The sequence below is a fragment of the Castor canadensis genome, chromosome 3, assembly GCF_047511655.1.
Source record: "Castor canadensis chromosome 3, mCasCan1.hap1v2, whole genome shotgun sequence".
In the NCBI taxonomy this organism is placed as follows: Eukaryota; Metazoa; Chordata; class Mammalia; order Rodentia; family Castoridae; genus Castor; species Castor canadensis.
Window position 1 is genome coordinate 147,961,077 of NC_133388.1, and position 72,089 is coordinate 148,033,165.

The following is a 72,089-nucleotide window of genomic DNA, read 5'->3' on the forward strand; positions in this document are numbered from 1 at the left end:
TCTACTAAGTCCATTTGATCTATTGCATATTTTAGAACTTGGATTTCTTTATTGATTTTTTGTTTGGATGACCTATCTATTGATGATAATGGAGTGTTAAAGTCTCCCACCACCACTGTGTTGCCGTTTATATTTGCTTTTAGGTCTTTCAGGGTATGTTTGATGAAAATGGGTGCGTTGACATTGGGTGCATACAGATTGATGATTATTATTTCCTTTTGGTCTATTTCCCCTTTTATTAGTATGGAATGTCCTTCTTTGTCTCGTTTGATCAATGTAGGTTTGAAGTCTACTTTGTCAGAGATAAGTATTGCTACTTCTGCCTGTTTTCGGGGGCTATTGGCTTGGTAAATCTTCTTCCAGCCTTTCATCCTAAGCATATGCTTATTTCTGTCGGTGAGATGAGGCTCCTGTAAGCAACAAATTGTTGGATCTTCCTTTTTAATCCATTTTGTCAAATGGTGCCTTTTGATGGGTGAATTAAGTCCGTTAACATTAAGCATTAGTACTGATAGGGATGTGGTGATTCCTGCCATTTAGTTGTCTTAGTTGTTTGAAGGTTTGATTGTGTGTACCTAAGTTGATGTTACTCTCTACTGTCTTGCTTTTTCTTTTCCTGTGGTTTGGTCCTGCTGGTCTTTTCATGGTGAAGTTGGGTGTCACTATCTGTGTGCAGAATCCCTTGCAGAATCTTTTGTAGTGGTGGCTTTGTGGTCACATATTGTTTTAGTTTCTGCTTATCATGGAAGACTTTTATTGCTCCATCTATTTTGAATGATAGTTTTGCTGGGTAGAGTACCCTGGGGTTGAAGTTATTTCATTCAGTGCCCGGAACATCTCACCCCACACTCTTCTTGCTTTTAATGTTTCTGTTGAGAAGTCTGCTGTGATTTTGATGGGTTTACCTTTGTGTGTTACTTGTTTTTTCTCTCTTACAGCCTTCAAAATTCTTTCCTTAATTTCTGAACTTGATGTTTTAATGATTATATGTCGTGGAGTAGTTCTATTTTGGTCTGGTCTGTTTGGTGTCCTGGAGGCCTCTTGCATCTATATGGGAATATCTTTCTCTAGATTTGGGAAATTTTCCGTTATTATTTTGTTGAATATATTATGCATTCTCTTCGCTTGCACCTCTTCTCCTTCTTTGATGCCCATGATTCTCAAGTTTGGTCTTTTGATGGAGTCAGTGAGTTCTTGCATTTTCTTTTCACAGGTCTTGAGTTGTTTAATTAATAGTTCTTTGGTTTTTCCTTTAATTAACATTTCATCTTCAAGTTCTGAGATTCTGTCTTCTGTTTGTTCTATTCTGCTGGATTGGCCTTCCGTTTTGTTTTGCAGTTCTGTTTCGTTCTTTTTTCTGAGGTTTTCCATATCCTGGCTGTTTTCCTCTTTAATGTTGTCTATTTTTGTCCTGAGTTCATTTATCTGTTTATTCATTGTGTTCTCTCTTTCACTTTAGTGTTTATGCAGTGCTTCTATGGTTTCCTTTTTTTCTTCTTTTGCTTTTTCAAATTCTCTATTTTTGTTGTCTTGGAATTTCTTGAGTGTCTCCTGTACATTTTGGTTGACCCTATCCAGTATCATCTCTATAAAATTCTCATTGAGTACTTGTAGTATGTCTTCTTTTAAATTATTCTTGTGGGCTTCATTGGGTCCTTTGGCATAGTTTATCTTTATTTTGTTGGAGTCTGGCTCTGAGTTTCTTTTCTCTTCATTCCCCTCTGGTTCCTGTACTAATTTTTTGCTGTGGGGAAACTGGTTTCCCTGTTTTTTCTGTCTTCCCATCATTGTCTTTGGTGTTGTTACTGTCCCTGTACTTGTGCAATTAAGTATTTTCTAGCTTGTAATAATAACAATGGTAATATTTAGAATGGAAGGGTGAGAGGAGATGGAAAGCAAGAAGTTACAGAAAAGGGGGAAACAAATACACAGACAATAGGGAGAAAGCAGAACAAGGTTTCAGATAAGAAAATTTCAAAGGTATAAACAGGGAGCTTTAGTGTACTAATTGACAGTAAGCTGAACAGACATTAGAGAGACAGAGAGAGGATTGAAAATCAAAGATAAAAAAATAAAAAATAAGTAAGTGAAAGAAATATCTATATATAAAAATGAATTAAAATAAAATGGAAAATAGAAAATTAAAAAAAAAAAAAACCTCCAAGTTTATATGCAATGCAGTTTCAGTCTTAATAATTTGGGTGTCTGTCTCAGTCTCCAGTCCTGGAGATGGTGCCTCAGATGTTGTTCTGTAGTTGTCTCATCAAAGGGGATGCATAGAGTAGAACAAAACTACACACACACACACACACACACACACACACACACACAAAAGCCCCACCAAATGTCCCAAGTTCAAATGCAATACAGTTTCAGTAAGTTTTTCAGCTTGCAGGTGTAATTTGGTTGTTCTCTCATCAAAGGTAGGGAGAAAAGGAAAAAAAAAAGAGTCTGGAGAGAGTTCTGAGAGTGGTATCTGCAACTGTGGCTTGCCTGCCCTCTGCTCTCAGCCTGCTGTAGCTGGAGGCGTTATTTATGCAGATTTCTGGGGTGAACTTAGCACTCACCTGGTCCGACAGGCTTTGTTTGTTCAAAGTTCTCCTGTGCAGGAGCCTCTCCTACAGGCTTTCCCCTTTCCAAGCACTGGGAAAGGTGACACTGCCCCCACATTGTCAGGCCTGTGTATTTATTTACAGTTCATGTGGGAGGTGGGTCTTCCCTCCTCTCCTGTGTAGTTTTCCTCCCACCGCCACTTTCACAAGCTTTCCTGCTCCTGATTACTTGGCAGTGCTGCTGCTCCTGCCAGCCGCCATGTTTGTTTACAGCTCATGTGGGAAGTGGGTCTTCTCTCCTCTCCTGTGGAGTTTTCCTCCCTCTGCCACTCTCACAAGCTTTCCCACTCCTGTTTGCTGGGCATGAGCCCTGCTCCTCCCAGAGGCTCTCAGGCCCGCCCAGCTTGTTTATTTACAGTCCCAGGAAGGATTCCCTTCCCCCAATCTTCAGCGCTCAGGGTGCCCCACCCTCTTTCCAGCGTGTCTTAATTGTTCTTATTGCTTATTACTCAGTTTCTCTTTTTATCCCCGGGTGGAGGTCAGTCTGTCCAGGGGGCTATGCTGCTCTGGCCCAGGCTTGTCTGTGGGAGTACCGTGGTTCCGTGAAGCTCACCTGGGCCACATCTTCCAAAGCAGTCTGTGCGCCGGCCACTGGCGGCCCGGGGGCCCTCCTCGTTTCTGCATTTAATGTGAGGTGGAGATTCTCTGTGCCGGCTGGAGATGTGGAGGGGTCAAAGTTATGCCTTTTCTCAGTGATTATGCCTACAAAGTGTGTCTCCAGTGTCTCTCCAAGATTTCACTATAAGAGGCTCACTTTCTGCTTCCTCCCTCTAGCCGCCATCTTGGAATCCCTATCACAATACATATTCTTCTCTGCAGCCCATGGAACTTTCTACAAAATAGATCATATCCTAGGGCACAAAGCAAGTCTCAGCAAATATAAGAAAATAGAAATGATACCATGCATACTATCTGATCACAATGCAGTAAAAGTAGAACTCAACAAAAAAAAAAGACAAAAAAACATGCAAACAGCTGGAAACTGAATAACTCATTGCTTAATGAACAATGGGTCATTGATGAAATAAAAGAGGAAATTAAAAGTTCCTGGAAGTCAATGAAAATGAAAACACAACATACCGGAATCTATGGGACACAGCTAAGGCAGTCCTGAGGGGAAAGTTTATAGCCATGAGTGCATATATTAAAAAGACTGAAAGATCCCAAATCAATGACCTAATGATACATCTCAAACTCCTAGAAAAACAAGAACAAGCAAATCCCAAAACAAATAGAAGGAGAGAAATAATAAAAATAAGAGCTGAAATCAATGAAATAGAAACCAAAAAAAACCATACAAAGAATTAATGAAACAAAAAGTTGGTTCTTTGAAAAAATAAACAAGATTGATAGACCACTGGCAAACCTGACTAAAATGAGGAGAGAAAAAACCCAAATAAGTAGAATCAGGAATGCAAAAGGGGAGATAACAACAAACACCATGAAGTCCAGGAAATCATCAGAGAGTACTTTGAGAACCTATATTCAAATAAATTTGAAAATCTAAAAGAAATGGACAGATTTCTAGATACATATGATCATCCAAAACTGAACCAAGGGAAATTAATCACCTGAATAGACCTATAACACAAAATGAAATTGAAGCAGCAATCAAGAGTCTCCCCAAAAAGAAAAGTCCAGGACCTGATGGATTCTCTGCTGAATTCTATCAGACCTTTAAAGAAGAACTGATACCAACCCTCCTTAAACTGTTCCATGAAATAGAAAGGGAAGGAAAACTGCCAAACACATTTTATGAAGCCAGTATTACACTTATCCCAAAACCAGGCAAAGACACCTCCAAAAAGGAGAACTATAGGCCAATCTCCTTAATGAACATTGATGCAAAAATCCTCAAGAAAATAATGGCAAATCAAATTCAGCAACACATCAAAAAGATTATTCACCACGACCAAGTAGGCTTCATCCCAGGGATGCAGGGGTGGTTCAACATACGAAAATCAATAAACATAATAAACCACATTAACAGAAGCAAACCACTTGATCATCTCAATAGATGCAGAAAAAGCCTTTGATAAGATCCAACATCATTTCATGATAAAAGCTCTAAGAAAACTAGGAATAGAAGGAAAGTACCTCAACATTATAAAAGCTATATATGACAAACCTACAGCCAGCATTGTACTTAATGGAGAAAAACTGAAACCATTCCCTCTAAAATCAGGAACCAGACAAGGATGCCCACTATCTCCACTCCTATCCAACATAGTACTGGAATTCCTTGCAAGAGCAATTAGGCAAGAAGAAGGAATAAAAGGAATACAAATAGGTAATGAAACTGTCAAAATATCCCTATTTGCAGACAGTATGATCCTATACTTTAAAGACCCAAAAAACTCTACTCAAAATCTCCTAGACACCATCAATAGCTACAGCAAGGTAGCAGGATATAAAATCAACCTAGAAAAATCATTAGCATTTCTATACACTAATAATGAACAAACTGAGACAGAATGTATGAAAACAATTCCATTTACAATAGTCTCAAAAAATATCAAATACCTAGGTGTAAACCTAACAAAGGATGTGAACGACCTCTACAAGGAAAACTATAAACTTCTAAAGAAAGAGATTGAGGAAGACTATAGAAAGTGGAGAGATCTCCCATGCTCATGGATTGGTAGAATCAATGTAGGAAAAATGTCGATACTCCCAAAAGTAATCTACATGTTTATTACAATTCCCATCAAAATTCCAATGACATTCATTAAAGAGATTGAAAAATCTACTGTCAAATTTATGTGGAAACTCAAGAGGCCATGAATAACCAAGGCAATACTCAGTCAAAAGAATAATGTTGGAGGTATCACGACACCCGAATTCAAACTATATTACAAAGCAATAACAATAAAAACAGCATGGTACTGGCACAAAAACAGACATGAAGACCAGTGGAACAGAACAGAAGACCCAGATATGAAGCCACACACTGTAACCTACTTGTCATTGACAAAGGTGCTAAAAATATATGATGGACAAAATACAGCCTCTTCAACAAAAACTGCTGGGAAAACTGGTTAACAGTCTGCAAAAAAAACTGAAATTAGATCCATGTATATCACCCTGTACCAATATTAACTCAATATGGATCAAGGACCTTAATATCAGACCTGAAACTCTAAAGTTGGTACAGGAAAGAGTAGGAAATACTCTGGAATTAACAGGTATAGGCAAGAACTTTCTCAATGGAACCCCAGCAGCACAGCAACTAAGAGATAGCATAGACAAATGGGACCTCATAAAACTAAAAAGCTTCTGCTCAACAAAAGAAATGGTCTCTAAACTGAAGAGAACATCCACAGAGTGAGAGAAAATATTTGCCAGCTACACATCAGACAAAGGACTGGTAACCAGAATATATAGGGAACTTAAAAAACTAAATTCTCCCAAAATTAATGAACCATTAAAGAAATGGGCAAGTGAACTAAACAGAACTTTCTCAAAAGAAGAAATTCAAATGGCAAAAAAACACATGAAAAAAAATGCTCACCATCTCTAGCAATGAAGGAAATGCGAATTAAGACCACACTAAGATTCCACCTTACCCCTGTTAGAATAGCCATCATTAGCAGCACCACCAACAACAGGTGTTGGCAAGGATGTGGGGAAAAAGGAACCCTCTTACACTGCTGATCGGAAGTAAACTAGTACAACCACTCAGGAAAAAAATTTGGAAGCTAATTAAAAATCTAAACATTGATCTACCATATGATCCAGCAATACCACTCTTGGGGATATACCCAAAAGACTGTGACACAGGTTACTCCAGAGGCACCTGCACACCCATGTTTATTGCGGCATTATTCACAATAGCCAAGTCATGGAAACAGCCAAGATGCCCCACTACTGACGAATGGATTAAGAAAATGTGGTATCTATACACAATGGAATTTTATGCAGCCATGAAGAAGAATGAAATGTTATCATTCGCTGGTAATTGGATGGAATTGGAGAACATCATTCTGAGTGAGGTTAGCCTGGCCCAAAAGACCAAAAATCGTATGTTCTCCCTCATATGTGGACATTAGATCAAGGGCAAACACAACAAAGGGATTGGACTTTGATCACATGATAAAAGCGGGAGCACACAAGGGAGATATGAGGATAGGTAAGACACCTAAAAAACTAGATAGCATTTGTTGCCCTCAATGCAGAGAAACTAAAGCAGATACTTTAAAGCAACTGAGGCCAATAGGAGAAGGGGACCAGGAACTAGAGAAAAGGTTAATTCAAAAAGAATTAACTTAGAAGGTAACACACATGCATAGGAAAGCAATGTGAGTCAACTCCCTGTATAGCTATCCTTATCTCAACTAGCAAAAACCCTTGTTCCTTCCTATTATTGCTTATACTCTCTCTTCAACAAAATTAGAATTAAGGGCAAAATAGTTTCTGCTGGGTAGTGAGGGGGTGGGGGATAAAGGGAGGGGTAAAAGGTAAGGGAGGGGATAGGGGAAAGGGAGAGAAATGACCCAAAGATTGTATGCACATATGAATAAAATAAAAATTAGAAAAAAAGAAAAAAAAGAAATCCACTTATATTCTTAGAGGTGTTTCCTTATAAGTCAAGTCATTTTTCCCTAGTGTTTTTCAAGATTCTCTCTTTGTTTTTGGAGGTTAATTATGATGTGTCTCAATGTAGACCTCTTTATGCTGATCTATTTGGGGTATGGTGGTATTACTGAATCCGAATGTCTGTTTTTCTTTCTATATTTTGGAAGTTTTAGGCCTTTATTATGATAATATTGGTAGTACTGGAAATTGAACTCAGGGCTTTGAGCTCACGAGGCAAGCACTCTACCACTTGAGCCACTCCTCTAGTCCTTTTTGTTTAGCTTGTTTTCAGATAGTGTTTCAAGCTTTTTGCCCAGCCAGCCTCAGTTGGTGATCCTCCTACTGCTATGTTCTGAGTAGGATTATAGGTAGGTACCACCAGGCCTGCCCTTAAGTTATTACTTTTAAAAATAAGCTTTCTTTTCCTTTTCCTTTCAAAAGTCCCATAATGTATGTATTAGTTTGTTTGAATAAATCCCATTGTCTTTTCTAAATTTCTTTTCATCCTTTTTTTTCTTCCTCTGATTATATAATTTCATGCAATTTGTCTTTTCGTGCACTAGTTCTTTCTTCTGCTGATCAAGTCTGATGCTGAAGCGCTCCATTGCATTTTATAGTCCAATTGTAGTCTTCATCTGCAGGATTTCTCTTTTGTTCTTTTTTTAATTTTATATCTCTTGTTTGAACTTCTCATTTTGGTCTTGTATTGTTTTACTGATATCATTAAATAGTCTCTCTTTGCTTTCTTACAGCTTGCTGAAAGGCTTTAGAACAATTTTTTTGCGTCATTACAATAAGTTTGTTGTTTCCTTGATTTTTCATGATCCTATAGCCTTGTGTAGGTGCCTGTACTTATTTTGTTGTTCCTTGTTGGTTGTTTTTTCTCTTTTTGTGTGTGTGTGTGTGTGTGTGTGTGTGTGTGCACGTGTGTGTGTGTGCGTGTGTGTGTGAAAGAGACAGAGAGAGATAGGGTCTCACTATATAACCTGAGCTGGCCTTGAACTTGTGATCCCCCAGTCTCTTAAGTCCTGGGATTACCAGTATGCACTGCTATCCTTGGTGCCTCTACTTTTGAAGAAGCAGTCACATTTTCCAGACTTCATAGATTGACTTCCACAAGGGACTTCCTTTACCTGTGTTGGAGGTGTGGAGGGGATTGACTAAGGAGGCATGCTAGGGCTCACTGTTTGTACCAGGTTAACCTCCAAGAGTGGGGATGTGTAACTACTCCAGGTCTGTGGGGGGCACCACAGTGTCTCATCAGCTCAGGCAGCTGGTCTGCAACAATGGTAACTATGTAGACCTTGGCAGCAAGTGCTACTTCTGTGTTGCATCCACAGTGGTTGCAAATGCCACTGGAAACCCAAGCCTTTGCCTCCATGCTCAGTAGTGGGGACAAGACAGGGTGCATTGGGAGCCAGGGCTCATAAAATACACTCAATGAGCTGTGAAGGCAAGCTGCCACTGTGAGGATATGACTTCAGGGACTAGCTACAGCCACATGCAAGATGGCAAGGAACAGGACCAGTGGTAGGGACTGGGGCCAACCACAAATGCATGGCAGTAGGAACTGGGGCTAGCAGCAGGGTCCTGGGATGGTTGCAGGTATATGTGTAGTGGAAATGCTGGGTCCCTGGGCCAGGGTACCCATTGCAGTGCTGCTCAGGGTGGTTCTCACAGGGGTGGTGGCTGGGTGGGGTATCTTAAGGAGCTAGAGTCCTCAAATGGCAATATTGTCTTTGTAGGCCTTTGGTAGTAAAAGCGTCAGAAGATCTTGTATATTAGCAATGGTCATTGGTTTCCTTAGTGGTGGTAACCTCTGGAGTCAATGCAGAGTAAGTCACTGGAGTTCAGAGAAATGAACACTGTATGGTCCTTGGCAATAAGGGTGTAGAGGGTCCATGGTGACTACAATGGCTGTTGAGGCCCTCAGTAGTCAAAGTGCTTTGCAAAACATGCCACTGGGGACCATGATATCTCCTGCTATTGTCAGGATAGCCCCTGCCCTTCCTTGTTTTCAGCTGTCTCAGCTATGCTGGTCTTCCCAGTGACCTGCATGGGATAAAACCAAAATGGTTCTTCAAGTAATGCCCCAAAAGGCTGAGGAAGTTGATCATTCACTCTACTCTCCTTTCTCTTATGGGGGTGGACTTGGGGAGTTCCATGGTGCTTTGCTGTGCCCACCTGCAGGGTGAGAGGACACGGGTATAAGAAAACAGCTCCCTCTGCCCTTTCTGTGTGGCTGCTCTTGGGTTTTTGATCCATTGCGTTGCTGCATCTTCCTAAGTAGACTTCTGAGCTCTCCCAGAGCTGTTTTCATTCCTGGATAGCAGTATTTTTTTGTAGAAGGCATGAAGGCTAGTCTTGTACTCTGCCATCTTACTGATGCCATTTCTCATATCAATTTTCTTAATTCATTCTTGATGAAGACACATTTCCATTCTAAGTTAGGAAACTAAAGCTCAAAGAAGTTATTGGCCCTTGAGTCAGAGTTGGTCTTAGCCTCAGACCTCTATAACTCTGAGTTCCAGCTTTTAATTGCAATGCCTTTCAGTCTTTCTATTTTAAAACTAATAGCTAGATATGTAAATACAAGCAAACAAATGAACAAACAAAAGTTTTCTCTAGCATCAGCCAAGTTTTATAGTAGCTGAGCTTATGAGCTAGGAGGGCCCTAGAGCTGTATACTTCCCTTTCACTGGGTGCTTTGGTCTATATGCATTTTAGAATAAGTCATAAAATGGAATTTACTGCAAGCAACATCAATGACTTATTAATTAATGTGAATTTCTAACTGATAACTACTCCCCATCTTCTAATGTGCAGAAAATGAGGCAGTTATCTGTATTTCCATTTTCTTGTTTTAATGGTATCCGCATTGAAATCCTGAATTGATTCTTTTTTCTTATTTTTTTCCTTTATGTGCACCTCTGTGTAAAAATTTCATTAAAGATTCTACACACTCTATTTGAGATTGGTAGCTTAATCATATAAAGAACATGTTTGGCCAAAACCATATTCATGTAAATTATCATGCCCTGCTTCCATTGTTACTTCATTTCCAGTCCATCTCTTACAGCAGCCCGAGTGATGTACAAAGGTGAGTCGGGTTGTGTCTTTCCTCTGCACTGTACTGTCCAACTTATCACTAAGCCAAAGTGAAAGGTCCATCTGCCCTATGAGCCACAGGGTGCTCTCACATCCTCTCTAACTTGACCTTGCACCATCCTCTCCCTGGATCACTGCCCTCCAGCCAAAGAGTTCTTGGAGTTCCCTCCAGTAGGAATGTTTTTCCTTGACCTCCTCAAAGGAATAATGCCGTTCCATGTGTTCTTTTATTTCACCTCCTCAGGAAGGCCTTCCATAATTATCATGTCTGAGGAGGATCCCTCTTTTCTGTTCTCCCCAGTAGACTACCTCTTGTCTCAGTTTTTCATTTTCTAGCATGTATCACACACCACAAGGTTTTTTTGTCCATTTGATTTTTGTCAGTAGCACCTAACTCATTATGTATGTTAAATGTAGAAACCTTCCTTTTGCTTCTTGATATATGCCCAGTGCCTAGAACGAGCTTGGTACATAGAAGGTACTAAATAAATGTGCTGAATATATGAATTATTTATATTCTTTCAATTATATTCTTTTTAAAAAATATTTTGAGATTGAACTCAGGGTCCCATACTTACTTAGCAAGCCACTTTGAGCCATACCTTCAGTCCTTTTGCTTTTACTTGCTGTTCAGATACGGTCTTGTACTAACTTTGCCCAGGCCAGCCTGGAACAAATATCCTCCTATCTCTGCCTCCTGGGTGGCTGGGATTACATGCATGTACCTCCATATCTGGCCCGCAATTATTTTCTTTAGATCTACTTTTAAAACCTTTTGGATTTTTCTAAAATATTATTCCATTTGACTGAAATTAGTATGTCAAAGGTACCCATAGAAACCTACAAGTAACAGGGACATTATAAGCCACTGTGTCACAGGCTACAGTGCCTGTCCAGTCACTAAACAAAATAAATATGCTTCTGCACTAAAATAAGTTAAAAATATTAGGACAAATATAGTGATCTCAGAAATTTCTGTCTGTTGGTTGGCAAAGAAAACATTTAGGAGAGATTGAAGATTTATGCTAAGATTTGTGACGTCATTAATCTCTATCTGCTGTGAAATCTAAATTAAAAATATATGCTCAAGTCAAAGCATATGAAATTTACAAATAAATTTTTATAATTTATAATTTGTATGTAATTAAATGCTTATATTTCTGAATTTCTTTTCTCTATCCTTGTGAGATGAACAATGAAATTCTTTACAGGGAAAGTGTTAATGAACAACACTTTCAAATTTGCCATTGCCAAAGAGAAGTCTCCTTTAATTTATTTAAATAATGTGACTTTAAAGAAGTCAACATAGGTTTTAGTAACAACATTTCAGCAATGTGAAAGTGTAAGCAAATGGTTATTCCTGAATCAGAACTAATGGACCCTCCCTTTTTAAAAATTGAGTTTTGAGGATCATGCCACTTCTTATTTATGGGTAAAGTGTGTGCCATCTCTGTCTTAACAGGTTGCCATTTATTTCTCTCATCACCCATCCCAGAGGAGGCCGTGTTGCTGGTTGCGATGTGAGTCCTGAACCGGAGTCAACAATGCCCATTGGTCATCCTCAGTCAAATATCAAGGAAGTTTGTGATTTAGGCTAAAAATGAAAAGATCTGACCAGCTGCTCCTCTCAGGCTCAGTTCTAATTGCTATGTGGAAAAAAGAATACTATAGAAAAGTAATTGTGAGTCTGAATACAATGGTTTCCAAACAGGAATCTAGCCCTGTTTATTTTGGAAGAGCCATGTGGATCAATCTGGCTGTGAGCAAGGTACTCATGTGTGTGCTTCTGCCCAGGAGGGCTGCCAGGTTCATCCACCTCATTTGGATGGAAATATCTCACTGTGAATTGTTTGTCTTCTTTACCCGGAACCCTGAAAACAAGAATGTTTTTAATGTCAATAATAAATGATTACTTGTGTATGTGAAAATAAAGCCCAAAAATTTGGTAAGAATAGCCACTCTTGAGGATTCAAGCTCTGACAGTCAGAGGGATAAACTGTCCTTAGGGTTAATGTCAGTAGGACCTAAGAGTTTAATAAGGGATTAATGGGGAAGGCGGCAGACAGATCTTCTTCAAGCAGGCACAGGACACTCCTGGCCTCTGCATCTCGTTATTCCCCATCTGACCCGCTGTTTTCCCACAGGCTCTTGTCTGTCCTGATACATCAAGCCTAGATTGAAACTTTCTTGGCTCTGAAGTGTGGATGTGCTTTCCAATTTTCCCATTTGTTTCCATTTGTAAATATTAACTAACATGGACTAGGTACTCTGGCATAAAGAGTGAAACATGAAGTATCTTCATTGCTGAGGAAGGTTTCTGGCTTTTCCAAGAATCACAATTCAATTTTATGTGTCATGTAAGCACTTTTAATTCAATTCTATCCCTTTTTCAATAAGATACAATGAAAAGTTAAAAATATAAAACTATACTACCTTTGGCTTCTGTTAAGTAATATTGTGTTTCAAGTTTTAAAATATATTGTATGCTGCAAAAGTTTATTTAGCATATAATCCAAATTCCTCAAAGTCTTCAATTTACCTAATACTGCTGGTGTATGAAGAAAAACACATTTTAATACAGCTAATTTAGACATGGCAGTAAAATCCCAAAGATCTTAAATTCTAGTTGCGCATTGAATTGGCTCCAAGAAAATATTTATTCCAGCATATAACAAAACACATTTGTTTTAGATATCCATATTTATATTGGTCTCTTTCAACAGTTTTAGTTTTCAAGATTTCATAGCATTAGCTGTTCATTTTGCATTGTGCTTTTCAAGGTCACAAGAAAAAATCACTATTATCACTTGCAGAGGAGAAGATGTTGAACTGAGTATTTTTATTTAAAATGTTCCTGTGCTTAAAGAAGGAAATGGTTATATGCCAGAACTCAGAAGCAGATAGTTCAAAGCAGTTATCTACTCCCAAGTTGAAATTTCTTTTTCCTAATTATATGTTCCATATAATTGAGTATCCATTTTGTGCATAACTAGTTGCATACAGTTTAAAATGTTTGCTTGGACTCCTGCAGTGAGAAGAGTCAGTGAGTGATTAGGTCAAGCAGCTCAAAACAGTTGAAGGAAAGGGTGAATGCTATGGATATCAATTTTTATTTCATACCAGCAGGTTGTGTCCTTCATCTAAGTGATGTTTGCAGGTTAGCACTTATGCTCTGTGATATGCACTGAAGGCACTGTTTATGGCCAACAAGGAACAAGGATTATTTAGGGTAGGTAACTGCCCAGAGAAAAATTAAATGTAATGAACAAAGCCAGAGAAGGGCACTGAGTTTGCTAAGTGCTATCTACGCTGGCTTACTCTGTGCCAAGTGTCTTCTATATTATCTCACTTAAGCCTCACAAGAACCATTGAAGCAGCCACTCTTCCCTCCATTTCCCAGAGGAGATGGCTGAAGCCAAAAAAAAATTCAGAAAATGGCCACATAAATGTTTCTGTAATGTCAAAACAAAACAAAATTCCACTTGTTAATTCTCTAAGCAAATATCATCATTATGTTATTGAAAACTAGACTTCATTGTATACATTTGACCCTAAGAAAAAATATCAGTCATTAGGTTAGTAGATTTTCCTCCACTTAGATGCTATTACTATATTTTAAAAAGAACTATTTATGTTTGGAAGGAGATAGTTTGAATTTATGGACCCTGATTGTCAAATCTCAGTGCACAGTTGTGGAAGGACTTCACTCTCAAAGTGACTATTTCAGCTTGATACATCCCAGTGAGGGACATAGTTGGGGAAAGAACCCAAGCTGTTCTTCTACAACTTTTCCATGAACAAGAGCCAAAATTTAAGCACTAATTCAAATGGTCCAGCTGTCACCTGTGACAAACTCAGGACTGGGCTTATCACTTTCTATAGAATATGCTTAGTCAAGATTTATCTCACGTCATAGGGAGGAAATTATTGTATTTTATAATGGTTAAATAAATTATAAAATTTAACTTTTATTGGCCTTTTTCATGTTTCTGTCATAGAGTTTGTTGTCTGTAAATAAAAATACAGTAAACTATACATGTCATTATAATATATGAAATATTTAGGTACATTATGCATTTACTTCCAATCTTAATTTATGCTTTGATCTTAGAAGTGAATAAGAAGACAATTTGTGGCTTTTTAATGATATAATAGAAACACCAAATGTAATCAATTTGTAAAAGATTTGAGTTAGGTAAATTACCTGGTATCTTAGCAAAAAAAATGCTAAATCATGGATAAAAAATATGTAAATGCTATTATTTTAGATCTTATAACTTTAGAGTTTTAACATTAATCTAGTTCAAACTTCTATATTCAGGCACTTTTTTCCTGTCAATAACTTTGGTTTACTGAAATTTTCCTTCTTGGTTGCTCTGTTCTCTTTCTCGCTTGTTTCTCTGGGTGTATACACTCATTTTGTGGAGAAAATCCTGAAATTGCCCCATGTGTCAACTTTTCAATAATTTATACTATGCCATTAATAAACTAGGAGATAATTTGCAGTTAGTCATTGATAGTGTTTTTCTGGCATTATTTATTTTACTGTATACCTACTGTGTTCCAGAAGTCTCAAAGTCTTAGACAAAGTTTGGAATTATCATTTTGCTCTTTTGGCAGGGAATTCTGAAATTTATAGACAAACATGATAGAGTAAATTAAGATTCAGATGATAAATTTGTAGACAAGGTTTTAAAACAATTTTTCCGATGAATTCAGATGAGGCTTCTGAAAAATTTGTTATAGTTTAAAATATATATGATTGGTATAAATTATGATAAAATTATATTAACTTCTTATGAGAGGATACGATAAAAATAGCATTCATCATTTCAAGGTCACTCATCTAAAGCTATTAACATTTTTGCTTTGCAAATTTACCTAGTGTTTATTTAAAATTATGTACTACTGGGCACACTCTTCAATTACAAATAATCAATTTTAAAAGAAACTCTTTTAATTATAAATAGTAACTCTTTTAATTATAAATTATAAATAGTATATAATAGAATTCCTGAATTGCTTTTGGTATAAATCCATTATTAAATACCTTATCTGTATTACCCAACTGGTAAAGCACCTGCCGAGCAAGCTTTAGACCTTAAGTTCAAACCTCTCTGCCGTCCACCCCCTCCACCAAAAGCATATATTACCACAATATCAAATGACATGAAATTTAGTTACCAATCTTCTAACCACATATGCCAGAGAAGGAGACATTGTACCAACCAAATGGATTGGAGCAAGATTATGATATTACCATATCATTAATTCTGTAGTTGATAAGAAGTGTGAAACACCTCTGTTAACCACAAATACAATACCACTCTGTCACAGTAAACTAGAAACAAACCTAGCTGAAGTATTGCAACTCTGTAAATTTTCTAATCAAACAGTGACATATTTGAGCTGAGAGTCTAAGGGTATTTGCTTTGTTCTGTTTGCTTGGATTTTCCAAACTGTCTCAGTTCCTGATTGCACATTGCTATTGTGTGGATCAAATAATCCCTGGTCACAAAAATACCCTAGGGAGTGACTCCCCTGGCGTCCAGGTTATGAGTGTGGTCAGTCATTCCACATGCCTTCGGGATGAGCTATCTTTGCCATGATGAGAGATTTCCTTTTCAAGTTTTCTAATCCTCAAACACAACATAAAATTGAAAAATCATAAATAAAAGTCAAAGTAACTAAGAAAATGTGTGCAGAAATCTCATTGAAGACAGCACTGAAATTAGGTTATCTTTTGTGTCTTTGAAAAAATTATTCTTGACAAAGCAGAATAAACTTTATAATATACTCAGAATTGTAAATATCTACTACGCTGAGTTCTTCAAGGTGAACCACAACCAGATATTAACTACATTTTTGCTGTGAACTCGTTGGATATGCCAGTTTTCTCCTTTTGTGAGGTTCCTTGCATTACGAAACAACTTGGGAAAGAAATTAAAAAGAAAAAAATGATTCCGTAAACCTATTTCTCTTCCTCCCCCCCCCCCACCCCGCAATCTCATTATGCCTTGGAGAGTGAAATCATGTGTTTTCGGCAATGTAACTCGTTTTATGATAGTGGTCTTCCAATGTCTCAGGATATTCTTGGCTTTTCCTGAGCTGAGCAGAGGCACAGCTCCCGGAGTGTGGCTAAGTGGAGCCCCAGCCTGCTAGTCTGTGTGAACCTGGGATGCAGAAATGTCCCAGATTCCAGGCGCTCTCTGAGATCCAGCCCCTGGCGTCCTGTAGACCAAAGGGCTCTGCAGAGCTGGGAAAAGCCGCCAGGTGCGGTCGCACGGAGAGGGCACTCTTTAAGGATAACGGAGTCAGAGAGCCTGCCTTCCCTGATTCTTTCTTCCCATCCTTTGCTCCTAGGATTTTATGAGTTTTCTGCAAGGGGTCAAGCATGGGTCAGACAAACAAACGTGTTCTTTCCAGCCACCGTAACCGGATCGCAGCAGCGAAATAAACTCCTAGAAGCGTCCAGAGACCGCAGCCAGTGCGCCAGCCCTTGGTAAAAGCAACTTCTAAGTGAAGCTGCTAGAGCCGCGGGATGCAGATTATAGTTGGTGGCTAAGGTCCCCTTTGAGTCCCCCAAAATGCCTGGAGGAGGGAGACAGAGAGGGAGCACCTGGCAAAAGCAGCCCTCAGTTGTGCACGGAGCAGCGAGCTGGAAAGCCCTGCAGCTTCAAGAGAAGGAGGGAGAGATGCAAGGGCAGGACCAGGGTTCCCGGGAGAGGCCGCGAGTGGGGCCCTGCACCACCCCCACCCCTCACCGGGACAGCTGTCCAGTTCTGTAATTCATTAGCTTTCCCTACTCCGCCTTCCAAATACCACCCCCATCCAATTTAGCCCCCTGCCCCACCCTCGCTGACCTAATAAGGCCATGAAGTGTGCGGGAGACCTGTATAAAAGGGGAGGGCTCCCGGGAACTCTGCACGACGCCTGGAGCCAGGAGCCTGGAGCCAGGAGCCAGGAGCCAGGAGCCATCCAGCGCCGGGAAAAGCAAGCATGGCCAAGGAGTGGGGCTACGCCAGCCACAACGGTGAGTCCAGGGCTCTTCCAGAGTGGCCCAGCATTGCACAGAAAGTGAGCTGGAAAACGTGGGTGTCAGAGTTGGGTAAGCATTTAGCATTCACTGAGCCCTTTTTGGTGCTAAATGCGGCTGGTTCTTTATCTTTATCACACTTTGTTCTCCTATGTAGTTATTGTAAGCTCACTTTCTCTGACTGAGAAGTCAGCTAAGTTGAGGTTGGGGTCTGACTGTCCCCTCCTCTGCAGTACGAGGCAAGCACTAACCTCTCTGAGCCTGGTGTTGGTATGAGGCTCTCTGCTCTACCTATGACTTAAGTCTAATGAGAAAAAGAATACAACTGTACTCTGAAAACCACCAGAAATGCAAAAATGTCTATGATCAATGAATGAAGTCTATGTCAAAATAAGTCTTCAAGGCAATATTCTTGAGCTAGCACAAGGAATTCACAGAATTAAATGTAGTCTCCAGGCGTACTATGGGCAAAACTATGACTAGGTCTTAAATGCTTGTATTGCCCCATCTGAACCCAAGACAGTTAAGCAATCATTGTTCAGCCTCTGTGTATTTTGCAGGTTTAATCAATTGGAAAGCAGCTTTGAATTGTACACCAACATAAATTGTCTCAACTTTATTTCTTAGGTCCTGACCACTGGCACGAACTTTATCCCATTGCCAAGGGAGACAAACAGTCGCCCATTGAGCTGCATACTGAAGACATCAGGCATGACCCTTCTTTGCTGCCATGGTCAGCATCTTATGATCCTGGCTCTGCCAAGACCATACTGAACAACGGCAAGACCTGCAGAGTTGTGTTTGATGATACTTACGATAGGTCAAGTAAGTATGGCACTTAGGTAGGGGTGTGTGGACAACTTCAATGTTTGTGTTGGCAAAAATGTGATTTATGACACAGTCATAGAATTGGGAAGTGGGAGTGCTTTATCCCTGAAAACAGACATGACACTTGACTTGCCTTTAGCTGTAAAGAGTTATATTTATGCATTGAAGAGGAATGTCTCACCTCTAACTTTGGTTACTTTGGTGCTGCAAAGTGGCCCCATGCCCATTACTCCATCTTCTTTTCTTCTTTCTTTCCTTCCTTCCTTTCTTCCTTCCTTCCTCCCTCCCTCCCTTCCTTCTTTCCTTTCTTCCTTCCTTCCTTCCTTCGTTTCTTTCTTCCTTTCTTCCTCTCTTCCTGGGACTCAGGTTTGAAGCAGGTCTTTGTCTTTGCAAAGCAGGCACTCTTATCACTTGAGCCACACCTCCAGTTCTAGTAAGGCTGAAATTATTGTTGCTGACATACATAACTGACTATTGTTGGTGATGTTGCAATAAAGAATGCTAAGATTATAAGTCCTACATACTAAAAGATTCCAAGTAAGGAATATGGTAGAAGCTTACATTTTCTTAAATAATGATTTCATGTTGCTATCTTTTCCTTTTCTCTCCTTACCATTTAAGTCAATCTCCATTTTGAAGAGAAAACAACAAAATTAAGCTGTTTTTATTAGTATTTATTAGGTTGAACCTCATGAAAATGCTGTTTTTGTAAGCAAAAATAGTTGAATATTAGCAATTTGATATGGTTTATTTGAATACATTGGACTCACGTCCAAATAATAACTATTCCAAGTGAATTGACTGGAGAAACACAATGAATCAAACCATTTAATTCCCTCATGAACAAGTTCATACAGACCGAGCATTATTGTTTTAGATATACACTATGGTTCCCACATGTCACTTAGTCATTTCCAAAATAGCTACCCTTTGAATTTTATCTTTATCTAGTTTATGTTGCTGAATCTTGATTTTAAGGCCTCCTACAGTGTTTTCAATATCCTTTGGAAGGTATTTGAACCTCTACGCTACTCCCCAGGCTGAATTATTTGAGAACAAATTAAGTGATGGGTCCAGATGTTTATACAAGCCCAAATTAATGTTAACAAGAATTATCCAGTCTATTGATTTCCTGGGAAATTTCTCAATTTTCCATTTCATTTGATTTGAGAGGCACAATCTAAATTAGATGTGGATGAATGTTCTTTCTTGTTGTCTTAAGGAAAAGTGTACTTGCAGGCAAGACACAGACAAGAAATTCACATTTGCACAGTGACCACTGTGCAGGCACTGTGATGAACATGATTAAGGTGTGTAATCTCAGTTAATCCTCACACCAGGTCTGGAAGTGTGAAATTATTATCACCTTTCTAGAGATGCATAAATTAGTTCAGAGAAGTTTAGCAACTTGCCTGAGATCACACGACTATCAAGTGTGAGGCCAGGATTGGAACCTAAAGGTCTGTCCTGTTTCTTAGCTGCCCAGATTCTTCCCATCATACTACCCTAATGACCTTTCTTTGGGTGTGTGCATCCTTATTGTTGATCTATTATTTTTATTAAGTGTTGAACAAGAGTTCATGTTGTGAGGAGTCTGGAGTGCTTAGGAATGGCTTCATGTACTCAACAGATTGACCTCCCTTTGCCCATCAAGCCATGTTTAACACAGGGCTCTGAAGGGCAGTGTGAATTCACTGTTGCTCTCACTTACCTGACTCACAGTGCTGAGAGGTGGTCCTCTTTCTGGACCCTACCGACTTCGCCAGTTCCATCTTCACTGGGGCTCCTCAGATGATCATGGCTCTGAGCACACCGTGGATGGAGTCAAGTATGCAGCAGAGGTAGGAGGAACCACCTAATTGATTGTAGGTCTTACACAATGAAAATGGAAAAAATTAAAGACAATAACCTCAGCAACAAAACAACATCCACTGTTTTTGCTTCAAGGCTGTAGTTGTGAAACTACAGCATAAACTGGAGCTGCCAAACATGCCAGAACAGATGGTAGAGTGGGTAGGGGTGTTGGCATCATGCACAAAGATTTCCAGTGTTAAGTTAAGAAATTGGATGGCTGCTTAATATAAAAAGACTAGAGTCCTGAATGGACCCAGAATGGTAAGGATAGCTGGCACTTACTAAGTACATGAACTAACTCAATCCCCTCAACAACACTTTGCAAGAGGTTGCAGATGAAGCAACCTAGGTATAGAAAAGTTATTTAACAAAGGCACACAGCTGGTGAGTGCTAGACCTGGTGTTATTCTTTAGGCAGGTTGGCTTCAGAGTTCATCTCATCCAGTGCCCTGTGCTGTCTCTTTTATAAGAATATAGTGATTTACAAATAGCATTTAGTAATTTTGGCTAGTGCTCACGTTCTAGTCTCTTAATGAAGGTGTGTGTATACTTTTGTATGTGCAGCTCAGATCAAGGGAGCAAGTTACAAAGGGAAAGAGGCAAACCACCTACATGTTCTTTTTATAAAGCCACACATGTAAGTGGTAGCAATTTCCTTAAATGTGAGGATCACCTCATTTTCCTGCTTCACTCTTTTCCAAGAACAGGCTGTGGTCAATATAGGGGCCGGGATAGGAACCTGAAGGTATGGAGTGGACAGTCTCATTAGTGGAATCATTTGGATGTTTAATTGTTGGTTATATTAAACTGGAGGAAACCCAAAGTTCTTCACTGTGATCATTCCATTTCTCTACAACCAATCCAGAGTAGCAAAATAAATTAATCATTGAAAATGTTTTCCCAGTAGGTATTTCCCTCACAAATGGGGAAAGTTTAGAATATTTCTTCCAGATGTGGAATAGACTTTAAGTTTGACTTTTGTGCATTGAGTTATCTCACCCTTTTGGTCTTGAGTAAAATATTTTTAATTGCTGCAAACTATGATATTCTCTTGCCAGTGTAAGTAACTCAATATGGGAAACTTGATTAACTTAACTGGAGCTCATGTTCTAAATTAAGATAAGGTTGCCACCAGGATCTAGAGTTCTGCCTGAAGGGAGGGAGATAGTTTTATATGTTTTTTATTTAAACTAATAAAAATTTTACCAAATATTGTATGTTAATATTTAGAATTTTGTCAGTTTCTATGAGTATTAAACAACAACCCTTAGACTCACATTTTTAGGGTGTATGTGAATCATTTCACACACATTTCCTTATTCCAGGGATTTACCCTATAAGCTGTATTTTATGGTTTCAGCTTCATTTGGTTCACTGGAATCCAAAGTATAACACTTTTGGAGAAGCTCTGAAGCAACCTGATGGAGTTGCCGTGGTTGGCATTTTTCTGAAGGTAAGGTAAACATTGACTGAATTTTTTTTCTTTCAAAACTTAGTTCCTTATTAATGTTTAGGATCAATGCATGAGTTTCATTCCTTCTTCTGGTTTGAGGGATCTCTCTCTCTCTCTCTCTTTCTCTCTCTTCCTTCTTCTCCTTCTGTGTGTGTGGTGGGGAGTGGGGACACAGGCTTCAAGGGAGCTGATTATGGCGGTGATGAGGGCAAGATGACATGTGCTCATTATCTTTTCCCACTACTCCACTTCAATTGCACTGGAAACCAGAAAAGCCATTGGTGGGAACCTCTGTTATGCCAAGTGTCTGGCTGGACATCCCTGTAGCAAAGGTGCCACCACCCACATGATCCCAGGCTAAGAAGTGCAAGGAATGTGTGTGTTGTTCAGCCAGCCTTGGTTTATAGAGGACTTAGTGTCATTAACACATGAATCTGCTGGTAACACAATCTAGAATTTAAGTCAGAGGTGAAAATCTGGCTTCTTTCTTTTTGAATGACCTAATTTGTTTTATGTTCTGAATTCATTGGGTCATTTTCGGTGCTTGAACTTAACACAAGAAGTAGACCACATTTAAGAGGAAAGACAATGAATTTAGTTTGTCCATCCTAGCTCTAATTCTATTTTTTTTTTAAAGTCAAATAACTTTGCAGAGGAGGTAAAGGACATAGAACTAGATCAACATGTAATTTTGTGGTTTTGTACTTCAGAGGACAGGAGTCCAAGTTTAGATCAGAAAACATATACTCTAAAATCTTAGAGGAGAAATAAACTTGTTTTGCTTAGAACAAGATTTTCTGGCGGATTTATAAACACTAGTTGCATATAGATGGATCAGAATCAGTTTTTAAGATGATCTTAAATTGTGGAGGAGGGAAAAAAATCATGTTGGATTTTTATTTTCTTTATAGATAGGGCGGGAGAAAGGCGAGTTCCAGCTTCTCCTTGATGCACTGGACAAAATTAAGACAAAGGTAAAAGAAAATAATTTTCCCTCTTAAAACATAAAGCAGAGCGAGGATATGCTTTTACATTTTCAAGTAAAGTTTATCACTAAGTTTGATGGAGAATATGATATATTTGATACATTGTAAGAATCTTTGTAAATGTTACAATGTACCCCCACCCAGCACAACAAAAAGATCTGCCATTGTATTTGTTTAGAGCTTTTTAGAGCAATTTCACATACATCCTTTTATTTAAGTGTTACAACCTGTCAGATAATGATTTTCTCAAGAAAGTGGGTAAGAGAGAAGTAAAGTGTCCAATCTCTTCTCTTCCTCAGTCTTACAGAGGTTCCAAACACCAGCCAAGGATGGCCTTTTTCCAACTTTTTGGTAGAGGTTTGATTTTTTTCAGACAAGGTCCCCTTATGTAACTCAGGTAGGCCTCCAACTCTAGATCCTCTTGCCTCAGTCTCCCAAGTTCTGGGATTATAGGCATGAATCACCATACTTGGCTTAAAGCTGGCGTTTTTGGGGGAGGTGGAGGGTGGAACCAGTGTTTGAACTCAGGGCTTCATACTTGCAGAGAAGGTGCTCTACCACTTGAGCCACACCTCCAGTCCAAAGCTGGCTTTTTAAATCCTAGTGTTACCCTTTTGGCAGCACCTATATATTTTAAATCACTATTGTAGACTTTTCTAACTAACAAATTTTAGTTGCTTTGAGACTATTGTAATTAGTCGCCATTGAGTTTTACCACTAGAAAAAGTAACTATTATGAATGTAGCATTTAATAAAAATGTATGCTTGTTTTTTTTTATTGTCAAGAACCAAAACATCAACTTACATGAAGTAATTCAGTTACATTTAGATACAGTATGAATTTCACCTTCTGAGAAGTAACAGAATTAGAGTTCTGTCCATAGTAAAACAATAAGAATCAAAATACTGCAATGATTGTGCTAGATCAAGTCATAATATACAAACCGGCTTCCCATTCCTTTGTCCTTTATTTCTGAAAAACCTGAGCCTTTTTAAAAAGTGCTGTTTTTCTATTGCATTTGAAATCCTTTCTCACAAATAAAATGGTGAGACCTTCAGGGTAGGCATTGTGCTGCATGTTAAAATTCACAGTGCCCGCGCCTTCCTTGCTCTCTTCCAGGGCAAGGAGGCACCCTTCACACACTTCGACCCCTCCTGCCTGTTCCCCGCCTGCCGGGACTATTGGACCTACCATGGCTCCTTCACCACTCCACCCTGCGAGGAGTGCATCGTGTGGCTGCTGCTGAAGGAGCCCATGACGGTGAGCTCTGACCAGGTAAGCGGCAGCTGCAGAGTCTGGAGAGCACACAGACTTATATCACTGGCTGACTGTAGAAGACACAGATGCTAAACTGAAAACACATAGCTGCTAAATGGGTACTTACTGAACAGCTCTGTTGGAGATCTCATAGTTTGCCCTGGTTAATTTCCACCAGCCTCTCCTACTTTTTCAAATTTGGTTCCCCAAGAGTACCAGGATAAATGCAGTCACTTAAAAGCAGTTGTGATAGTGAATAATGACTAAGTTTATGCTCTATAAACACTCATGGGTTTAGATTAATATGAGTGAGTCTTTTTAAAATTAGGTTGTTCCTAAAATACTTAGCACTAGTTCGGAGATGAGCGAGCAAATTCAGAACTGGGAAGGAGAAGGGGATTGGAAGGAATTTAGCATCATTGTGAGGAGTATTTTATTTCTCTACTTTCACAGAAAAGTAATTTCAGGCTCAGAAAGATAAAGTAATGTGCTCATGAACTTGATCAAGTGCAGGATCCTAATCCCAGGTCTGGTCTGTCAGCTTCCAATATTTCTTGGTACCTCTTCTCAGGTCTCCCTTATTTCTATTTGTCTAAAGAGTATGCTAGCAACATTTATTAAAGAGGCTTTCCAGGAAAACTATTTGGGAGAAGTTAAGTAGCCGTGAGCATTGCAAAGAACACATTTAAGCAAATGAACACAGGGACACACACCCTAGAGCGCGAAGGTTTATTCTAATAACAAGATCAGTTTACCATTCTCTTTCCCTTGTCTTAAGACAGCAGCTTTCTTCTTTGGACCAAAGTATATTCATTGACTTTTTTGTCAAAAGATCCGATATAATGGTCTTACTCATTTGTTCAAAGCAATTGTCTTAGGAAAAGAATGAAATTTTCTTAAGGAGAAAGACTAAAAATGTTAATTTTAATATTGAAACAATATTCTTAGTGAGAAATATCTACTTTCTTATCCTTTAAGGGAAAAAGTCAGATTAAGATTTAAAATGTAGCATGACTCTAATAATTGGTTCCATAAACTTACTCAAGGAAGGCCTATTAAGCTTATTATTTACACTATGTTAAATCACGATCATCTACATAAAATTTATACTTCATACTGATGCCTCAAATTAAAATTCAGGAGAAACTCAGTAGAGAAAGGATTTGATCAGAGAGCATGATGATCTTAGGTAAAATAAAAAAGAGAGATTTTTACAAATTAAAAAAATCATGTATTATGAACTGCTCTGGATGGGTGCTGGAGTCAGGTTTTGTGTGCTCACCTGATGCCAATGCTTTGTGCCTTGCTGACCATCTGCCTCTGCCCCTTGCAGATGGCCAAGCTACGCAGCATCTTCTCAAGCGCTGAGAACGAGCCCCCCGTGCCCCTTGTGGGGAACTGGCGCCCTCCACAGCCTATCAAGGGCAGGGTGGTGAGAGCCTCCTTCAAGTGAGGCAGTGAAATCATCTTGCCCTCTTCAGGAAAGGAAACCTGCCACTGGAGAGCTTGCTCCTTGCCTCCTTCTGGTGCTCCTTACTCCATGTATATTTCATTCTCCACAATGAGAGAGGAGTGTGAGAGATGCAATTACCAAGAAACCACAGTTACTTTTGACAAGATCTAATACAAAAGCATGAATTTGACACATGACCTTTGTAATAATCATCTTTTCTGTAGAAGTAATATTTCTAGCAAAGTTTCTATGAAGAAGGAACAGACATGGAAGAGTAAAGATGTAGAAAAATGGCTATTGAGCACCATTTTTCTGCATCTCACATTTCACAGAGCCTCAGGTTTTCCTATTTTCATATGATGAGTCATCCATCTTACAGAAATGTTGAGTAATTCTCTATGTGGAGGTAAAGGTGTATGAAGATTATGTAACAAGCCTGAAATCAAAATTATCATGGACACCAAGAATTAAAATGAGAGTGTTTTTACCTCTTAAATAACACCAGCAAAAAGTCTATCACTTATTAAAATTTTAGTTACTACCAAGATTGCCTGGTTTTGATTATCAATGAAAGGAAAACACAAGAGGACCAGGTGTTTTAAATTTTTGATTGAATATTTGAATTTCTTCTTCATAAGGATGGTTTTCTTTACCTGAAGCTGGGCCATTTATTTTTTATTTCACTACTGTAATCCTTGCATGCTTACTAAGACAAAAGCTGTTTCTGATGTCTTTTGAAATCTGAGGCTGGAATTAATGATGCCTAGAACAGGAAGGAATGGATGACAGCTCTTGAAGCAGAAGCAGTTGTAGCAATCACCAATGCCAATAAAGACAGATGCAAAATGTTGGATATTATGTGTATGTGTTTTTTCATGAAAATGCATTATAAAGGAAAATGCATTATAAAGTAAAACTGAGAAGGACAAACTTTGTAAGGTAGTTTTTCAAACTGAAGGGCAGTGATAAAGGACTCAATTCTGAGTTTGGAGACTACATTCCTCAAGGAGGGGCCAAAGCAATCAGTGAGGCCTACCTGACAAAACCATGGATCAGGCATTGTGGACCCCACATCTGAGAGCATGAGTGTCCAGAGACCAAAGAAGTGGTTAGGCTTCTGGGGCTCAGACTGGTGCAGTGGGCGTGGAACATAGACTGTAGCTTTTATTTATTTATTTATTTTGAAAAATGTGATTTGGGGTGATACTAGTCCATTAATATTAAAGTCTATATATAGTAAGTATCTTTCCACTTAAAGACTAATTTTGCACTTAGTGGTCTTGATCATCTTTCATTGCTTCACTGGCTAATAAGTTAACTACTTTAGAAAATACTGACAATAAGTTCATTACCATAAGGAATGAAAAATGGTGTTTGGTCAGGGGAGTCCTGAGATGCTGGAAGTCACATGACAGAGTCCTGTGAGGCTACACTTATTTAATAGATTACCACTTGGGTGAAGGAAAACCAGGTTGGTCAGTGTGAAGTAGATGTGCTAATTAAATCCCTTGAAATTAGAAGGTGTGGAGCTTCCATCATTAGTGGTAATACACAAGCTGATTCTCTCAGGGTTCTTAGTAATGCTTAGAGCACTAGAAAAAGTGTCTCCAGTATTCATTCTGTGTGCAGGTGGCATGTGGCCTAATGCCACCTAGAAATGGTTCTTATTCCAGTACCCAGCTAGACAAGCCTGAGGGAAAATGCTGAATGGAAGGAAGCTATCCCTCAGACCATGACCTCCATGAGGGCACAGATACTTTGACATTCAGTCAATTGCCTAATACTGCGTCTGGAACATAATAAGCACTCAATAAATATTTGGCGAACAAATGATGGTATGACTATAGAGGAATCCAGGAAAAATACTCGTCTTTTTGAACCACACATTACTCTACATGGTTAACACTAATTCTGGCTTGTGCTTATCTTAGTTTAGGTCTGCTTGGAATATGATCTTTTTAGCTTCAGTTGGATACATATGAAAAATTAGTAACAGTTATCCAAATAAGAATTGACAGAAATAAGCTGGGCACCGTGGCTCTTGCCTATAATCCTAGCTACTTGGGAAGCTAAGATCGGGAGGATCATGGTCTCAAGGCCAGCCAGGGCAAATAGTTTGAGACCCCCATCTCCAAAATAACCAGAGCAAAACTCAAGCAGTAGAGCAGTTGTTGTGTGAGCCTGAATGAAGCCCTGAATTCAAACCCCAGTTTCATAAAAAAAAAAACAAAAAAAAAAAACCCAAAAACATATTAAATACCACATCTACAGAAAATTAGATTGTGCTTTCTTTTATAATGCCTTCTTTGATATTAAAAAGGAGCTCTGGACAGGAGTATATTATTTAGCAGAGAAAGAGGAAGAGATCACTGTGAATGTAAGATTTAAACCATTTCAAATTTAAAGTATGCAAATTTAATGGTTTTTAAAACTGGCCTAAGGGAGTATGCTTAAAGACTTAAAATGCAAGATGAAATCACTTTTTCATGCTATTTTCATTCAGGCCACTAGATGTCAGCAAGATAATTACAAAAACAACAAAAGCCATGTGTTTTATTCAGAGTAATTAATTTTTTTAAAAAAATTTTGATCTGGCACATTATTTCCTTCTTTCATATATTTACTATTAGCCATTTATATCTATCTTCAAAAGGAAAGACGATGTGTTCTTGTGTTTTTGATAGTCTTAATAGCCCCAACTGAGGCTTGGTGGATATGGAAGTATAGTTACTGAACTAAACTTAAATAAATGAGAAGTGAATGTTTAAAATTCCTGTTTAGTATTGAGAGGGACTGAGGCACAACACTTTCAGGATGTCAGGTCTCAGGCACTTTAATTTCTGTCTACCTATTTCCTCTTTTATAAATAGGAACGCCCACAGGGTTTTGTTTTTTTTTAAGAATTGAGTTAATACAGGTAGACTACTTAGAATAGCCATTCTGACATAATTCTTAGTAGGAGTTGACTCTTTATTTTATTTTGTTTTACTCTATTTATTTATTTGAGACAAGGTCTAGTTATGTAGCCCAGGCTGTCCTCAAATTCATGCTCCTCCTGCCTCAGCCTCCTGGGTGCTGAAATTCCAGGTGGGTACCACCATATCCTGCTGTCGTTAACTCTTGTTTTGTAGATTATTCAACTAAGAAAATTTCTAATGGTTTATTTATATACCGAAAGTCATGTTTTTATGTATCTGTTTACAACATCATGAATGCACATCTCATCTATTCAGATCATCTTAAAAGAGGCACTAAAATGGGCTCACTTCTGCTTGCTATTGGGAAGAAATGATACTTTAAAACATCAATTCTTGTATTAAATATGTAGCAGGGAAACCTGGATGGGGCCACACTGGACCAGCCCCTGGCCAGAGGAGGGGATTCAGAGGACCAGAGAATTTTTCCTGATGAAGTTTCTGTTCCATGAGCTGTGCAGGAAGTGGACAAATTATCAGAATATCCAGAAAAACCAAAGAGCAGATGAGGGAGAATCATGGTGTTCATTTAGTTTGGCATTGACTTTCAAATGTTGATGAAGCAGAGTGCCTTGGAGAGCTACACGAAGTGGAAAATCTATCTTAATAGTAAATATGGAAAGTCTCCTGCCATAAAATTAGTTTTGAGCTTGTCTGGGCATGTCATAAAATCAAAATGCTGAATAAGATGCACAGTTCACACCTGGGAGAAGGGTTTAAACTTTCGGGATGATTTGTCTCCAATTGAACAAAAAGAGGTAAAACTAAGCATAAAATCTATGATCAAGGGATTGACTAGAGCTCTGATGAACTACCTTAGATGTGAAAGTGTTTAGTAGGTCCAGCCACCTGACAACTTGACCAAGTAGATAATCACAGGTAATCAGCAAGAGTAAGAGCGAGTCTAACAGTGCAGCCACAGGGGACTAAGCGCACTGCAGCGGCATAAAAGCTAATTTTAGCTAGGTGAGAATCTAGCTACTCTGTGCAGTAAACAGGGAATCAGGTCCTCCCTTGTATTTAAATCATTCCCAGATAGAGGAGCCTGGAAACTCGGGGAAAATATTATGTATATTAATGGTACATTTTCTCTGTTCCAACTTGTCAATAAATTTCTATTACATTCATGGTGCTCATTGGAAATTTGGATGGTTCCAAACACAATTGTTCCAGGGAAGTCATTCCCCAAAGGCCACTGACTCCCATGAAAGTATAATACAGATGGAAGCATTTGAAAATACGAGGCTCACTGAATTCAAACTTCTGCTCTTCTGTGGTTCTAGAGTTTCACTTGTTTCTATTTGGTTTTATTTATGGTGTGTGCATGTGAATTGTGGGGACAGTGAAGTTTTATGGAAGTAAGGAGTTTATCTGTCAAGTTACATTACAGAGACCCCAGGACCTAACTCAGAATCTGCAACCTGTCAGAGCTCATAGGTATTTGTTGGATGGATGGAAGAATGGATGGATGGATGGATGGATGGATGGATGGATGGATTGATGGTGAAATGAGACTCCTAAAGTGTTGAATGCCAGTCTAGTTTCATGAACTATTAAGAGCTTCCTCCTCATTTGATGCAGGTCAGAGACTGACATCTCAATGAGTTTTGGGAAGAGCATCTATTTCTGCAACTCAGGCTTCTGTGTAAAGAATATGTGCATGGTAGAAGAGAGGCAGTTTCACACATATACAAACCATATTCATGTAAATTTAAAATTTAAAAGCTAGCTTAGTATAGAACAGACATGTTTTAGGAGATACAGAAGGAGATTCTTGATCTGGATATTTATCTCTTTCAGCACCCGTGTTTCTATGTACAAGCTGAAGAGTGAGGTTGGTACCGAGCATGTGATGCTATGCTCTGATGATCCTAAGTGACATTATTCATTTTTCCCCCTCTTTCTTTTCCAGAAGTTTGATTTAATTTCCTCATTAACGACTTTAGCTTTCCATTTCATTTGGTTTTCTGTGAAGATGTTTATAGCAATTCCACATTTGTAACAAAGAATCCTCTTCCTAATTCAAATGTTTGTCCCATGGTCAGAGATTAGTGAAATATAATACTTTTGAAATTTCATTGCACATTTCTAACTGACACATTTTTCTCCACCTGAGCAAAGTAGTTCAGGTAATTTCCCATCTCCACAAACAGCACAAAGATGCAAACCACATGTATGTTCAGATTGTTATAGTTACTAGCTATCTGCATGCTACTTTTAAATATAGCTAAACTTTTTGAAAAAATGAAACTACCTCAGACAATGAGTTGCCAGAACTCAGAGTCTATTTTTATGTGAGAGGGTGGTATGGTACTTTGTGGGTCAACTTGTAACTTGATATGTAAATCTCTGGCTGACTATTGTGAATATTTTTCATTTAATGACAATTCATTAGAGGAGGTCTAATTTCTACCTTTTAATTTGTTCTCTCTAACAAAGAGCTTGTTGTCAAGATTGTGAGGTATACAAAGTCTCTTGTTCTTAGGAGTTTAATTGATATGAAACATTGATTAGGCCCCAAGAGGGGTGGAGAGCTTCAGAGGAATTATGAAATAACCACAAGGCCTGAAGAAGAAAGTTTGCAACTAGAGGGTAGTGCTTTCATCTGGGAAAAAGCATTCAATATTTGATATCTGTATTAAAAATATACACAAGTTATTTTAGAAAAAACTCTCATGGAAAGGATTTCAGGCTTTTCAAAAGTGTACGGAAGAGATCAAAATAGGTCAAGAAACTACCTTGTTGCATTCATAAGAAAGTAGAAAAAGGAGAAAATAGAGCAGGGAGACCTTCAAACATTACTCAAGTGAAATTATACTGAACATGGCTGTGGCTACCAAAGGGAAGGGCTTATCAGGCAAGAGCATGGTGCTCAACGCACAGTGTATGTTAAACAGAGATATCAGTGCCATTGGAGGGAGAAAGAGATAGCAGAACCAAGGCACAGGTGACCTGCAAAACACGGCTCAGGGTCAGATCTGGTGCCAGCAATGGATTCCGCACTTGTTTTGGATAATGCAGACCCTTGGGACACAATTCTTGAACATGATTATATACACACACAGTATTGCGCTATTATATATTATAAAATATAAACAAAGTAGACATTTTTAGAGGTTGAAAAAATTAGCTATAAATAAGCTAATTTCTTCCTGCCATGGCTTCCCTGAGCATGAAAAGCTCTAGTAAAGAGTCTGGTGTAGAGTGTTCTGCTAACAAAGTCAGGTCGCAGAGTCTCCTGCCAGCTTGTCTGCTTTGTTCTGTCTTGTTTTCTCTCACCATGCTGCTCCATTGTTTTACTCATAGCCTCACCACAGGGGCACTGCCTGAGAGTAGAAGAGGATAGGCCCATCAGAAATCTTATAAAGAACAGACCAAATAAGACCCTGTGAATTGTGAGAAGTCTAGTACAGCTACACTTTGACAGTCCAGTTTTGACCTTGGCTTTGGTGGGTTTTGAACTGATTATAGCTCAGTTTTGTCAAAGATGGAGAAAAGTAATAATAATAATGAGGAGGAGGAGAGAAAGAAAGGAGGAAGAGGATAAGAGAGAGGAGGAGGAAGAGGGGAGGAGGAGGAAGAGGGGAGGAAGAGGAAGAGGGGAGGAGGAAGAGGAGAAAACACATTCCATCCTATCAAATAGGACAAGACACATTCACTATAGTGTTCCTTCTGTTAATTGAAATATTAAGATAACATTCACCTATTCCTTCCAATATGTGTTTATGTTCCAGCCACACTGTGCTTAGGTAGGAGAGAGAGAGAGAGAGAGAGAGAGAGAGAGAGAGAGAGAGAGAACAAGAAACCTTTTCTAGAAGCCTAGAGATAATTATACGGAATACTTTTGAAAATTTTATATGAAATGGTAAAAACACATCAAACTATAACACAAAGCAAAGATGTGTAAAGAAAATGACATGAGAGTTTAAAGTTAGGATTGATTTTCTTAGTTCATTACTTTACTCCTATTTCCCCATATCCTAATTTTGAGCAATCCAAAAATTTAAGACATCTTTTCATGCATAAAACATGTTTCTTTTCTGCTTTAGGATTAACCTGAGCAAGCACAAAATGAGAGAACTACCAAGTTATAAAATGTAACCCCCTTTGTTTCCTGTAGCCTGCTGGTTTCCCATTTGAAAACTTTAAGACTCCAGCTAGTGACACTAGTGATTTAGGCTCTTACCCTTCTGCAAGAGGAAACTTAGTTGAGATGCCTTCAGTTCCTCTGGTGTGGAAAATGTTAGATTGTTCTTGTTACTAAAAGGAAGCCAGAAATTTCCCATATAGAGTGGTGATTCATTGATAAAAGAGAAGTTTAGTCATGAGGTAAAGCTAATATTAATCTAACCAAGCTGTTATGATTTGGGCAGCAAAGTCATTATTGGAAGTGTCTTGAAGCAAAGTAAGGAGACAATAATCCCAAGGTGCAGAGGTAGGATTTTATTCTTTTCTACTCAATCCAATAAACAAAACATAAGTGAAGGGAAATTATAGGCAAAGCACTGTCCAAGAGCCCAATATTGCTGGACATACACATAATTCTTCCCAGACCTTTAAGAAAAAGACTTACCTTATGGGATTTTTTTTCAGTGCTGGAGCTCGGGCCCAAAGCTTTAGGCATGGGAGGCAAGTACTCTACCACTGATATACATCCCCAGCCCGTGTCTTATATTCTTACGGCAGTTTTTCAAAACCTGGGTGCACTAGGCCCACTCTCTTATCTAGGGGATACATGTTTGACACCTAGTGGATACCGGAAAGTGCATATAGGTTACCAAGCCTTATATATACTGTGTTTTTTCCTATATGTTCTGAAGCATCACCACATAGCACCACAGTCTGTCCTTCCACATTTTTGCCTGGTGCCTCTTTTGTGTTACTACTTTTGTGCTTTGGCCATTAGTAAATAACAAAGGGGTTCCGTGAACAAAGCATTACAGTACCTGGGCAATCGATTTAATAACCAAGACGGCTACTAAGAAACTGACAGTTGGGTAACACTTACAGCATGGGTGTGCTAGACAAACGGATGATTTACATCCTGGGTAGGATGAAACGGGAGGGTACGAGATTCCATCCAAATGGTACACATTTGAAATCATAAATTGTTTATGGCTGGAATATCCCATTTAGTATTTTCAATTTGTGGTTGACCATCGATAACTTAAGCTATAGGAAATGAAATCACGAATAAGTGGGGACCTCAGCACTGTTAACATTTTGGATGAAATAAGTCTTTGGTGTGAAATGGGCTGTCCCATGCATTGTCGTATGTTTACCAGCGTCCTTGGCCTCTAGCCACTAGAGGACAGCCACATATCACCCTTTGTCCCAAGCTAAGAAAAGCAAAACCCAAAATTGTCTCTAGACATTGTTAATATATACCATAGGGCAAACTTGGCCCCAGTTGAGAACCAATGCTCTAAAGAGAGATGAACTTTAGCTTTATTAGAATGAATAGTTCATGGTACCACATGTGGCAACTGTCCTGGAGCATAAAATGTTTAAAATGTATAATTTTCATATTTTAGTGTAATCGTTTCATTTAATATTTCATTCTAGTTCTCTTGGACATTGAACCATGGTAAGCATGTTTGAATTCATTGACCACTGTTAAAAACTGGATAGACTTAATTACTTATAGAAAAGTTAAGTATTACTAGGTATCAGGAAAAAAAACAAAGACACAAAGAGGAACTGCATCTTTAAAGTCTGAAATGCAGTTTGCTAAGGACATTGGTCTCAACTATTTATTAGATGTGAAGGTAGTGCAATCTCTGGACACCCTCGTGGTTAGAAGGGGTTTGATAAGAGACTCTAAAGATACCCAGCGTGTGGACATAACTTTGCTTTGCAGAGTAGTGCCTCACACATACGCTTGATGCATGGTTATTCTAGCACTTAGACACAAGGGCTTTTATAAAATCCTAAAGGCCCTGAGCAGTGAGACCACATAGCAAATGGCAAAGAGCTCAAACTGCAGAGTGTGTCTGTTTGGTTTCATAGTTGGCTCTGTCACTTCTACCTGAGTGACCTGGAATAAACTACCTTATCTCAGTGCCTCAGTTCCCAGGCTATAAAATGAATTGATAGAGGACATTCAGAACCATGTTGGTACATAAACAGTTTTCAGTAAGTGTTAGTCATTTTTATAGGGCATGAACTAAAGTGTAAATTGTTTTTTTTCCATCCAAGTTAGAGAAACAGAAAAGTCAATCTATTATTTGCCAATGGGAAGTATTCTAACGACCATTGTATCATTTGTTCAGCCAAAAGAATGTGCCAGACCTGTAGCTGGCATCTTCCAGACATTTGACCTCATCATAATACATTGGAGCTAGAATATTTCCCTCTAATTTATAAATAAAGTAAGTGAAGTTCAGAGAGATCACTCACCTTGCTCAAGGTGATGCTGTAAGTAAGTGCTGGAGCTAGAATATGAATTCACATCTCTCACATTACAAAACTGATTCTGTGCCTCCCTACAATAAAAATAATCCTAATGGAGTAGCAATCAACACACAAGCCATCATGCAAATTCACACAAATTATTTAACACTGTAAACAGCCCTGGGTACTCATTACATTTCACATATGAGTACTGAGGCTTGGGACGATAAAATAAACCATCCAAGATTGTGTAGTTGTTGAGTCCTAGAAACTGAATCTAAACTCACAAAACCTGGGCTCTTGCCTTCTGTGTGATGCTGCCTCCTCTTCTACTCTAGGGGAATAATGAGCGACTCACAGGCCAGGAGGGCAGCAGAGCCAGGATTAGATGGGTATGTATGCTAGGAGAGGGAGTTCGGATCTTCCTGAAGGCAGTTGTTAGGTAAAAGCAAGGAGATAGAAAAGAGCCCCAGACCTACTGAACACCTCCAATGGTTTTCCCATGTTTAAAATAAGGAGTCAAAGTAGATAATCTCAAAACTTCCTTTGTTTTAAATACAGTTTCTATCATTCGCTTCCACATAACCTCCCAATAGCCTCCCTGTGCAGTTATTATAAAATCCTACCCTGACATCATGGTCTACAAAGCTCTGAAGGTTGCAGCTTTTGCCTGCCTCTGATTTCACTACTCGTTGTCTCTTCCTCAATCCAAGTGCCAGAACCGCAAGCTGTAATGTTCTAGAAACTTTCTTGCTCAGGACCTATGCACTGGCTGCTTCCTCTGTCTGAAATGTCTTTTCCCACACTTTCCTCAAATGCCATTTCCTTCAACAGGACTTCCAGGACCTATCCATCTGAAATAGCATTTCCTCGTTTGCTATTCTCTACCACATTCCTGTGTTATTTTCTTCATGCTTGTTGCCACTGTTGGAAATTCACTTTAGTATTGCTTGCTTGTTTATTTACTATGTACTACCTTATCCTCCCCCCTGAAAACTCTGTGGAGTAGGAGTCAGCTGGACCACGTTCATGGCTATAGCCCTTGCTGATGCCTGGCACATAATAGTACTGGACAAGATTCATTAAGTGAGTGAATATGCTCCTTGTGTGGAGCCCACATAGTACATAAAACACCGACCACTTAATAGGTGCTCAAAAACTTGCGCCAGTAAAAATGATTATTAAGGTGTAATTATTGGCATGATACTAAATCCTTTACACACATTAAATCATTTAGTCCTAACCACAACACTGTGAGGTAGGTATCATTATTATTCTAGCTTTACAAATTGAGTAGCTGAATCTTGGCAGGATCAAACAATATTCTCAAGGTCAGAGAGCTACAAAATTAACTAAGATTCAAAACCAGTTTAATTTTAACACAATGTTATTTTTCACCAACTGGCTTCTGTGAAGTGAAATTTCTATTGTGCCCTTTCAGATGGATAAAACTTCTTAATTTGAAAAGGCTTTACATAAGTAACCACTACGTGTGTCCTGGGGCTCAGTCTAGGTAAAGGGTACGAGATACCTAAGATAAAGAGATTAACAATTTGATAAAGTTTCCATCTACCCACATTTTATTTTATTATTTTTTTTATTGTTTTATTATTCATATGTGCATACAAGGCTTGGGTCATTTCTCCCTCCTGCCCCCACCCCCTCCCTTACCACCCACTCCGCCCCCTCCCTCTCCCTCCCACCCCCTCAATACCCAGCAGAAACTATTTTGTCCTTATCTCTAATTTTGTTGAAGAGAAAGTATAAGCAATAATTAATAGGAAGGAACAAGTGTTCCTGGTTGAGATAAGGATAGCTATACAGGGAGTTGACTCACATTAATTTCCTGTACATGTGTGTTGCCTTCTAGGTTAATTCTTTTTGATCTAACCTTTTCTCTAGTTCCTGGTCCCCTTTTCCTATTGGCCTCAGTTGCTTTTAAGGTATCTGCTTTAGTTTCTCTGCATTAAGGGCAACAAATGCTAGCTAATTTTTTAGGTGTCTTACCTATCCTCACCCCTCCCTTGTGTGTTCTCGCTTAAAGTCCAATCCCCTTGTTGTGTTTGCCCTTAATCTAATGTCCACAGATGAGGGAGAACATACGATTTTTGGTCTTTTGGGCCAGGCTAACCTCACTCAGAATGATGTTCTCCAATTCCATCCATTTACCAGCGAATGATAACATTTCATTCTTCTTCATGGCTGCATAAAATTCCATTGTATATAGATACATTTTCTTAATCCATTTGTCAGTGCACCTATCCACATTTTAATAAGAAAACCAAATATGTAAGTATGGAAAATGGATGCGCCATGCCCCAAACGCTTTTCTTTCCTTCCATTAAAATAAACCTCAGATAGCTGGAGGTTCTTCCCTCTTAAATTCTTTTTGTTCTTGAACTTTGCCCAAAAGTTCACTTTTGCACTCACTGCAAAAAAAGTCTAGGAAGAACTGAATAGCCATCATTACCTAAGTGCCTTCAGGTGGCAGGTGATTTATATTTTCTCTTTAATTGAATTCTTACAACCCTGAGGAGTGTGTCATTATTCTTCTTTTACAAAGTAGAGTGGTAGGTGTGGGTTGCAAAGAGATGATCAGAATGCGGTATCACACATACTAGGATAGACAGATGTCTGTCCTATGGAAGCCCCAAGAAGTGAATGGCTCTAAGCCATTAATGTTGTAATGGTAACAAATATGACACTACCTGGCTTTTCAGTTAAATATTTATTAACTGTGTATATCTCATTTAAAAATATATCAGCAGGGTGGGGGAGGGGGCAGGAGGGAGAAGTGACCCAAACAATGTATGCACATGTGAATAAATGAATAATTTTAAAAAATCAACAATGTTTATATCAGAGGAAAGCAAATACTTTCTCATTTTATTTTAAATTTTTACCAAGATTGACATGTTAGAAGCCTTTTAATTTACAATTGGAACACAGCATTCAAGTTTTTTATGTTTTCCTATCTGTCTCCCCTGCCCACTCCCAGCAGAGGGAAAGTACCTTTCTTCAAGTATTACCAGCTTCTCTATTTAGGATTATTATTCTTTCCCTCACATCCTCTCTACCCCTTTCCCCCCCTTTCTCTTTCTCCCCCTTTCTCTCTCTTTATCTCTTTCTTTCCTTTCTTTCTTACTTTAAACAAGGTCTGTCCAGGAGGCTTCAAACTCTCAGTTCTCCCGCCTCCACCTCCTGAGTGCAGGAATGACATGTGTATAACATCATGCTGGCAAAAGTTAAGCCCAAAGTAGATAAATTCTGAGCTGGGCTTCGGACCTAGATTTTTTGGTTTTGTTTTTTGAAGCAGGCTGTCACTATGGAGCCCAGGCTGCCTTCAACTCTTACTTCTCCTGCCTCAGCATTCCAAGTGCTAGGGTTATAGGTATGTGCTACCACATCTGGTAGAATTATTCTTCAATGAACCAGTCCTTCCATCTAATGGGAACACATGATAAATATTATTTTTATTTTTAAAAATCGAACATTGGTCTCTGGCAGACGGTGATTCATGACAGACTGTGAATACCTCCAGTAAAATATAGATCATGCCTGATCTACATGAAGGCACAAAGCCCTCTCCATCATAAAAATCTGCCTGTGGGAAAAAAGACAACCACTGTAATATGAAAAAAGTGAACAAAAACCATTTGGCTCTCTTCTGAGTTTCCAAAGGTGAACCTCTTCCTGTCCTGTGATGAGCATGTGACACTCCCTCTGTGGGGAGTAGTAGAAATAAGCAAAATCCAGTTTGGTGGTGTTTGAGCATGGCATGGTTGGCTTCACAGGAAACAAGAGGAAGAATCCCTGCTCCCTAATTTCCCAGTTACTTTCACAGTATCTTTAGTGTGCCCCTCTATTCGGACTTTGTGCTCAATTCTTAGCATTTAATGGTCGTATTCCAAGAGTCTCACAGCCACTGGAAGTCCCTCTCTTTGTGGCTTAAGTAAATATTTTAAAATTATGCAAAGAATCAAAATTATTTCACTAGGTCCCAAGAGAGACTACGTAGTCACAGAGGTCCAAATAAAAGGTCCTTCTGTCTATGGAGTACATTTGGTAATGGTGCTAGAAACCTAAAAAGTTTGTTGGTGTTCTTTTGCCTAAGAATTCCCTAAGAATCAACTTAGAGACCCACATGCACAGAGGGACAAAATTTTCTAGAATCTTAGAATAAGAATAAGAAGGCCTAAACATGAGTCATATTTGCTTGTGTAGAGCTGGCTGAAACAAACAGTAATAACAATTTTGAGATCAACATTGCAACACTTCAGTTATAATTTACCCTATTATTCATTTATCTATAGATTTAAAAAAATAAGTAATGTGAGGTCAAGACAGGTGCAAGCTCAAAATCTGTATTCCACTCAGTTTAAACTCTCGATACAATACCCACCAAGGTCACAGAGACCACAGAACACACGCCCAGTAATCCAGGGCCTGGCCTCAGCTCTACAATAGCTTCAGGTGTTCACGAAAATATACTTAAAATCAGCATGAAAAAAACAAAGCTTTAGGTCAAAGAAAATACTTAAATATATAATAATAACTTTTATATTAATTCAGTAGAAAAGTGTGTCTTTATGAAGAAACAATATATTCAGGCAAAAATGCTTTAAGGCCAATGAAAGTCATAATTCTACCTGCTTAAAAGTCTTTTTTTTTTTTTTTTTTTTTTCTGTTCTGGGAATTGAACCCAAGTTTCCTGCTTGCAAGGCAAATGCTCTACCACTTGAGCTATGCCCCCAACCCTTTGGTTTTTGTTTTGTTTTTGAGGCAGGGTCTCGCTGCTACCTCTGCTGGACTGGGCCTCCAACTTGTGCTCCTCCTGCCTTTGCCTCTGAAATAGCTGAGATTACAGGCACGCACCATCACACCCAAAGAAAATGTCTTTATTAAATTATCGTGCATGCTTTTCTAGGTACAGCAGATACAAATTTCCTTTCTCAGCCAGGGAAACTGATCATTTCTTCAGAATTCATTCTTTTACCTGATTCTTTTGAAAAAAAAAAGTGACTTATGAGACGTTTTGGCTATTTAAAATCGATATGAACACAATTAGAAAGTCTCCTCTCCTTAAGTGATTTTGTTAAAGAGAAATTAGAATGTAGAAGGAGGAGATGAGCACTTCATGCGAGGCGCTGCCAGCCTGCAGGGAACTGCTGTGCTAGGTTCCCTTCTGTGTGGGCTGGGCTGAGACGGCGGCCCTTCCTCGCCTTATCTTACAACGGTCCGGCAGAGGGCGCATGGCTCCCGGCACCCGGGCTGCGCGCTCCCCAGCTCCTCCAGGACTGTATCCCTATTTGCCCCAAGGTCAAAGCTCCTAACCGAGCCTGCCAGACCCAGGCCCCGGACACCGCAATGTGAGACCTCCGAGGTGGTGGCTGCGGCGTGGGTGGAGCCGATGGGGCTGGACGGGACGGCACAAAGGTCAGAGATGCGCTCACAATGGGGACAGGGGATGAAAAGCACCCGCGGCCCGGGTCCCAAGCAGTCATCGCCGCGGCTAGACTCCGAGCTCAGCAGGGGGAGGGGGCGCGCCTAGACACTCCGCGGCCCCAAATCGACCCAGAAACCCCGGAACAGCAGCCGCCACCGTCACCGCGCGGACAGCCTCGGAGCCCCGCAGCCGCCCCGAAGCCGCCAGCCAAGGGAAGCCGGCGGCGAGAGAGGAGAGGAGCTCCCCAGCCCCGAGAGCGCCCGCCGACAGGGAGTTTTCCCCGCCCCACCCGGCGCCTCGCCAGCCCAACACCGGGAGATCACCTCCGCCCGTCACCTCCTCCCCTCGTCACCCAGGTCCACCCGGGATCCCCTCCCCTGGGCCGCCCCCGATCACGATCACGAACTTGGCGGGAGCCTATAAAAACCGGGGACCGTAAGACCCGTGGACACACGGTGCAGAGGCGCCCCAGCAGCCGCCGCTAGTCAGTCGCCAACCCCTTCCCTGCCCGACCGCCGGCGCGACCATGTCCCATCACTGGGGATACGGCAAGGACAACGGTGAGTGCGGAGGACGCGGCGTAACAGGGCCAGGGCCCCGATCCCCGATCCCCGATGCCGGCCCGGGCCCCGCAGCACCGGCACCTGCGGTTTACCGCGGTTCAGCTGCGCCCCGAGCGCCCGCCGCGAGCGCGTCCCCTGCGCCGGGGATGCCCCGGTCGCCCAGTTCCAGGGCACTGTCGAAGAATCTATGCTCCGCCCGGGAGCGCGCAAGACCCGGGGAGGGGCACAAGCAGCTGGGTCCACAGGATCGCGGACAGTCCCTCCTAAGTCCGGAGCCTCAGCCACCCTAACCCGATCTAACCTAGGAGGACACGCGAAAGTGTTGTAACGGAAATTTTCAGTTGTTGGTCGCAGAAAAATTAAGGGATCCTCTCCCCCACATGCATCCCATCAGTTTCTGCGCCACCTGTGGCTAAGATTCCAAGCACGAACTATCCCGAGTCATCTTCTCGAACTGGTTTGGATACATTCCGAGTTTTCCCTTCACTTCTGGACTAGTAATGTTAGAGGGTCAGTCACTAAGAACTGGGCGTTATCGTGACCCCAGATCCAGGTTTCTGGAGCCAGAGGAGGAAACGGAAAGATGCACCGATATATCATGCACCTTTTTGGAAGGCGTGGGGCTTCCCAAGTATTGGGAGTCCTGACCATTAAAGGAGGGGTGCCTGTGCCCTTTCGTCCAGCTCGAGGACACGAGGGAGGAATCTGACTTGTATGAATGCCTTAAGTGAACTTGATAACCCAAATTCTAACCACAAGCCCTGGCCATAGTTTCCTCCCTATTTCAGTTGCTGTATTTAAGTAAAAATACCATAAAATAGCTAATATTTGCATGACACTACTTGTTCTAAGAGGTTTCCATACATTGTAATTTTTACAGTAACATTATGAGGTAGACTTGTAATACTATTATTTCATATTACAAATGAGGAAACTGAGGCACACATTGTGGTTACACTACTATTCAGTAGTGCAGTCAAAACTGAAACTGAGCAGATTGGCCTCAGAATCATTGCCTTTTTCCAGGGATCAGTGTGTACCCTTCCCCACATTGAAAGATTCCCAAATATCTTATTGCCTTCAGGACCTGAACACTGGCATAAGGACTTCCCCATTGCCAATGGAGAGCGGCAGTCCCCTATTGACATTGACACCAAAACGGCCAAGCATGACCCTGCCCTGAAGCCTCTGACTACTTCCTATGATCAGGCGGTTTCTCGGAAGATCCTTAACAATGGTCACTCTTTCAACGTGGAGTTTGATGACTCCAAGGACAAAGCAGGTCAGTGTTGAAAAAAGAACTTGTGCCTTTTAGCCAGTAGCTGTTTCTCCAGTGGTAAGAAACCCTTGATGCAATGTGTCACTCCTCTCTCTTCGTTAGGTCCCAGACTCAGGGAAGTAGGCTAATTACTTTGATGTGTCCTGGGGCTGTTTGTCCCCTGGAAAATTCCTGGCTTCTGTATAGGACATTGAATAAGGAAGATATTTCTGTGAAAAAAATCACAAAAGTCAAAGTCCCCTGGCCATACAGATCAGCAGTGATGAAATTTACCAAAACTGAACTTTTAAAATTCTTTCTAAAATATTTGTCTTTCAGAATTGATGCCTGTGCATTAAAAATACATATCTTAGTGTGTGATATCTTCAAGGTTGCAGTGAGCAAAGTGATAAAAATCTGACAACTTAAAACATTGAAGTTCTGGTCAAAACATAGGATTTATGAATAGTTCTCAGTATTAGATTAATGTGGTAAAGGTAGCGGTGTATCTTGGTATCTACCAGAAATTCATTCCACAAAGGAAGATGTTTTAGAGTTGGGGGACATGCCTAGCCCACTTCTGACAAATTCAGTTCCCCTAATTTATTTGTAGTAGAGCTGTTTACAGGATGCTCACTGAATGCTGCTTCTATTTTATTCAGAAACAGGAGAACAGTCCTCTTTAGACACAGTGGCTGCCTCGTTGCTCATGGTTGATTTAATCGCCAGTGCCCTATTTTCCTGAGTACTTTCTTCTGAAGGTCATTGAATGAAATGGTGCTGCAAACACATGTTTGGGACTGGTTTGGGAGTGGGGGGAGTGTTGGAGGAAAATGAGAAATGATAGAGAAAACCTTCAATAATGCTGCCAAAGTTTTGGAATAATGACTCGTGGTGCTACTATGTAATTAAGACCATCATCGTCAGGCTGACTAGTCTTTTTCAACAGCTATGTAATATATTCAGTTCAGTTTTGAAAAAAAGTTTCCCCCTTTCTCCTCTTTTAAAAAAAAGTTTGGACACATGGTTTTCTGAAACAGTGATTCTGGAAGACAATTTAATGAGCGACAACTTGGAGATCCTCTGAGAAATGTTTTCAGTTTATCTGTGCCTTGGTGCACCTCTCATGTTTAATGATTCAAAAGACAAAAGAAGGGAGCTACTTTAGTTTTTAGCTGTCACTTTTTTTTAAAGAGCCACAATGAAATTGTTATTGTCAATGGTATAATGTCTAGCAAATTATGTACCTCATTAGATGTTACATAGAAATGGGGTGCTTACGGTGTTTTTTTGAGCAATGAGAAAACAGATGGAATCAGATGAGGAAATTCCCGATATTCTTTACACAGGTGACTGTGAAATGAATTGTTCCAGTAATGTACATTACTGGAAAGTGGATTTCAGCCAACAGTCCAGTGGCTAGAGCATCAACTGGGGACAGATAGACCTGGATTTGAGTTCTAGCTTTGTCACTAACTAGCTCTGTGACTTCAGGAATGGTAGTAATTTAACCTATCTCAGTTTTGGGGTTTTTTTAAACTGTAAAATTAATGACCGCCACAGAGGAAGGATAGATGGAACAACATATATGAAGCCCCTAGCCCAGTGCCGAGTGCATAGCAGTTCCTCAAGTGAGCAGTCATTGCTGTTGCCATGCCTGTGCCCCATTTGGCTGCCTTTATTAGGCAAAGCCTGTAGTGTTGCATTTGTGATAAGATCTCCGAAGACACTTTTATCTCATTAAGATTGTCTCTTTTTGAGGGAGGGGAGCTCAAACTCATGGCCTTCACTTTGAGCCACTCTGTCAAGGTGGGGTTTTTTTGTGATGGGCTTTTTTGACATAGGGTCTCACAAACTATTTGCCAGGGCTGGCTTCGAACCGTGATCATCCTGATCTCTGCCTCCTGAGTAGCTAGGATTACAGGCGTGAGCCACTGGCACCCAGAAGGTTATCTCTTTAAGATTAGTTCCCATCCCTTGCATTTAAATTTTTTTTATATATATCCTAAAACTTGCTGTTTATCTATGCACTTATTTTATTTATGAAGCTATACATAATAATGTGTTTTACCTTGAATATATTAACTGTTGATGGATTGATTTCTACATGAGCTAACCAGTTTTCCAACTGTTTCTTCTGGTGAATGATGGCCAGGCTTAGACCGTGAGACAGAAAGAAATTAAGTAGTTTAGGTTAGAAATTCTAACCCATGTCTTTAGAGGCACTTGTATTATCTCCTTAGTTCTTATAAAAAAAAAATCCTTACTAACAGTATTTAAATAATTTAAGTGTTGTGATGGCAGGATGTATTCCCAGAGCCCAGCCCAGGCTGAGGATACACAAAATAGGACATAGCTATAGTAGACAATGACAGTGACTCTGAATATTGCTAAACAGAAGTATTCCACAGAGCTGTGGAAACACAAAGTTGCTAAGGAATCTTAACTGGGTATGGTAAGTCAGAAAAGAGTTTCTACTGGGGAATAAGGCTTACCTGGAGATTTGCCAAATTTTGATGTCTTGGAAGAGACTCCATGCAAAGGGAAAGAGGAAACATGAGACCCCACAGTAAAAGCTCTAGAAAGACAAGAAGGTATAGTTAAAAAAAAAAAAAAAAAAAGGTTCAGCAGTGAGTATTAGAAAGACTTGTCCTGTCTTGCGTATGAAAGACTCATTTGTAATTTTGCCAGTATCTCTTTCAGTTATTTGGGTTAAATAAGGATACAGAATATATTAAAATGTTGATCTAAAAGGAAACCCCATCTTCAGAGTAAATTAAAAAATAATCATAACACATGATAAAACACCCTTTAGACTTTTTCTTTTGGGGGGTGTAATCCTAGATCTCAAAGCCTAGAACAAATGGTAGACACTGTAGTCAACCCACTTAAATAAACATGAAGAAACAGAAAGCTCAAGAGTTTAAATAACCTGCTAAGGCTTCTCCTTCACAGTTTGCTGGAGAGATGGAATGGCAGTCCCTTAAAAGTAGAATTTGTATGAGAATCTTTGAATGATTATCACATTTAATGTTTAGTTTGTACAAACCATGTTTTAAAACTGATGTTTTTCTCTGTACTTAAGTCTAAAAATAATTCATTCATTTTGGTCCCTTAATGTTTAGAAAGCTATTTAGCTACTTTTTTTGTTAGGAGCTATTTTTATGGTGTTAACATTTTTAGATATACTTTACTTCTTATTTTCTGCATTTAAATTCTTCAGTTTATTTACTCTCCACTCCCCCCACCAGGAGATTTCATCCTTCTAGAACTTCTTATGAATTCAGGTCTTCTAATATGTCCTAAATGCTTGGGTGTCAGGAACTAAGCAGGTAGTTATTGCTATGGTTAAGCTGCAGATAATTCTTTTTAAATGAGGTATTAATAGGCTTTCATTGGAAGCAGGGGTTCAAGTTTTCATTAGTTTTTTAAGTTCCTTTAAAATAAATCACCTTAAATTAATGAAAAAATGCTAATCCTTTTAGACTTTAAAAAAAATATTAAAAAAAAAAAAAAAACTCCCTGCTTGAGATGTGTTATTGCCAGCTTTATCTGGGAGAAAAGAATAGTAGTCAAATTATTAACTCCTGCTAACTTATTAACTTCTGTTAGTTAAGTTAAGTTTAAAACTCCCCTGCTATATTACAAAGTTAAGGGCAAATATTGAAAGCTGATGCCAGAATTATTGGGCAGCTCTTTTACAACTCTCATCACATTTCTGTGTGTTTGAAATTGAAATAGTTTTTGTTTGTGTTAGTTGAAGAAAAAAGAAAAGGAAGCAGAGTGTAAGGAAGCTCACCTGGGCCTTCAAGCAGACCATTGTCTGTACGACATAATGGATCTTTGTACATGCGTCCTGTTTGGTTTGCAGGGATTTAATTTTAAAGCTGTAAAATTTTCCTTCCACAAGCAATCAAAACTTAAAGGGAAGCATAACCGCAAATGAAAGAACTTGTCATGCACACAGTGAGTGGTGTCAGCAGAATCCTCATAACCTAGAATGCTGACAAGCTTCTAGGCACCCTGGATAATGACGTTCACATCAAAAAAGTTTCAGTCTTACTTCTGTCTAATCGCTGTGTAGCTCAAGCTAAGACTTCTCTTGAATTTTGACCTCATTTACTCAGTAAAAGTGACAGCTAAATATCTCATTGTGTAGAAGAAATGGAATAGGGACATCCCTCCCACCCAGATTTGTTGATATTCACTTGTGGTCCTGGGATTGTTAGCTACTAAGAACAAGCAAAACATGCATGATTTAATTAGTAGTGGAGAAAGTAATGCATGATTTTAAAATTTTCAGGATATTTGTGGAAAAGAATGTTTTCTGTGGAAAGATTCATTGATTGATTCACTGAAAGGAAATTACTTAAATGTTAATTTTTCAATTTAATGATAACTGGCAGATATTTACTTATATTTTAGATTTAAGAGAGATTACTGACATACACTGAAAGTCATTAGATTGCTAATTCAAATACATCTTATGTAGTAATAGTGATTAGGAAAAAGTGCTAAATTTTCAGTTTTTATTTTATATGGGTTGTCTGATTTATTTCAGTATTACTGACCTTCCTGTTTTATAAAAAACCAAGCAGTTTAATAATTATCTAAGAAATCAATATAGGAAGACAGATTACTCTAGAATGCTACACTCAGTGCTTATGGGCTTGTGTTTTATATGGATAGGGTTTTTAACCAATGACAGATCATGAAAATTAAAATTGGCTGGATCTCTTAGTGCTGAGTACCAAATTTAAGTTGAAACTTGGAAGTTGTGAAAATGTTAGAGTAGAAAGTCCCCTGAATATGTTGCTATCCCTCATGGGACCTGTCTCTGTGATACAATAAAAACTCTGTTGAGCTTCACTTAATATAGGTGACTTTACAGAGAAATTTCTGCTATTTGTAAAAATTACTTTTGTATTAGAAAAATAGATTTCATTTCATTTTGAATTAGAAAAATAGAGTCAGTTTAGAAAATGGTCTGTAGCAACCAAAATAAATAAGTAGATTCTGAACGTAGCATAAACTTCTATCTTTCACCAAAATGTTGTCATTTCTCTCAACTAAAAAGATACATGCTACACTTATAATTTATTGCAATTTACTATTGTAACAATATATGTGTTTTGTTTTTGTTCAGTTCTGTTTTAAGACAGCATCTCATTATGTAGCCCACACTGGTCTCAAATTTATGTTCCTCCTGTCTCAGCTTCCCTACTGCTGGGATTACAGGAATGCTTCACCATGCCTGGCCTATAACAATGTTTTAAGATACTTCATTGACCAAACTCCACTTCATTAAGGAAGGCCAGAACTTTTGTTTTCTGTAACAATTTAACTTTAAAGATTTAATAGCTTTTCCTAATTACAATGGGTTTTTAATCTCATAGCAACAAGTTTTAATGGGCTAGAACAGGTATCTACTGACGATAGTCACATTGAATGTCTTTAATAGTTGAACTCAGAGTGCTTTTTTCTTAGTATTCATGAAGCTTTTTTAAGTAAAAGTTTATATACTCTCTGTGAAATAAGTAAATTAGTTATACTATTTTAGGGTCTGCAAGGGGGGAAATAATCAGAAATAACAGTAAGCTTTATTCTCTTTAAAATCTAAGATCCTGACATGATTCTCTTCATATGGGGAGAGGACATATATTAAGAAAGATTGGTTATTTTAGATGCTTAATATAGTTGTATTTAATTAGTTTTGCCACTTGGTAGTACTAATGATGTTACAAATGACATTTGCTTTTCATGATCAGCCAATTGCTTGTTAGCTTTCAAGAGTTTTTATCAAGGATTTTTCTCAGTATCAATTTATTTCATAAACATGTAATTCACTTTAAGACTATGTTTTTATGCAAAAGAGGGAATTCTTTCATTTCTGAAAAAGCCCAGTGTTGGGGGTTAAGACTAATCCTTTCCTTATAGAACTATCAGATAAAAATAAACTTTTGCAGTAAGTTCCTTTTGTGTTTCAAGGAGTGTGACTTTACCAGAGTACATCCAAATTCATGTTTCTTAGATCTGTAATACAACACCATTTGTGATTCATTCTTTCTGTGTTCATTCTTCCTACTTTCTAATGGCAGAGCTAGCAGTCAGAGGTTGTTTCAGGAGCCATAGGAAGGCCACACTGCCTAAATATGCCAGCTGGTTTCTCTTTTCCTTCGGTAGATGCATGGGTGTTGCTACCATCCAAACATATTTAAGTGAAGTTGAGCGAATAAAATTATTGTACACACCTTGTCCCTTTGTCTTGCAAAGCTAGAGGAGGTTTCAGCCTATTGTTTTATAGAATGGCAAACCAGGCCTAATAAAACACACTTAAATCAACAAATGTTTTAATTTTAGTGCTACAGAAATAAAATAGTAAAACTAAACTACTTTCAAAGGTTTTAAATAAATCAAGTCCCTCTAATACATATAAGTTAGGTTAAAAGGGTTTTGTGGTGATTTTCCACTTTGTAATCCTCTTTCAAGACACACTTACTAATTATCTGCAGATGGATATAGTCTAAGAATGTGCTTTCTAGTATTGATTTTACTGAATAAAGTTAAATTAATATCAGGATAGTAGAATCTGGAGTTAGTTATTATGGTAGGACTTTTGAGTTCTTAGTGATAATAGAATACATTACGCTTCATATGCAAATTATTAGTGAAGAAATAAATAATTGAATATATCTACTTTGCAGACGAAGAAATTGAGATCAAAGAGGTTCAATAAAAATGTTAAGGGGAACAGTTAGTGTAGGACAATTAGATTCCATAAGGCCATGTTCACAAATCTGGTTTGTCAGAATTGGTTCCCAGTGGTCACTAAGCAGGCCAAAAGGCAGTCATTGGACCTTGGTAGAAGACAGGTCCCATGTTCCCAAGTGTGCAAATAAGTAGTTTCATGGGATAGTCCCAAGTGATTCACAGAGGAAGTACTGATTCCACATAAAATTTCCTCTCTCTAGTCCTTAACCATGACTCCAAAATGAACCCACAAGAGAGTTACCAGTGTGCTCAGGAAACAAGGATGGAAAAATCATCCCTCCTTCAGATAACAAAATGCAAGGAATAGTTCAAATGATTTTGTGCAGCACTGTAGATTAAACCAGAGTCTGCATTTAATTTAAAGCAGATACCTCAAAAGCAACTGAGGCCAATAGGAAAAGGGGACCAGGAACTAGAGAAAAGGTTAGATTAAAAAGAATTAACCTAGAAGGTAACACCCACGCACAGGAAATCAATGTGAGTCAATGCCCTGTATAGCTATCCTTATCTCAACCAGCAAAACCCCTTGTTCCTTCCTATTATTGCTTATACTCTCTCTACAACAAAATTAGAGATAAGGGCAAAATAGTTTCTGCTGGGTATTGAGGGGGGGAGCGGGAGGGGGTGGAGTGGGTGGTAAGGGAGGGGGTGGGGGCAGGGGGGAGAAATAAACCAAGCCTTGTATGCACATATGAATAATAAAAGAAAAATGAAAAAAAAAAATAATAATTTTCTTGGAGTAAAAATATGGGTGACTTACATTTATTTAGTCAGCCATATGAAACAAGATTAAGGAACGTCACATTTAGCAGGAGTGAGGTGTGTTCGTGGGTGTGTGGGTGTGTACATGCATGTATGTGATATGCAGACACACAGACATATTACAAGTGAACATTGCTATTTTAGTGCTGAAAGGAGGACCCCTGGAGGGCACTTACAGACTGGTTCAGTTTCATTTTCACTGGGGCTCGAATGACGGACAAGGTTCTGAACATACTGTGGATAAAGCAAAGTTCGCTGCAGAGGTAAGATTCGCTGTTTTTCTTTTCAGGGAAAAATGTTTGTAAGTTGCTATTTAATTTCAAAAGCTTAATTTTGTAAATTCAACCCATACCAACTGAACCACTTCTTTTATAATGGAACTTTTCACATTTGCTTCTTATAACCTAACCATGATAATAAAATTAAGGCTTCAAAATGTAATCGTCACCATCATCATGATAATAATAATCTTACAGTTAAGGCCGCAAAACTTTCTCAGTGTCTTCAAGGACAACATTTGCAAAACATAAATTCAAAGGGGAGGAACCTATTTTATTATCATTCTAGAAGTAGACTTAATCCCTTCTCTCCACGCCATCTAGAATTGAAATAGAAATCACTTGCTATTATACCAAATAGTGGACAATTAGAGTGAAAATGAAGGAAGAGTTCTTATTTAAAATTATACACATTTCCACTTTCTTAGTAACCTTTATCTATGAAAAAAAGATCATTGGATAAAGTCTGTTGGCTTTTCCACTGTAACTCATTCATTGTGGCTTGTCTCCCATGACTTTAGCTTCACTTGGTTCACTGGAACACCAAATACGGGGATTTTGGAAAAGCTGCACAACAACCTGATGGACTGGCTGTTTTGGGTATCTTTTTGAAGGTTAGTTGATGGCTTACTTCCTTTTTTCCTGTGTTCAAGAAAGGTGGAGCATACAGAACATTAATCACAGACAGTATATTCTGCAAAAGAGGTGAAGAAATGCCTTTGGCATTGGTTGCATACTATTTCCATGTAAGTATGAAGAGCAGAAAGAGGTAAATTGCAGGTGTCTAGTAGGTGTTGTCTTGTTCTAATTTAACCTTCAGCTATAGTCACTAAAGTGTCATTTTATGATAGACAATGCTAAAATAAGATCAAGTTCTGGAGAGGTCAAGGTCAGTGGTTCCATGTTGCAGAATTTCAGGCAACAGTGGGACCGTACATACACATGGAGCTGCCCTCTAGCCAGCTGCAAGGGGGAGAATAGAGCAGTCTGGTCTAGAGATTGAAAGCCCTGACATCATTTATCAGAGTAGGAGCACAGGGATCTGTGAAGTCATCCAGAGACAGTCGAAAGAGGGAAGGGATAAAACTGCTCTGTATACAGTCCTGAGAAGCTGCAAAATGGATGGCCTTGAAGGTAGTAGGAAGATGCCGACTAATGCCTAAAAAGGAGCACAAGAGTCTAGGATATCAGGAAGGTCAGAGGGCACTGGAGGACTGAAGGAGGAGAGCAGCCTTAGATAAAAGAGAAGACAGTAGTGTAAAATGTCACAAGGAGGTTAGGTAAGGAAAGAACCTGCGCAATTGGAGGTCACTGGGGACATTTAAGATGGTAGTGCCAGGAGAACAATAGAGGCAGGAGCAGAGGCAGTTGAAGATTTGTGACAGGAGGGAAGTCTATGGTGTCACTGTCTCCAAGATAATGATGTATGGTATTAGAAAGTAGACTTTGCCTTACTTTTGGGGGAAATTTTATGATGGTGTTGCCCAAATAAAAACTGCTATACTACTAATTGGATTATATTATTTTGTTTCTTGTGTTTTTTGTAGATTGGCAATGCTTCACAGGGGCTTCAGAAAGTCCTCGATGCACTGGGTTCCATTAAAACAAAGGTAAAATTTAATTTCCTGACACTTCATAAGGGTACCTGTTTTCAATACTCCATTGATTCTTAGGAATTCTGCTTGATCAAACTGGTTGCAGTGGATAATGCCTGTCTATAATCCTAACTACTCTGGAGGATCATCACAGTTGGAGGCCAGCCAGGGCAAAAAGTTAGGGAGACGCTGTCACAATAAGGTTGGGTAGGGTGATTCATACATATATCCCAGCTATGTCAGAGGTATAGGTAGAAGGATGGAGGCCTATGGTCAGCCCTGAGCAAAAAAATAACTAATCCAAAAAGGGTTGGGGACATGGCTCAAGTGGTTCAACACCTGCCTAGCAAGAGCAAGACCCTGAGTTCAAACTCCATTGCCAAAAGACAAAATCAAATCAAACAAAAAAAACAAAAAAGAAATTGATCAAAAGGTACAGTTTTATTGACAAGTAGTGTCATAAAGTGTTCATAGTAAGCTCTTGCTTATATATTTAATTAACATTTCATTCTGCTCAAGTTGATACTAATTCTACTATGATTCTAAGACTTGTAGTTATTTAATCTTGCCTTCATACCTAAGAATAGGAGAATCTTATGATTGCGAGGAGGCTGAAAAATCATTCAGTCATCCACACAGCAAATATTTGTTGAGTGCTTACTCTGTGCCAGTTGCGTTGATAATCCAAGACATACAACAAACAAGATGAACAAGGCTCCGCTTCATGGAGAGTTCTTTTCTGTGACTTCTTTGAATTCATCCATACGGAGTTGAAATCCTCTGTGTAGCACAGCTGTGTTGAGGTCATCGAGCTGACATGCTACAGTCAGCTTCAGTGATGGTGAACTTATCACCATGGCAGCCCTGGCTATGTAAAGCTCACCCTCAGATTGATGCAGAACCATCTTCTGAATTGCATCCTTTATTCCTACCCTGACCCCCTGGAGTCATATGAACTTGATCCTTCTTTCACTTGACCCTACTGTCTCTCGTGGTCTTTCACTCACCCCCAGGCTAATTTTTTCTGGTTACCTGTCATTATTCTCATGTGACGTAGCTCTATCTCTTTTCAACAGCCTCCTCCTGTAAAAGCTTTCCTGTTTCATCTGTTGATTTCAAAGCATGGTGTCAGAACTGAATGCAGTGCTTTAGTTCTGATCTGGTTGTCAGATACGCCGCAAGACTGTCACTTCATTTTCAAGAGTAGTTCTGTTGCTACAACCTCCAGTTTTGTTTTGGTTTTTTCCAAATCATTTTAGCAGTAGCAGTCCCACCGTAAATACTGAATATGATCAGTTAATGACTTAATGAAAAACATAAGGGATTATTTTAGAAGATAAGATGAAAAATGCACATATGAAAATAATAGTCAGGTTTTTCTTACTCATACTCATACCTGCTAATCTATATTTCCAAGTCAAGTATCTTCTGTTAATTTCTTTTCATTTTTATTTGCCAGTAAGTCTAGAACCTCTGTTTAGACAAGGTTTCCAGCTAGGAGAGAGGAATAGACCTACTTATGTGCAGTCCTGCTCGGTCATGTAACAGTTTCCCCCTGTGTGTTTGCCTGGCAGGGGAAGAGCGCTGACTTCACTAACTTTGAACCTTGTTGCCTCCTTCCTGAATGCTTGGACTATTGGACCTATCCAGGCTCTCTGACCACTCCTCCTCTTCTTGAAAGTGTGACCTGGATTGTGCTCAAGGAACCCATCACCATCAGCAGTGAGCAGGTCAGATTTCTAAGGGGAGCTCTGCTAAGAGATGTGGGGCATTTTGAGGTGGACTTTGGAGTTAGACAGACCTGGGATTTAATCTTTCTCCCACTGCTTCTAGCCACTGCAATCGGTGATTACAACAGTGCTTAGCACATAAGCAACATTTGGTAAATATTTGCTATTAACCGTGCCTTTAGGTAGTTTCTTTAGTCTGGAAATTTGGATGGTCATTGTAAGGATTAAATGAGAAAGGTCTGTCAGTTAATATAAGCTTTTCTGTCACTTATGAGGAAAAAGAGACCAAGAAAAATGAGATTTCACTTACATAAATGTCACTGATAATCCCTAGCCTATGGCTTGCTCACTGATGGCAGTTTACTGCAGTTTTATGTGTATAAGAATGCTTTTCTGAATCCTGACAAAGGTGACAGTCATGTCTTGGAGAAAAAGTATCTATCAAGACTCATTCCAGATGTTAGGTATAGTGGTATACACCTGTAATCCTAGCTTTTTAGGAGGCATAGGTAGGAGGATTGAGTTCTGAGGCCAGCTTGGGTAAAAACATGATACTCTATCTGAAAAATAGCTAAAGCAAAAAAGGACTAGAGTCTTGGCTGAAGTGGAATAGCACCTGCTTAGCAAGAGTAAAGCCCCAAGTTCAAACCTCAGTACCACCAGAAAAAAAAAAAACCAAAAACTCACTTCAGCTTGCATTAGAGACTCAGACCAGGTACTCTTACATTTCCCATAGAATTTATGATTTCAAGTGATTAATGCAGCTTCTAAGTTACTGATGAGTATCCATGAGACAAATTAAATTTCCTGTACTGTCTCTTAACACAGTTGAGATTTGGAAAATGGGTATTTAGGATTCAAAAGAGTTTGGATCTTGATAATTGGAGACAGCAGCCAGAAGTTTGAAGATGTCAATGGTTTAGTAGTGTGTGACAAAACCCTACATGTTTAGACTCATAGAAGTTTAGATCTGCAGTGTGCAAGAGATTGTGTTGTCCATCTTTCTCATTTCACTGTCTGGAATTGTGTTAATAAACAGAGTGAGGGATAGGAAAATTGAAATGCTGTCCACCCAGCTACCTCATGGCAGAATTGAGTCTGGGAGCAAGGGTTCTTCGGGTGTTCTCCTTTACAGTCTTAACTAATTACAACTAAAGATAATTCAGATCTTTCTTTTGAGGAAATCTATAACTGGAAACTTACTTGTAGTATTTTAAAGTCAACCAAAAAATAAATATGCCTGATTGCTATGTGACCTGAAAAAGTGGCCTTGCACTCATAGCGTTTGAGCAAGCATTTGAAGTAACAGCATAAGGAAAGATTACACTGCCACTTCTCATTTGTAGATGTGGTGCTTGAGTTATGATTTTAAAACATGAAATTTTTTTCTCCCTTCACTGAGAACCATCCAGCTTGGGAGCCAAAGTCTTCCACTGATAGCTATTATGACAAATGGATTTATTGTGTGTGCACACACCCATACACACAAACATACACATCGGTAAGGGCCATTGAACCTATTCCATTAGTCCTTGTACTCTGAATTTTCCCTTTAATGTACAAATTAATATTAAACTAGAAACGTTAATTGTATATATTGGCAAAATACCAGTAGGAGTATTTTTCATATCATGTAACATGGAATCTGAAAGTTGACCCATGCTCAGCTCAGAAAGCCAGAGCTCTGGTTCCTCTTTGTGATTCCCTCTGTTTTGTCCATTGGTGACTTTGTTCTTTATGTGGTCGCAAAAACACTTTAGCATCACATGCAGGTACAACCACCTCTAGAGGTGGAAGGAGCAACATTTCCATTGGGTCTTTAGGAAGACAGAAGACTTTCCCTGAAGGCCATTAACAAACCTGTCACATCTCACTAGCTTGCATTGTGCTCCTTGATCACTTCTAACCCAGTCTGCAGCAAGGGAAAGTGATATGCACAGTTAGTTAAAACCCACAGATTTACCTAAAATTTACAAAATATTGGCTTAAGAGGGGAGGACAGATGTCCATTATTGAGAATGTATGGAGGGAATGGATGTTAGATAAGCAATATAAATGGGTCTGCTACATTTTGCTACCTTGATTTTCTATTCTCAGACTATCTCTGATGCAAAAGTCAGTCAAATTGACCAATATGAGATAATAATTTAAGTGGCAGAAGGGAACTATAAGCGACTTATACTAGGTTGGCCAAAAAGTTTGATCTAATTGGACTTTATAAGTAGATCCTTTTTCATATTACTGGCATTCTTTTGTTATGAATCAGCCCTGGATGTCCTTACAGAGTTACCTTCCTTGCAGTGACAATAATTGTGCATATGTTCCAAGGGTTGACTGCCATCAAAGTTGGCTTCATGGGGATAATGGAAGCAATATTGCTACACAAAGAGATCATGTTGAACAGTACTGGTCCATGGGCTTCTATATTACTTCCCAAAACACCCTTCATTTAGATCATGTCTTGCTAAGAGGGGAAAATGACACTTTTCACTAACAACCTCAAACAAATGGGAGACTGAGGCTGCCTGTGTCACTGGAAACCAAACAGCTTTACAGTGGTATAAAAACCAACAATTACAAGTGTTTGAAATCCAAGCATGGATAAATACATTCCTGAGCTTCTATATATTTGAGCAGAGATGCCAGCTGATCATTCAGCCTATGGGGTGTGTAGGTTCTGAGTCCTTTATCTAATTGTACACATGTTGTATTTTGTCTTCTCTGGGGCAGAAAATAAAACTTTAATTTGGATCTAGAACAGTTATTATTAGTTATTGTTAGAGATATTAATTTATAGACTTTCAACATTTGATTTTAAGTGAAAACAAGAAAAAAAACAAGATCACTGAATATTTCCTTTAAAATGACCCCAGTAGTTTTCCATACTTTATATATGAATTGATTTCTTATATGAAAATATATATACATAATCTACACATAATTATATATCTACTGGGAATCAGAGTGAGTTTTAGTTATTGATACACGGTACTATGAATATTAGATTGTATTTCATGGTAAGTAAATACTATTGCAAACTTTAATTTTTAATTTAAAATTTTTATTGTGTTTTTCAGATGGGGAAATTCCGTATACTTAACTTCAATGCAGAGGGTGAACCTGAGGAGCTGATGGTGGACAATTGGCGCCCGGCTCAGCCCCTGAAGGGTCGACAAGTCAGAGCTTCCTTCAAATAAGATCCCCTGAGCTGTGTCCGAACAATGAGCCTTCAGGTGTTTCTCTGTAGCTAAGGACAAACCGACCTTGGTGATTTGGACCCTGGCTTCTTTGTATCTGGTCTTCTAGACCCTTCACCTCTCACCTGACGTGCTTCCTAATAAAATGTGAAGAGCGAGACCAAATGTCACATTTGCCAGAAGTGCTTTGTTTGGTTGGTACTTTGCTTACTGTGTAGCCTTTCTGTAGCAGGAATCTGTTGTATGGGGTAAGAATAAACACCTTGACTGTTCACAGCACTCAGAACTGTTTGGCAAAATGCTATTTTTAAAACATAAGAAAATAGAATGACTGAGTGCAAATTCATATTATGAAACAAATTGAGCTAATGAGGGCAAACCAGGTAAAATAGTCATGATTTTATGTGATATAAATCGGATAAAATAAATGTTCATGATTCCAAGATGTTATATTAAAGAAAAACTTTTAAAATTCTTATATATTTGTAGCAAAGTTATCTTAAATATGAATTATGTTGTAACTTAATGACTTTTGAATTCTACAGTTGTAAATGAAATATGATCTATAAAAATTGTTATAGTTGTGATACAGAGTATATTTCCATTCAAATAACATAAGTTAATAAATATTGTTTTTCAGATATATTCTCTAATAAAATTCAGAATTCTATTCTGGATTATTTTATTGTATGTGTGGCAGTGGGCAAGAATGATCAAATGTCTCACAATCTATATCAACTCATTATCAATAATAACTCATCATGATTGACTTACTCATAATTGAAGAAATCTCCTTAAGGAAAAACCTGGAAGTCATTTACTATTGGTCAACCACTGCTTTAAGTGCTTTCTGGGACTTACTCACATATCCTCATGACAATCCCGTGAGGATTAATCCTGCAAGGGAAAGTCAACTGACTGCATTAAACCTAACAGAGTAAGAAGAGTATACATACTTACTACAAGTTCCTTGGAAATCAAGTCCATTTTAGTTAAAAAAGAAACTCAAGTGATACCCAGAGTTAAAAAGGATAATTAGGATCTTAGAATGGTAAATTGTATGTATTACAGATGGAAGAAGAGAGAATAAGTGAATAAAAATCTCCCACACTTATCTCTGATTTGGATTTAGCTCTGTGTCCTGACCACGGAATATTTGGCTAATGAGTTAGTCTGGAATGCCACACTGAACACATAGCTCAGGTTTTACACTTTGTTGGGGATAACAACCCTTTGCTATTTTAGATTTAAAAATTTAAAAGTTCATTTATTCTCTCACTCTTCCCTAAAGCATTCTCCTGAGTTTTACATTGGAGTTTGGTGATTTGCTTTGAATCCCAGGTCTCCCCAACCACTCTGAATATAAACACCGAATGTTGCCCAGGGTGGCAGCTCTTTTATTTGCTACAGCTCATTTCATTTCTTTAAGACCATACTCCTCTCCAGTCCTCTGCCCAGTAGTGACAGGGTGGTTGGAAACTAAACTCTGTCACTTAAGGGCATCTCCATTTAATCTGATTTAAGCATTTTTTTTTTTTAAATATAGCTCCCAGTCTCACACTTGCCCACATGGGCAAGTGCCAGTGGGGAGAGCGCCCTGATTCTGCAAGGTAACCCCAAATCCTTGTTGGCCTATGCCATGGAATAGCTGGCTTATACTGGGACAGGGCCCAATCTGCATCTGCTAACATGGGGCTCATTTTATGCAGTCTCTGGCAGTACCTGTAGTTGAAATGATTAACCCTGCCAGTATCTCCAGTTGCAAACTTCCTTGCACGCCTCTCAAGACCCTGGGAAAGGAGTCAGGTGAACGGAAACAGAGTTAATGGGGAAAGCCCATCATGCAGGAAGGATAACACAGGGAAGTCTACCTCTTCTGAGTGAGGTGCCAGTGTTCTTGCCTTGCCTCAACACTCAGATTTGATTAAAGAACTGGAGGAAGACGAGCATTGGCAATTGATGTTGTTGCCTGCCTCCTTTTCCTTACTCTGTTCACAGGGTCAGAAAAGGTAGGTCTGTGTGACCATTTCTCCCTTCTGCCTGTTTCTTTCTGAAAGCAACATTCACTTGGACCTTTCCCAGAACCACAATAGACAAAAACCCAGAAAGAAAAAATAGTTCCACGTCAGGAAAAAGTCTATCAGAAACTATTTCAAAATTAGTATTCACATGATCTTGGATATATGCTGCCACCAAAGACTTCATGAGATTTCTTTAGCCCACTTAGTAAAATCTAGAACAAATCAATTTGTGTTTCTCTTCTCTCTCCTTATTCTTACCTTCCCCATAAATGATAGATAGTTCTTCAGTATGTTTAAGAAAATACCGTGCTATTCACAATAGCCAAGTTATGGAAACAGCCAAGATGCCCCACCACTGACGAATGGATTAAGAAAATGTGGTATCTATACACAATGGAATTTTATGCAGCCATGAAGAAGAACGAAATGTTATCATTCGCTGGTAAATGGATGGAATTGGAGAACATCATTCTGAGTGAGGTTAGCCTGGCTCAAAAAACCAAAAATCATATGTTCTCTCTCATATGCGGACATTAGATCAAGGGCAAACACAACAAGGGGATTGGACTATGAGCACATGATAAAAGCGAGAGCACACAAGGGAGGGGTGAGGATAGGTAAGACACCTAAAAAACTAGCTGGCATTTGTTGCCCTTAACACAGAGAAACTAAAGCAGATACCTTAAAGCAACTGAGGCCAATAGGAAAAGGGGAACAGGTACTAGAGAAAAGGTTAGATCAAAAAGAATTAACCTGGAAGGTAACACCCACGCACAGGAAATCAATGTGAGTCAATGCCCTGTATAGCTATCCTTATCTCAACCAGCAAAAACCCTTGTTCCTTCCTATTATTGCTTGTACTCTCTCTACAACAAAATTAGAAATAAGGGCAAAATAGTTTCTGCTGGGTATTGGGGGGGAGAGGGAGGGGCGGAGTGGGTGGTAAGGGAGGGGATGGGAGCAGGGGGGAGAAATGAACCAATCCTTGTATGCACATATGAATAATAAAAGAAAAATGAAAAAAAAAAAAAGAAAGAAAATACCGTGCTATAGTTTGGATCCAGAGTATCCCTCAAAGGCCTAAGTGGTACAGGCTTGTTCCCCAGGGTGGGGATCTTGGAGGGTGATGGAAACTTTAAGATTTGGGGTCTAATGGGAGATCCTGGGGCATTGAGGGCCAGCCTACGCAGAGAATTATGTCATGTTGGTCTCTTCTAACTTCCCAGATGCCATGAGGTTAACATCTTCCTTTGTCACATGCTCCTGCTATTAGGAACTGTCTTGTCACAGGTCCAAAAGCCATGGGGCCAGCTAACCATGGTCTAAAACCTCCAAAACTGTGAGTTAAAGTAAACTTTTCTTCTTTTTAAATTGATTATCTCAGATATTTTGTTATTGTAACACAAAGCTGAGTAACCCAGGCAGCATCAATATTTTTCACCTAGCATGTTTAGCACTTTGTTTCAGAGAATGAAACAAATGAAAACTCTGAAAGCTCTGATGCAGAAAGGCTTATGTTCCACAAGTAGAAAAATCACACAAGTTCCTTTATGTGTATGAAACCCTATGGGCAGAGAAGCCCTCAATATTGGTTTGAGACTGCCAAGCAGCAGAGTACCCCATTGTGAAGAACTTGTCTTACTATTAAGAGAAGTCGGGATAGAGGTTATGAATGAAAAAGGCTGTCATCTTCTTTACCATCCTCTATACTATCCCCTGTTTCACTTATTCACTTCTTACCTGTCTGTTGACCACAGGAATATTTTGCAAAAAAGAAAATGAGATGAATAAGGTGTTAACCAAGATGTGGCACTGATATGAGCTGGATTGAAGAATGGCAAATGCCATGTTTGATCACAATGGTTCTGAAATCAGATTGCCTTCATTTAATGCCTAGCTTTGCATCTCTTAGATGCATGAACTGGGGCCAACTACTTAAGCTCTTTAAACTAACCTCTTTCCTTATCTAAAATGAGGATTATAATACTAGCTAACAAAGATTCTTATGAGTTAATTAATGTAAAAGACATACCATACTGCTTAGAAAGCACTAAAAAAATCAACTATGATCAGTAAGTCTACAAAAGAATTAAAAATAAAAAGAATGTGTTCAACCCACACCAGGCTGCTGCTTGTAAACAGCAGTGACTTGAGATACCATCTTTCCTCTCTCTCTCCTATTGATGCTCCATTCTTCAATGAGGTTCCAAAAAATCCATGTCTGTCTTGATCATTCTAGGAAATATAATTAAGTATAGGAGTGTATAAATACTAGACAAAGAGCAAGAATTTTTGCCATCTGTTTCAAAGTCTAGAAAGCCCTTATGCAACAAGAAAATGAAATCCAAATATTTCCCTATTGCATAGCCTTCTGCAGAATACACTGAAGGGTATATTTAATGTTTTTTTTTTTTTTTTACTGGCTAAGTAAGCTACTCTCGAGTCCCCCCAAGTGGAACCTCTAAAGAACTATTGCTCTGCTCCCGGGCATCAGGGTATTGGATATAAACTCTGCACTGCTAGAATTCATCCCCCTTTCATTTTTGCTTTGGCTTCTATTTTCAAAAGGGAGGTTATTAAATCTATTTTTATTGCATTTTAAATTATTTTGCTTACAGTTAAATCTGGTGAAATTAGCTGAGAGTCATGTCTCAGCCTTTCTTGATCTAATGTGACATGAAAATATAAATATCAACTTTGAGGAAAGAGAAATTTCATATGCATCATTGTTATCAATCAGAGATTAATAGGTAAGGTATCAGAAATAAAAGAGAATTTATTAATAAAACAAGGAAGTTAGTCAAACAGGAAGACCGGAAATGTAGCCTTTAGAGTCCAACAGAAAGATTTTCTACATGATCTTCAATGGGTTGCTTAATGATTTATGTTGTTCTTTCATGTAAAAAATGGGGATAGTTGATATATTTCAGAGGACATGTGTGAGAAGTAAATAGAATTATGTGTAAAGAGCACCAATGCAATCTGGCTCATAGTAAATGCTCAATAAATGGTTGCTTTTATGAATACAGTACTCTCAATCTTCTTTCCAATTAAATAAAATTAAGGCCATAGCCTTATGTGAGGATCACATCAGCCTCATCTGGCTGACTTGGGTAAAGTAAGACAGTGGTCTAGGTGAGGTTGACCAGGCTGCAGTGCTGTACCTCCAGCTCTGCTACTGCTCACCACATGATGTTAGGGAAGATACTCAACTTCCTGGGACTTCAGTTTCCCTATCCATTCAATGGAAATAATAGAGATATGCACTTGCTCAGGTTGTTTGATGAATTTAAAAAGATAAACTAGTTTAAACTCATAATACTATGTCTAACTCATAACAAGTTATCAGTAAATATTATTTGAAGTTATTAAAATTCATTGACTCAACCATGTAGAAATACATTTAATGATGTAGGAATTGGATTTTTTTTTCCTAGGCTTCTGGAAATGTATAGCCAAATAAGTGAATATATGAGTGCCTTCACTTCAGAACTAATTTTAGACATGTGGCAAACCTAGTAAAATACCTGTTTCCTCTGGATATAATGCAAGAAATACCCACAGTGACATCTCAAAAAATGGATGGTGTCCAGCAGATAAATGGGCCATTAACCATGGAATTATATCTCTGAAATGAGTTTGTGAACATATGAGTATCTGATCCACCTAGCTTAGTACAGAGATAGAATTGTCAGAACCATTAGACTCACTATTTTTTTCAGCTGATGTTGAGTTTAAAAAATGCCTTTCTTGGGACACTCCTATGCATTTTCATAACCTTGTCCATTGTTCTAGTGAGCAAGCGCTTGGTGTCTTTGCTTAGTATTCATCTGCTTACCTTTCAGGTAAATTTACAGAATAGTTATAAAATTGTTACTACAGCCATGACTTTATAATTTGTATTGTTTTAAATGCCATTGTCCTTAGAGTAATTTATGTTAATACTTAAATTTTAAACACCAATCCAAAAATTTGCATGTGAATCTGAAAAAATTTACATTAATTATCACACTTTTGATGCTCCCATTCTACTTTATAGAATTATAGGAAGTATGTCCTGTGAAAGATTCTTTCTCTCCAAGTATTTCTTCAGAACTAGGAGGTACATACCTTTATTTAAAAAGATTATGTGGGTGAAATTCACAATTATTGCCTGATGACAAAGCAAGAAATCAGAGATACTCCATGTGGTCAAAATTTATAATAGGTGATAGATAGATCCCTGCGTGGTCCCGGATTCTGTGTCCTTCTGTCAGTCCTGCTACCAGCTAGGGAATGGGAGATCTGCCATGACAAGTAGGACTGGAAACCCTCTGGCATCTCAAGTAGTACAGTCAACCTTGCCAGGGATTCCTGCTTATACCTAATAGCCACTTGGCCTTCACACATGCCTCCTCAGTTCCCACAGGCTATGACATTCATGAAGAAGATGAATGCTATCATGTCCTCTCTGTAAGTGTTATATTGACTTGGAGCTGCATGTGCTCCAAAATGCTACAGGCACAGTTCTTTTCCCACCACTACTGCACAGCAGGCACATGGTCTTTAGGGAGCTTCCACAGCACAGGGCCCAGTGGGTCTCAATACTGTGGGCAACTAGGTCCAGATTCCTCCTTCCCCCATGGTGAGTTCCCTCTCATTGTGCATCTGGTTTTAATCACATGCTACTCCAGACTGTGTGGTTTTGTAGACTTCAATCTCAATAAGATCAGTGTTCCTGTTCCTTTTAGTCATAAGAGGGACTATTTTCTGCTGTTATAAAATGAGTTTTATTCTAAAATACACATAAGATAGTGTCACCTCCACACCATTCTATAGAATCCTCCATTCTTGAGGATTTTCTGAGAGGAAATTCCTAAATCCACTCACCAATAGAGTTGGTCATCTGCAATAATTGATTAGAGCTTCTGTAACAAAGAACCACCAACTGAGTGACTTAAATCATAATATTTTGTCTCACAGTTGGGGAGACTGCAGGTCCAAGATTGAGGTGTTTTCTGGACCTCTGAAGGTGCCAGAGAAGAGTCTGTTCCAGCTCTGACTCCAGGCTCTGGTAGTTACTTGTGGCAACCCATTTCCAGTCTCTACAGGTGTTAACCCTATGTATTTGTGCCCAGATCTTTCCTTTTCATAAGGACACAATTCATATTGGATTCAGGACCCAGCCAACTCTGATATGAGCTCATCTTAAATAATTACATCTACAATGACCCCATTTCCATATAAGGTCACATTTGGAAGTATTGGCTGTTAGGACTCCAACATTATCTTTTCTTTTTCTTTCTCATTTTTTTGAGGTAAATAATACAGATCAATTCCTACCACCATCCAAAACATCTTTTCACATAAGAGTTGTGTTATATGACAAAGTGCAATTATATTTCTCACTAATTCCTAAGCAGTCCCTGTTTGGACCAGCACTTTATTACTTCTTGCTAAGGGAATGCATATGGCAAGCTTTAATCACTTCAATAGAAATCCATTATAAAATTTAAAAAGGAAAGAAAGCACAACCCAGACCCCCATTATTTATATTATATATATAAATTTATATCTTTTACAACCGGCAGAATTTTTAACAGAATATTTGTGTAAGTGCTAAACTGGAAATAATAAACCCTTATCAAGCTACACTAGCATCCCTGATGTCTTTAAATGCAGTTTGTTATAAATTTTCATTTTTCATGAAGCAATGTGTCTTTTTCCTCATATCCTGTGTTCCACCAGCATGTTTCTTATCTTAGACTTATAGTTATGAGATGTATTGGTTTTTAGTGAGGTCAAGGTTTTCTCTATATGCTGGAATATGCCTTATTGCTACCAGTATATTAAATTTCTATGATCATTTCATAAAATAGGTCCTTAACAGTCTTGTTAGTTGACAAAAATATTTTTATATAAAGTAAATATAAATTTGGATTTGTGTCAATTCATTGAGTCTATGAGGAGAAACAATCTACCACCAAGCTTCTTAAGTGCCTGATATTTTGACATACCTGGACTTCAAATATCAAGTTTCTTTTTAAAGGACATTGAACCAACACTTCCTGTAGGTTTCCTTTGCTCTTCAAGGACAAAAATAAAAATCATGAGACATGTATTCAAAAGGCCCTGGGCAAAGAGTTAGGCAAGCTCTACATCGTTGGTGCAGATTAAATCAGATAATGAGGTTAGAGGTCAGAGGAACAAAGTATATTTGTCATGGTCATCCTGCTAGGTCTTTCCATCTGAAGTTGTCTCTCCATAGTTCCCAGTTCTGGAAAGCAAACTCTCATATTCTCTGAGCACCATTTCTCACTTACTGAAATGTGGACCAGTAAGTATCTGGGAATAAAGATTTCTGCCCCTAAAGAACTAACAATGACTAGGAAAGATTATCAGGCAACTTCCTTTACAAATTAGTCTAAAGACAACAAAGAAGAATATTTAGTAGAGAGCATAGTACACAGAGCCTTCAAGACAAAACCAGGAAGCCCACAGGAGAAGAGGGAGAAGCTGGTTCCCTTAGCTGCCTGGTTCTCTTTGACAGCTTTCTGCTTTGTCCTTTTATGTGAATTCTTTTCTCCCAATTCTTAATGTGGCCTGAGTTATTTCTTATAGTCTAAAATGGCTACACACACATAACCAGAGAGCACTTAACTTCCACGAGTATTTATCAAGTCCCTCCTATTAAGTGCTAAGACATCCAGTCTTCTAGGAGTGCCCAGGAGAAATCTGTTATGAATTTTTATAAATCTAAGCAAGAGCAGCTTAAGTATGTCTCTTGCACTGATAGAGTATGAAAGCTAAATTTAGTTTCTATGTTCCTGAAAGATTGTAAATGAATTACAAACCCATTTTGAGACAAGTTGCAGAGAATTCTTCCCTGTGTATCATGCTTCTATGAATGTCAAATTACATGCAAAATGTTCAGTAGAATTCTACAGATAAGACCACTATTTTTTCTTTTCTACAACAAGCGCAAGCAAGAAATAAAGCTATATGTCATAGTTCAGTGACAAAGCTTTTGCTAAAACAATGATCATGTTATACGTATTTGTGGTAGTTGGAATTTGGTTAGACCTGTATTATTTTAGAGAATTAACTTATCTATGCCTCATTCTTACTCTCTTGAAAAATATAGAAAAGAGGACTGAAAAAAGATAATGCATTTAAAAATACTTAGCATAGTGTTGGCATGTATGTGATCAATAATTGTTAGCTTTCTTTCCTGACTTCCTCCCTCCCCTTTGTCCTTTCTATTCTTGTTATCAATTGTCACATGTAGTCTTAAAGTCTACTTTAAGTTTTACATTAAGAACCACATCCTAAAGCCTAAATGACAATATATTTTATTATTTTGACTCAGTCCTACTTTACGTGACAATCATTTCCTGCATCACGTATACCGCCTAAACTTAAATATAAGCTAAAGAGAAATCATTTCCTTGGTGTGTCATACACAAGCTTTCAGATGACTTACAATGAAATTGCGTTTAGCTCAAACTCTTTCTACAATAAGGTATGCATTGGGAAATGGGAAATAATTGCTTTCCTGGAAATGGGGTCTCAAAAGTATACAATAATACAGTTAATTCTTCCTCATGACAGGCATGGATCTTGTCAGTGATACAGTCTGTGCCATGCTTTAGCAATTTTTGGACCCCTCCCCAATCATCTAGTTCTTGGGCTTCTCCATGCAGGAAACTGTCTAAATTATTATGGCAATATTGTTTTCTGAAAATTAAAGACACGATATTAAGCAAATATTAGAAAATGTTCTTTAGATACAAAACAAAACATAGTATATTTGGTTAAGAGCTTGTCAGAACATTTAAGGTACAAGGAAGGATCCTGCCTTGCACTCTGTACACACCTGGGAAAGTTACATCATATAGGTCATCCAGGTGAGCTATAAATACATGTCCTTGTTCCCAGCAAATCTCAGGAGAATTTTCCATGCTTTCTGCCCCAACTTCCTCATTTCCTTCTCTCAGCTCATGTCAAACAACATTCTGTCTGCACTAGACCAAGGAAATAGTGCTACTTAAGCCTGCAAAGATCAAAGATCAGAGATACAAATGAAGCAAACTCTCCCTTCCCATCTTCATTTCACTGGGAATTGTGATGCATCTGACACAGTGATCACTTCTCTTTTTATTTTGTTGTTGGCTTAAGGGTTCTTCCATTGGGTTCAAGGACTAATTTCTTTCCCAGTTTACTGCCTATTTCTTATTAGCCTTCTTTTCTGGCTCCTCTTTCTTTATTGGAGCTCCTGAATTACCCACAGACCTATTCTCTGTTTCTCCTTTAATTATATTTTCAACATAGGTAATGAAAAATTTCATCTTTAAATGCTACTTGCATGTTGAAGACTCCCCACACCTACCCATTCTTTTTGGAATGCTGGGGGTCAAGCCTAGAGCTTCACATATTCTGTCCAGCTACCACTAAGCTACATCTCCAGCCCAAGATTTCCAAATTTTTATCTCTACTTCAGACCTCTACCCAGAATTACAGCATCTGGTGCCTAACTATTTGTTCAGCTTTGCCACCTAGATGTCTAGAAGCCATCTAAATTTGAATGTGAGCAAAAGAACCAATTGAGCGTGTCTCCGTAAACTCTATTTTCAACTTTCTCTTGATCAGCAAATGACATCACCTCTCAAACAGTAGCATGTGCCAAAACTGTCACTCAGATTCCCATCTTTCCCCAATACTCTTCATGCAACCTTCCTCCAAACCATCAATGAATTTTCTGTTAACTGTTGCAAACATTTTAACAAGTGTCTCTTCCCTTACTCTGCAGTTAATTTTCCACACGGGAACCCCAAGTTATTTGTGTTTTAGATTTAAAGCGCAAATAAAATACCCTTCCCTCTGTGAAATTCTTCAATGGCTTGCCACTAAAATGACAGGAAATTTAAATTCTTTACCCCGAAAGCTCTGACATAGCTTGGCTTCAGTTTCCCCTTTAAATGTTTTGCTCTCCTCTTTTCTCCATTTGACTGTATTGAAGGGTTTTACACCTGCTAGTCCTTTTCTCTGGGATTTTTAAATGGCTACCCCAAACAAGTAAGACTTTACTCTACTATCCTAATTAAATTAAAATAATTCCCCTTACGTCTATTACTTTCCTGTGTATCTTTGATTTTGTTTTTGGTAAACTGACTACCATTATTTGAAATTATCTTTTTCATATGTTTTGTTTATGGCATTTTTTTAACCTTCAGGATGTAAAATCCTGTTGTATCACCAGCACTTAACCTTCATGTAGCAGAGTCTTCCTCCATTAACAGTTGTTGGCAGCTACTGGACATTTTAATCCTCTGTGAAGGTGTGAAAATACCAAGAGTTACAGTTTAGGATTGTTTGTACAGTGTTTATCTGTATGTCTCGAGAGATGGTCAGTAAATGTTAGTCATTATATTAAAATACAAATTGTGGTATAGAAAATCAGCTCTCCCTTAGCAATTAATAAGTGCTTTCTAATGTTAAGATGGCTATGGTGACATAAACAATCTTATACATCACTAGTAGAAATGTAAATCCTCTTAGAGAGCAAATGGGCTCTATGGAGCAGGTATTTAAATCTGCTATGAGGGATTTTAGTAATTTTCATAAACTTTGACTCATAAATATCAAAAGAATTTCTATATGTTCAGAAAGTAAACTGAGTGAAACAATTCATTCATCATTATGTATAAACACATACCAGAGTTACTTTAACGGGATGGTAGTTAAATGCAATATGCTTATAAAGCATGTAACAATATGGACATTTAAAAATTGGGAATAGAGGGCTGGTGAAGTGGCTCAAGCAGTAGAGCACAGGTGCTCACAAGTACAAAGCCCTGAGTTTAAACCCTAAAAAAAAAACAAGTGGGATTAGAAATACATAAATAGTGGTGCTTTGGATGATTTCTTTTTCTCTAATTACCAACTTTATTTTTTTGGTGGTACTGGGGTTTGAACTCCAACTTTCTTTAGTTATGTTGTTATTATGAGTAAATGCTAAAAAAATGAGTATATCTAATAATTTTGAGTAAGCTAGACTTAGTTCAGTCTTACATTTCTAGCAATCTACCTCTCATCACCAATTATCTGAAAAACTTCTTTAATAGTCAAAAACATAGAAAAGTACCAAAAATATTATAATAAACCCCCATATTCTTGCCATCTTAATCATTTTTGCTTTGACTTTCTTCCTCATTCATTCATTTGAAAATTAACAGTAAGTTCTGTAGCTATGCAAATCAAATTATTTTATTGATTCCTATGCGTTTATCACTAGTTTTAATAATACCACTTGCTATGTCTCTATAATCAGTCAGCCAAGGACCTTCAGAGCTTAAAATTGAATTATTCTTGCAGGGTCCTTGGTTTTGAGGGAACTTTATCCTTGGCTGTCATACTTTCTCTTTCACTTCCACAATTACATTCAAATATTTACCTCTAAAAATGTCAACTATGACTTTATCCTTCCCTTTAATCAAGCAGCCCTACCTTCTATTTCAAGAAGAAAATTAAGACATCAACTTTCCTTTCAATCACTGTGAGACGATCCATATCTGACATGAACCAGCACTTTTATATGCACAAGTTGTTCACAGCTATCTGTCCTATGTCAAACAGATCAGTATTTTAAATATTACTCCTCTCACCACTTCAAAAATTACCAATATTTTTACTCATCTCTACCTCTGACTTTTGTTTCACAAGAAGTAAATTTCACTTTCGGGGAAAAGCTATCTTTTGTATTCTACCTCTTCATCTTTTGCACAAATAATTGTTCTGTCTTCCTTTCATTCTTTGACCTTTTTCCTTCACTCTTTTGACATTTTCAAGCTCTCGTCATCACTAAAAAAAAAAAAAATTCACTCGTGAAGACTTTAGAGCTAATTTCCATTATTTAAAAAATAGTGGAAGTAGAGTAACTGATTTGTTTTATCAAAAAATCCAGGGCGTTCAAAAACCAAAATCCAAATATGACTGTTTTAGATTGAAACAAACCTGCAATCATTTGATTGTGTCTAATTGTAATTGTAACATGTTTGGATCCTGACTCCAACAAGCCAGTTGTTACAAGGGTGTGTTTTTGAAGCAATAAAAGACTTTTAAAATACTTTTTAGATAATGCAAGAATTTATAATTGATTTGGTTGGATATAATAATGGCATTAAATTTATACAAGAAAAATATGCAATTTAGTAAAGTGTGGGGAACAATATGGGGTTACATTAAATTTGATGATGTCTGGGATTGGGAAAAGAGAACAAGTAAAAGAATGAGTAGTAAGGGTAACAATGTTATTGATGATAATTGTTTTGTGATGGTTCATTTTGCTATTCAAGTCAAGCAGACTACTGAATTTTTAAACTTTTTCTTCAAAAATGTGTTTTGCAAAACCATACAAATCCCAACTGCTTGGAATCTGAAGATAAGAAGATTAAGGTTCACGTACAGCTTGGAGGTGGTGGGAGCGGCAGGAAGCTTAGCAAGACCATATCTCAGGTAAAATCTAGGTGTGGTGGTGCATGTCTTTAATCTCAGCTAGTTACACAGGAGATGTGGGTAGGAGGATCATGATCCCAGGTCAGCCCAGGGGAAAGAAAGCAAGACTCTATCTGAAAAAATAAAGGAAAAAGGACTAGAGGACTCAAGTAGGGAGCACATTGCCTACCAAGCACAAAGCTCTGAGTTCAAACTCCAAACAAACAAGCAAACAAAACATACAAATAAGTATTTCCCTTAACCTTATTTTCCTTCAAGATTCATTTTCATTTCTTCCCCTTTTTTCTCCCCCTCACCTTCACAATTGTAGAAATAACTGTGTGGTTAACCACCTCCACTTCTTTGTGTACATACAGCGACCTGATTTTTATGCACAGTTTTCCTGAAACTGATCTACCAAAGTTGTCTTACATCTCTGTCATTTTCTATTTTTTCTCCACCTCATTGCCACGTAGGCTATTTTACCCACAGAAGGGAAGAAGACATGAAGCATGATGGAGGAGGGTGGGCTTTACTTAAAGAATTGTCTCACAGGATGATTTAACAAACATGGTTTGTTCACATATAAGATCACCAAGAAGGATCTTATGCTCCTTTTGTAAAAGGCACTGTCAGTTTACCAGGACCACAGAAGCTTTTATTGGAGCAAAGGATAAATTCCTTCTCTGTGCTTGCTAACTGATCTGTCAATCAGAGCAAATGGAAGGTGCTTTGTTCTCCCCTTCTGCCTTACAGGGATAGTTAAGGATTCTTGTAATAGAAACATAGAATACCCTTAAATAAAGACCAAAGTCTTCCATGCACCTTCTTATGCCTGATACGTTTAGCTGAAGTTTTCTGCTCTGTGATACATGCTTTCTACGCCTTTGGCCCCTCCTTACATGGGCCATTGCACATATGAGCTATCACGTCCAGCCTTCTCAAATACTCTTACCCCATTCTTTCCTCAGGCAGCAGCAGCTGCAGAGATCAACACAATCATTGCTTTCTCAGGAAGCCTGTTCTCCTTATGTGGACATCCCTCCTACAGCCTGCTCTTTCACTCCATTTATGACTAATTCTTATCCTTTGTTAAGTTATGACTTTACATATATTGGGTCTTTGATAAAGTTCCCATCATAGTATAGACATTTTAATTTTTTGTCTTCAGTAATCCTTAATGTCTTGCAAGAAATAGGCTTTCAATTAGTCTTCAAGCAATATCTGAAAAAATGTCTTGAGTCATTTGACTTCTCTCTTATCTCAGCCTATCCTTCTGTATACCTCTTATTTATGACCTCCTATTTATGTTCCTCTTCTGTTCATCCCTAGACATGAATACCATAGAAATCTCATGAACTTTAAGATTAAAAAGTAGAGTCAGTATTCTGAATCCAATTGCTACGTCAAAGCTAAATTACTTCTCCTTCCCAGTGTAAAACCTCATTGTCTTTGGTGTAAGTTGTCCAATTGGTCTTCTACTTACTTGTCAATCATAAAAGGTTTTGAAAACTGTCTTTTTCCGAACCTCATATCCAGCTAACAAATTGATGATTTCAGTGGTCATGGGATGGGTGACCTCACAAATCTTTGATTTCCTCATCTCCAAAGATCATTACCTCTGCTCCACTTCAGTCACACATAGTAATACTCACACTTGGAAACTTGTTACCAATCCAGACTAATTCCTATTAGAAATCTTCAATTCCAGTGTCCTACCCTGACCATAATCTCCAATGTTTCCACTTCTTATTCTTACCCATGTGTATGGATTATTTTCAGCCCTCATCTTACTTGATCACTTTGTAGCATTTGATAACATTGCTTATAAAAGATATTAAATATCTTATCTACCATGAAAATCATCTCCTCAGTTCATCCACCTTTCCTCATTCTTTCTTACTCTCATACACGGGCTTTTTTTTCTCTCTCCTGCCCCTTAAATGATGGCTTCTTTAGTTCCTGATCTTATCCACTGCTCTTCTCATTTGACACAACTTTCTAGATGATTCATATGGTTTAAGCAACTTCCATATTAAATAACTCTATTATCTATCTGTCGATTATCTATCAATTATCTATTATCTATCTATCTATTATCGATCTATCCATCTTTGCTGTCATAACCTCACGTCTGAGATATGAATTTCAATAACCAAATACTTTTTGAACATCTTTACTTGAATGTACCTCAAACTTCACGTCTCACCCTCACCTTCATTACCTTTCCCTACTATCCTGATCTGCTCTTCCTCCTACTTTTTATTTTGCTCATTTCAGGGCTCAATCACCCCAGTGAATCACCCTGGATTCCTTCTACTCCTTCCCTGCCACAAGTATAGTTAATCACTGAATAAATATTCTATTCTCCAATTAGTTTGAGGATAGTTTTTTGTGTGTGTGTCTATCTTAGGACTTGATTCTTTCATTTACTCATTTTTTTCTCTGACTTGGAATATTACATA

The 72,089-nt window shown here is 38.6% G+C and overlaps 2 protein-coding genes across 2 annotated transcripts; both read left to right on the forward strand.

Annotated features, from left to right (window-relative positions):
- The first annotated feature begins 17,172 nt into the window (after positions 1 to 17,172).
- On the forward strand, positions 17,173 to 26,016 carry Ca3 (carbonic anhydrase 3). Its single transcript, XM_020178835.2, has 7 exons — positions 17,173 to 17,328; positions 17,959 to 18,156; positions 19,882 to 20,000; positions 21,374 to 21,466; positions 22,378 to 22,440; positions 23,573 to 23,728; positions 25,044 to 26,016. Exons 1-7 carry the CDS (start codon positions 17,295 to 17,297, stop codon positions 25,161 to 25,163), a joined length of 783 nt encoding a protein of 260 aa, XP_020034424.1. The 5' UTR covers positions 17,173 to 17,294; the 3' UTR covers positions 25,164 to 26,016.
- A 14,330-nt stretch (positions 26,017 to 40,346) lies between these two features.
- Ca2 (carbonic anhydrase 2) lies at positions 40,347 to 56,801 on the forward strand. Its single transcript, XM_020178834.2, has 7 exons — positions 40,347 to 40,537; positions 41,625 to 41,822; positions 49,476 to 49,594; positions 50,131 to 50,223; positions 51,157 to 51,219; positions 52,779 to 52,934; positions 56,012 to 56,801. Exons 1-7 carry the CDS (start codon positions 40,504 to 40,506, stop codon positions 56,129 to 56,131), a joined length of 783 nt encoding a protein of 260 aa, XP_020034423.1. The 5' UTR covers positions 40,347 to 40,503; the 3' UTR covers positions 56,132 to 56,801.
- Positions 56,802 to 72,089: the final 15,288 nt, after the last annotated feature.

What these genes read in the sequence shown, in the direction of transcription:
- Ca3 (XM_020178835.2), top strand. Translation starts at nt 17,295, where the DNA reads ATGGCCAAGGAGTGGGGCTACGCCAGCCACAACG. An exon ending in GAGTCAAGTATGCAGCAGAG is followed by an intron (nt 20,001 to 21,373) that starts GTAGGAGGAACC and finishes TTATGGTTTCAG; the next exon opens with CTTCATTTGGTTCACTGGAA. An exon ending in TGGTTGGCATTTTTCTGAAG is followed by an intron (nt 21,467 to 22,377) that starts GTAAGGTAAACA and finishes TTTTCTTTATAG; the next exon opens with ATAGGGCGGGAGAAAGGCGA.
- Ca2 (XM_020178834.2), top strand. Translation starts at nt 40,504, where the DNA reads ATGTCCCATCACTGGGGATACGGCAAGGACAACG. An exon ending in TTTTGGGTATCTTTTTGAAG is followed by an intron (nt 50,224 to 51,156) that starts GTTAGTTGATGG and finishes TGTTTTTTGTAG; the next exon opens with ATTGGCAATGCTTCACAGGG. An exon ending in TGGGTTCCATTAAAACAAAG is followed by an intron (nt 51,220 to 52,778) that starts GTAAAATTTAAT and finishes TTTGCCTGGCAG; the next exon opens with GGGAAGAGCGCTGACTTCAC.